Raw genomic sequence first — 72,089 nt, forward strand, 5'->3', positions numbered from 1 at the left:
CTTCAGAAAATAGTCAGGGCGAGTCACCAGAAGACAATCTTTGTGGCAGCCGCAGTTGAGAGCACTTCCATGGTAAATGAGGTCTGGATGAAGCATTAACAGCAATAGCTACAGTCACACAGCTGAGAAGCAGAGGAGGAAAAAAGGCAGTGCATTTCTGCCGACTGGTTCAAAACCAGTTTTAGTCTGTCTCTTAAAGTCCCAAATGTTTTTAACCACTAAACAACATATGCACTGAGTTTATAGTTTTTACCTACTTTATCTCATTGAATTTGAGTTTTCCCCAAAACAGAGTACAGTACATATCTGCCCATTTTTATGGAGAAGGAAATGGAGGTTCTCAGAATCTGAATCTAAGATCCCATGGCCAGTGATTGGTACAGCTAGGATGCACACCCAGGTCTTCCGGCTCTCTCTCTTTACTGTTATCTAACTGGGAAATTTGGGCAAAATGGAATAAAGGTCTTGACATCAGGGAGAACTAAAGCACCAAGGTCATTTTCTACATCAAAACACTTTAGTGAAGCAGCTAACTCTGATGATGTCCTCTTTAGCTTTGGCCTTCTCTCATTGTGTGCTGTTTGGAGAACTCTGTTACGTTGCTCTGGCCTTTAACTCAGGCTCAGTCTTCCAAAAGGAGCGCTGTCTGTCAGGAGCATGTTTTGTCACATCCTTGTTGCATCAAATCCCAGCCACTGCTTTGCTTGAAGGTGATCTTGGCGTCACCCTAACTGTCCAACTCCAAATCCTAGATGCCCATAATTTCCCTTACAGCTCTGCCTAATAGACAGATACATATGCTTTATGTCTTCCCCCATTTACCCACAAACAGATGGAACGAAAAGGAACAGAGACACCAAAGACAAAATTTCATTTGTAAGAAACAATGGCTCTATCAACATGGGCAAGCCCTTTAATTTCTGAGTTTATTTTTCTGTAAAATTAGTAGCCCATGTTCTACTTCTTAGAGTTGTTATATAGGTTAGAAGCAATATATTTAAAATACCAAGCACATGGCAGGTGTGCAACAAATGATAGTTATTTTTATGCAACAGATACACCTGCACAGGAGCCAAATTCACAAGGGTGCCTGCTAAGTAAGCTTTCAGCACTCCAGCCTTGGAAAGCAGTAGCTTCTCATTGAGTTTAACACATTTGACATGCCACTTAGACAAATCTCTTGCCTACCTCTACCCTCTACCCCCGGTCTCTCCCAATGACCACTGTCTTCATGTCTCAAGTTTCCCTTGTTCAGAATGCCCTGCTCTGGTGACACCACTGCCATTCATGCCCCAGCTTTATGGCGATTCCTCCATGAAACCTTCCCATAAGAAGGTCAGGGTTTCTGTGGCCCACAAGTTAAGTGACCTGCCCTGCCATGCGACCTCTGGGAAGATTCTCTATTTCTTAATATTTCTGACAAATGACATTCTGGAGAGGGTCTCTGATATTTTTCAACTTCTTTTGTGATACGTGATGTCAACATTTCCCATTTCTGGACTATTTCCCTGGAGTGAGCAAGAATCCTTTCTTCTGAAAAAAGTGACATGAGGTCAAGATCACTTTTTATTTTTTTATTATTATTTTGTTTTATTTTATTTTATTTTATTTTTTTGAGATGGAGTCTTGCTCTGTCACCCAGGCTGGAGTGCAGTGGCATCATCTCGGCTCACTGCAACCTTCTCCTTCCAGGTTCAAGTGATTCTCCTGCCTCAGCCTCCTGAGTAGCTGGGATTACGGGCACACACCACCATGCTTGGCTAACTTTTGTATTTTTAATAGAGATGGGGTTTCACCACGTTGGTCAGGCTGGTCTTGAACTCTTGACCCCATGATTCACCCACCTCGGCCTCCCAAAGTGCTGGGATTACAGACGTGAGCCACCGTGCCCGGCCAGGACCACTTTTTAAACCTCAGTTTCTTCTTCTCTATAAGGGGGCTAGTTGATTTCTCTCAGCAATGTTGCTGAACTGAATGTCAAACCATGGAACACATCGCCCCACCCAGTCTATACACAGCTAAATGTCTTTTCCCTTGTACTCCAAGACCCTCTGGATTTTTATTAAAGTCCAGAACAAACAGTTAATGTCTACTAGTTCCTGTTGTATTTTCTTTTTATATTCTTGAGGACTTAATACCATGTTGAGCATATGATAGGGGCTCAAAAAAGTAAAATTTTAATGAATAATGATGACCTGTGACTCCACCCCTGTAAGCAGCAGGCACACTAGGCATTGGCCTCCCCTACCCTGCATCACCTTTCAGTTGGGTAAGCCTCCCAGCACAGAAGGAGTAAAGCACCCTGTGCTCAGAGGCATGTCACTTTTCTTAAACTCGCAAACCTTCAGGCTGTGAGCTGATAACCAAATGGTGTTAAAAGGATTTCAACCCTATCTGATTCCAGGAGGAAGGGAAATGGAAGGGGCTGTTCTGACTCTGGAGTGTGAAGTGTGTAAATATTCCAAATCTAATAGCTGAGGCTTGGTTCAGTTGCTCTCAGCTGCCTCTCTGGAAGGACCCACCTAGATCCCTCAGGCTGTCCCTGGGCTGGAGTGGTCTGGACAGGAGCCCCACCCCTTCCACTGACATCTGTCTCTGTTAATGGAATTGGTAGGAGGCATGTTTGGGAGGGACTGGGTGTCTATTAGGCTCCCGAGTCACTGCATTTTGGCCCTATCAGGACAGGCCAGGGTCTACTACAGGGCCTCCTTTGAATTTGACAGTGCTCGGTGATATCTATTAATAAATACCTTGGGTAAATCTGGAGTGAAGGTTTCTTACCCCGTGTACTTTCTCAATGACTGGCTGGGGTTGTACCAAAAATGAATGAACATACAGTGCCACTAGGACCTCTGACCCCTTGCTCATGGTAGACTCATTTGAACATTCCTTTAGCCACAGCTCTGCACCCCCAAATGAAAACATTGGATTTACATTCACTAATCATTTTACACTGGACCATGCCCTCCATCAACTATGCCAGTCCCAGCAGCTAGATTATGTTCCATGTGCCAGTCCTGTCTTCCTCCACTCCTCTCCGCTGCCTCTTGCAACAACAGTTCACGCTTCAACCAGACCATCCCTGTCAGGGCACAGGAATATACAGGCCATTTACAAAGAGCATCTTCTTCAGAGTCAGAGACTCTCATTGCAGTTTCCTTTCAGTCACCATATTCCTGAACAGGCTTGGAAACGACTTAACCTTTCTGAGCCCTCTTATTTCTTCAGCTCTTCAACGAGTATGGTACAAGCAAGGTCCAACGATGTGCTGCAGAGGGAGGCTGTCTGCCTATTGAGAAGTACCCTGTCCACCAGGGGCCTGCTGTAAATATTTCCGCTACTTCCTCCGGGGGAGATGATGGTTTAATGACAACTTTAATGGATTATAAAGAGGAAGGCATCCTCTCTGCTCTCTGCGCATGATATGGGGTGAGGCATAGGCCATGCTAAGGTCAGGTCAGGCTGGAGCTGCTGAAACATACCAAGGTGACTCACTTCCCTGATAACACTGCTGAGAAAAATGCAGGCTGCTTCTTGCCCTTCCTGTAGCTGGGACACACCTCTTAGGATGGAAGATACTTGGCACCTGGGAAGAAATGTCAAGTCAGGTCAGGAAGAACTGGCTCTGAGTCTGGGCTTTTCCTTCTGAGCTCAGAAAGAGTTGGGTAAAAAGTAAATACATAAATAACCTGTGCTTTGACTCTGAGTAGCCTCTAAGCCTGAGTTTATAGTCAATGTGATCTTGGGCAAGTTTCTCATGTTCTCTGGACCTATTTCCTCCTATTTGAAATTTCCATAATAATATCTGCATCCTGGGGTGGCTTGGAGAAATTTCAATGAGTTCTTAAGTGTAGGAGGTGATTAATAATATCCATTGCTGTCATTTTCCTTCGGTATAAACTATGTCAGGAAACCAGTTTATTTTGCTTGTTTGTATTTTCTCTTTTACTGTAATAAATGTTTTATTTTTATTAAAATCCGATGTGTTTAATTTTGTAAAAGGCTGACTGCATGAAGAATGCATGAAAACACTGAGGATAAGACGGGTTTATGTGACCATCTCCAACAACCTGGCTGCTCGGGGGCAGAAGTGAAAATGAACTCCAGCCTCTCCTCTGGGGGCAGGTACAGTGGCTCTCTTCGGTGCTACCCTCAACTCTGCCCTTTTCTCTTTTTAACTTCAACCCTTGGGAGTTTACATTTTCTTTCACATTCAGGACTCCAAATTTAGAGTTGATTTTGAAACATACACATATTTATGTCTCAGTGCATATGGAATATATGTCTATAATGCCAATGTATCTTTCAGGAAGTAAGCACTTTTAAACTAAGCAAAAGACTACTACCCTTTTAGTCAGCCTTTCACAGAACCTACAGGATGAAGACACACATAGATTTTGCAGTTTCTCTTTTCTATTCTAATTGGCTTTCTGGAGGCCAACTGCCACTTGGGGCAAAGTACCCAGGCCCAAGATCATTCTGAAGGCCAAGGGTTTAATCCTCTTTATTGTAGGTTTCAACCACTGCTGAGATCAGAAGCGTATGCAAATATTCTTTGAGGTCAAGATGGATCCCAAGGGACTTCTAGCCAGTCACTAACTGCTTCTCCATCCTGAATATTGCTTCGTTTACTTGAAGTTTACACGTGGGAATGGGTAAAACCGTGACCTCCAAAAATGGCAAGGAATCATCAAGGAGATAAATCTTACAATCCAAGTAAAAATAAATCTGATGATCACAATGAGACATTGAAAATTAAAAAGAGCAATGCAGAAAGGAGAGGGCGGAGAGAGGACTATAACAGCCATAAAAAACGTGGTTTTTTTTAAGTAACAAAAGAATTTAGATTTTGCAATGAGTGCAACACAGACAGCTATTTTGAGTTGGGGGCAAGTTAATTATATTCAAAAAAAGATAGCGTCTCCAGAAAAATCTTTTTTTTTTTTCAGTGAAATAGTTTAGTTCCTTCATATAGAGACATATTACACAATGTTAACAACCATGAAAAACAATACAAAATGCCCTCCATTTAACAAGTAGAAAAATATAACTAGTATATATGGCAATTGTGAATCTAATACTGTACAGAAGTACTTTATGGATTTTACAAATAAATTATACCTTAAATGCTTTTTTAAAATTCTTTCCCCTCCCCCAGATGTACACCAGAACTTACAGTAGGAAAGTTTCTGAGCTTAGCTTATTGCAAATCAGTGCCAGTCAAATGTTCTGCCAACAAGCTCGAAGAATTTCTTATTTGGCTCATGAAAATATTCGTGCAGTTTATTGAGTAGTTTGGGATCTACTTGGGGGTGCGCCCGGCCTTTGGACTCATGTAAGCAGCGATCCCGGCCGCTGTCCCGCAGGCAGTAAAAGCCCTTGGTTTTGTTAAAGTAGAAGTTCGAGGCATTGATCTGCGGCGACAGCTTCAGGAACCTCTCGACCTTTTGGATCTCGGGGAAAGGATCCCTGATGAGGCGGTCGCCGTCCACAATGTGGATGTGGCGCAGCGGGAAGAAGCGCAGCCAGTTCTGCATGTGCACGTGGTAGAGGCTGCGGTTGAGGGCCTTGTAGTCCACGTTGAGCCGGCCGTCGCGCACCAGGAACTCCTCGATGGACGGGTAGGGCTTGCGCTTCTGCATGTGGTTGTAGAACACTTGGGTGTAGTCAGATAGCACGCGCTCCGACGGGTCTCGCAGGATGAGCAGCAGCCGGATGGATGGGTTCATGCTGTGGACTCGCTCAGGCACTTTGGGCGACGTGAAGTACGCGGGGGTCTTTTCCACCGTGAGCTGGTGTGGCCAGGAGAAGGGCATCTGGCTGAGGTACCAGCCCAGGCCATGGCCGTAGTGCTCCTCCCAGTCGAAGAAGTGGACCTCGTTCTCCGCGGCCGCCACATCGGGGTGCAGGCTGAGCATCTCCAGCAGCGCGCGCGTGCCGCCCTTGCGCACGCCGATGATGATGGTCTGCGGCAGCTGCTGGGCAGAGCCGTTCGGGGCCGCGCCATCGCGGACGTCATCCTGGAGGGTCCCCGCTTTCCGCAGAAGCTCCTGCTGGCCCAGCTCGGCGGGGCGGGAAGGCACTAGCTGGGGCTGGGCCACCAGCAGCACCGCGCCCAGGAGCAGCGCGGCCATGCTGGACACCACGGTGGCTTCACTGGGCCGCGCGCCGCTGGGTCATGAAGCGCAGCAGCACGGAAGCCTCCTAGTCAGTGGCACATGGGAGTTTCAGGCCTTCAATTACTAGGGAACAAAAAGGGAAGATATTAACATATAACAAAGACAGGAATAATTCAACTAACAACTCTGTAGCCACTCTGCAGTGAGGACTATATTCAACCCCCCGGGACTCTCAGTTTCTTATCCTATACAGGAGCAGATGGCAAACATTTTCTGCAAAAGGCCAGAGAGTAAGTATTTTAGGCTTTAAGGGACATACTTTAGGCCAACTCCAACTTCAACCGTGCTATTGTAGATGGAATACAGCCATAGACAACACACAAGGGAATGGGTGTGGTTGTGTTCCAAGAACACTCTATTTATGGGCACTGAGTGGATTTCATGTAATTTTCACGTGTCACTAAATATTGTTTTCCTTTTTACTATTATTATTTTTTGCAATCATTTATATGTTTAGCTGTTTGGCTGCATACAACCGGGCCAGGTTTGGCCCCCCAGTCAGAGCGTGCTAACCCTTACTATAAAGGAAAGGGTTGGGAAGACCCTTCGGAACTCAGCAAAAATCAATAAAATAGCTACTACTCACCAGTCCCTGGCAGAGGGGTAGGTGATATAGAAGCAGGCTTTGTTCCTGCCCCCTGCTCTTCCAGCCAGGGGCTGTAATCTAACAAAGCATGTAAATTAGTATGAAAGACTTCATGATTAGTCCCAATTCTTCACCCTGTGTCCAACCCTTGAATTGGCCTTGCCACTAGCATATGAGCAGATGTGACAACATATCAGTCCCCAGCCTGGCTGCAAGAGGCCTTGTGTGTTTTGGCTCACCCTCTTTCACTCTTGCCTTTGCCATGAGAAGAATATGCCCTGGCTAGCCCATGGTCCCGGGGGAGAATGAGAGACACACACACATGGCCATCCCATCTCATAAGCGAAGATGCATGATTGTGGTTTTAAGCCACTGAGTTTTGGAGTGGTTTGTATTGCAGCAGGAAATTGGCAAAAGTTAATTGATGCAGCCTGATTATAGGCATCAGGGTGATATATGTTATGATTGTAATTTAGGTAGGGTACTACGAAGACACATGTTCATTCATTTTGCCTGAAATAATTGGGGATGGTTTCACAGTGGTGGAAACATCTGAAGTAGGCCTGGAGGGATAAACAAGTGAAATTACTACAACGTACAAAAAAGCCTTCACGTGTCCAAAGCTTTACTATTGATAATGTGGTCTCATACTATGCTCAGCTATTGTCTCTACAATCCTACATTGTAAGGTAGGAAGGCAGGGCAGATGTCACCACCATTTTTTTTCTTTTTTTTTAGATGGAGTTTTGCTCTTGTTGCTCAGGCTGGAGTGCAATGGTGCGATCTCAGTTCACTGCAACCTTCGCCTCTGGGGTTCAAGTGATTCTCCTGCCTCAGTCTCCTGAGTAACTGAGATTACAGGCATGTGCCACCACATCTGGCCAATTTTGTATGTTTAGTAGAGATGGGGTTTCTCCATGTTGGTCAGGCTGGTCTTGAACTCCCAACCTCGGGTGATCCACCCGCCTCGGCCTCCCAAAGTGCTGGGATTACAGGCATGAGCCACTGCACCTGGCCTGTCACCACCATTTTATAGAGGGTAGCCTTGTCTAAGGACACAATTCTATTAGTCTATTTCAAAATTCAGAGCCCAGATTGAAAACTCTAAACTCAGGGTTCTTTATCCACAAACCACCTCTTTTCCACAAAACTTCTCCTCTTTACCTATTTAAGATTTATAACATTTAGGCAGTAAAGGACACAGGAACTGCTGGCCTAGATGTTTCAGGGTTCCACAGGACAGACCAGTCCATGGTTTATGTTTTCAAGGAGCTGATACTCAGTCTGTCATGTTGTCCTCTAAAGAAGTGATTGGATGCTCTCACTTGAGTCATCTCTGTTAAAACACATTAAGGGAAGGGTAAGAGACAGGCCTGGCTTGGGGACTGTGGGATTTACAAAGGTAGTAAAAATGTTCTCCATCAAGAGGACCCATCATCTTTTGTACAGTAGCTTCAAAATTTACTTCATCAGTTTAAAACTTGTCCAGAATGAATAAAGGAAGAACAAATTCCAGGACATCCATTTTTATGATCAACCAGCTGATCTATCTTTCTCAGATATTGTGTTATCTGTTTAGAAAAACATATTAAAGAGCAAGTAATCAAACAGACGGAAGCCTTTAGAGAACCACAGTGCACTGGAGAAGGGACCTGAGGGATCAGTGATGTAACTCTTTAAGAAAAAAATCAAGAATGCTTTAGAAAGGATAACCACGAACGATGATGTTTCAGGTTGGTTCTACCGATTGGTGAGCTCAATTTAACGGGTCAATTGCTTTAGTCAACTGATGGTTTCAGGGTGTTTCGGTTGCATTTCATTTCCTTCTCAAGTCTTCCAGGTTGTTCAACCAAATGTACCAGTTGTGCTTGGCTCTTACGTATTTGAGATGTGAGAATGTACGCAATTGTATGTGCATGTTTGGGTGTGTCTGTATGTGTGTATGCGTGTGTGTGTGTGTGTGTGCAGGTATAACAGGTTGGTCAAGGGAGAGACGGACAAACTACTACCCTTTAGAGAGCTATGCTGTGTGTTGCTCACTGCTATCCCCAGCTTTTTTTTTTTTTTTTTTGAGACGGAATCTCACTCTGTCGCCCAGGCTGGAGTGCAGTGGCGCGATCTTGGCTCACTGCAAGCTCCGCCTCCCGGGTTCACGCCATTCTCCTGCCTCAGCCTCCCCAGTAGCTGGGACTACAGGCGCCCGCCACCACACCCGGCTAATTTTTTTTTTTTGTATTTTTAGTAGAGACGGGGCTTCACCGTGTTAGCCAGGATGGTCTCGATCTCCTGACCTCGTGATCCACCTGCCTCGGCCTCCCAAAGTGCTGGGATTACAGGCGTGAGCCACTGCACCCGGCCTGCTATCCCCATCTTATAGTTCCATGTTCAGACTCAGGGAACAACACATTCATATTATTTGATACCTAAGTGTAGAGGCAGAGGCCAGATCTGAAATTCATATTATCTGACTGTTTATGCTCCCTCCACTCTAACCTGAGGCATCCTGGTTAGTGTAGTGTACATCTGAGGTTTCTTTCCTGAAGGGGAATTACCAGCACACAGTAAAGAAGAAACTAAATATAGTTTGTCCTTCATGAAAGAAAACAACAACAACATATTGGGAAGTTAAGTAGCTTAAAAGTTCCTTGTTTGTACTTTAATCCTTTCTAAAAATGTATTTACTTATGTCTAGACCTTTTTCATTCAAAAATATTTGAGGCTTATAGAGAAAGAAATTGGCTAACATCTTATATACACATATGCAAGTATATATGCACACATATACATACACACATACTATATATAGCATATATATCATGTTTATAAATATGCCCCATGTGTATCTTTTATGTATATATGTAAAAATGTGTATAAGTATATATGTGTGTGTGTAAATGTATGCACACATATATTAATATCGAAATATAGTGTAACCTGTTTTATATTACATGCACACCATGGGCATTGGGAGCCAACTTCCTCTTGTGGTTTTATAATTTGGACTTCCCAGGGGCACAGAAAGGATTTTTGGTCCTTTTTGTAATACTCTCAGAAACAAAAAGATTCCTAAGCTCAGGTGAACCTATAAAGCCATTCCTGTGGGCCACCTTGATCTTGACAGTGAAATTATAAACATCAGGGAAGAAGGGGGTCACTTAGTCCCTGCCTTTCACACCCCAAGATGACTTGCCCAGTGTCACATAGTAAATCTGTTCCCAGGACTTTTGGCTCCTGAATTCCAGTTCTGTAGTCTAGTTGCTGTTATTACTGTCTTTCGAGTAAGTGCTTGTAATGTAAAATAATGACAATGTTTTGGGGACTCCAACGAAGAAAAACCCAACAAAATCTACCCAGCAATGACAACTCCCTGACCACCAACTTCCAGTGTCAGCTGACACACAGGGTACATGCAGTACAGAGTCAAACTTGCTCATTTGTTCTGGTCAGTAGAAGGGTCCAAATGAATTGCACAGGCTCTGGAGTCAGGATTCCTGTCTCCAGTTTGGACCCTGGTCAAAGTGACTTAACCTCTCTTAGCTTCAGTTGCCTCATCTGTAAAATGGTAATAATTCCACCTGCCTCAAATGATTACTTTGAGACGGAAATGAAACAATGTGTGTCAGGACTGTCCAATATAAATATATTTTGTATCACATATGTATTCAGACATTTTCCAAGGGTCACATTTTAAAACATATATTTCACATAGCTTAACATATCTAAAATGTTATCACTGTAACATACAATCACCTATATAATTTCTCTTTTTTGAGACAGAGTCTTCCTCTGTTGCCCAAGCTGGAGTGCAGTGGCATGATTTCAGCTCACTGTAACCTCTGCATACTGGGTTCAAGTGGTTCTTGTGCCTCAGCCTCCCAAGTAGCTGGGACCACAGTTGTGTGCCACCACACCTGGCTAATTTTTGTACTACAATTTTAGTAGAGATGGGGTTTGACTGATCTCGAACTCCTGACCTCAAGTGATCCACCTGTCTCGGTCTCTCAAAGTGCTTGGATTACAGGCGTGAGCCACCATACCTGGCCTAATCACTATATAAAATTAATGAAGGATTTTGCATTTTTTCTACCCAGTCTTCGAAATCCAAGTGTGTATATATTTACCCGTGTAGCACATATCAAGGACACATATGACTGGTGGCAATTGAGTTAGAGAGCATAGAGACAGAGAGCACTGAGCGCATTTGCAATTCTTGATCTGAGAGCTCTTTAAGTGTGGAACACACTTTCCTGAAAGCAACATTCCCTACCCATTCACAGATTAGGAGCTTCCTAAACAGGAGAAGAACCAGGAAGACAGGTTTGAACCTGCAGGCAGCACAAAGGCAAATTCGATCTTCTCCCTCAAGAAACAAACCAGATAAAAGTAAACAAATGGGAACTTTTGACAGTTGAAGCCCTTGGCTGACATGGGCATGGATACAGAATTCTCCATAGCACCTGAAGCAGAGGCCACAACCTTGGCAAAAGCAATGATCGCAGCTCCCGTCTGCAGCAATTGCTACTCAGCAGGCACTAGGCTGGCAACTTTCCATGCAGGGCTTGCTGTAATCCTCACTGCAAGTCCTCAAGGTAAGTCATGTTATTATTTTAAAAAGTGAGGTTCAGAGAAATGAAGTCGTGTGTCTAGAAAGTTAGAGGAGGTGAAAGGATTCAAAGTCAGCCTAAACAGACAAAGCCAGGTACTTCACTGTCCCTTTCACTTTTCTTGGCAATGTCTAGAGATAGTGAGCAAGTTGTTAATGAACTTGGCTCGACTTCTTTGGTCCTGTTGAATATGTGTGCCTTGCACCAATTCTTTGATGAAGGACGGAATTTCTATGAAACCTGAGACTTGCTAAGATGGGCACAATGAACCTCCGCCTTCCTTTTATAGATGGGTTAATAGGTCCCAAAGGGAGATCCAGCTACCTCTCTGTTTACTTCCCTCTATCAGGGAGGCTGTTTTCTGGGTACTACGGTGAAAACCCAAGGCCTGAGTTTCATGAACTGAGAAGATTAAAGTCCTTCCTATCAGCAACAGTGAACTTCCTCAAGTCCCACTGTGAAGACAGTAGCCACATGCCAGGCATGGGAAACCCAATGGAGAGTCCACAGAATCTTCCAGATGGAGGCTTCCCTTGCACTTGGAATTAAATCCAAACTCCTTTCCAAGGAGGCCTTTCCTCCAAATGGAGGTCTTGCCTTGCTCTACTCTATCCTCTAGGGCCTGGCATGATTTCTGGTATATAGCACGTTCTAGACATTTTGTTTGCTGAATGAACTTGTCAAATGCAGTAGACAGGCAAATAGCTGGAAGGTACTGGGAACATATTTTAACACAGTAGCAAGAGAAACTTTAAGGGTTTGAAACTTCTGTCTCTAGAGAGTCAAGGAGAAACCAGAAGTTGAAAGGGGGACTCAGCATTTCTAATCGTGATTGGGCGACATCACCTGAGAGCCTAGAAAATATTTGGATTAAAAAAGGAGGGGAAGCTACGAAACAACCCTTCAAAAATATTTTCATTTTCTCCTTATGTCTCCTTATTACATAATTCACATCATGACCTAGATTTCAAATGTAATTAACTATAATATATTCTCTCAGTCCCACTGCTGGAACATATTCATAGATGAAATGAAATAACTAGGATATTTTACAAGAGGTACATTTAATGAATCTGGAACAGTGATGCCTGCCATCTGTCGGTCTGCAGGATACCTTCACAGCCCCTCAACAAGAGATGATGACACACTGTCACAGGTAGGAATCTCCTCTAGGGTAGCAGGGATGATCAAAACATACAACCATAAGTCACTTATAGGATTTAACAAAAGGGTTAGAAGGGAAGAGATTACCTGCTGAGCACTCACTGGGTGCCAGGTGGCAAGCACTTGAGTATAAATTATTTCTTCTAATACTTGCAACAATACAAGAGGTGATTGTTCTCATTTTATTTTATATTTTTAAGCCATAAAAATGTGGTGGAGAGTAGTAGATGAACAAAGAAGATTTTTGCAATCAGGTAGATTCAGGCTACCATTCTTATTGCTAACTGACCTCAGTCAATGTCTAACCTCTCTGGGGCTCCACGTTCCCCTCTGCAAGTATGAGCTTAAATCTTCTTGATAGGGGTGTCATCATAATTAAATACGATGACCCATGCCAAATACATGGCACAGTGTCTGGCACACAGTCATTCAACAAATGTTAATGGCCTGCCTTTCATATTCATATCTGCCATGACAGAAATGGAAACATGCTGTTAAGGTTAAATGACCTCCTCAAGGTCACAGAACCTGGTAATATCAAACTAAAATATTCCACTGGCCATCCTCAAAGTCCATGGTGTGCCTTTGTCCCCTTTGAATGGTGATGCTTTCCCTTGGGCAGTGGGGATTGCATTCCAGGCGAGGGAGAGCTTACTTAAAACCACAATGAGATAGAAGAAGTGTGAGATTTATTATACTGTTATGCAAGAACTGCTTCTTTCCAAGAATCCCATGGTGTTGAGTGATTTAATTTTCTGGAACACACTGAAACATGAGAAAGACAGGTTGAACAACAGAACTGTCATTTTTTTTAGTCTACCAAACTTCTGGGCAATCAAAAGTATAAGATTATTTTTTCATTGTTAAGAACGAAAAATGTCTTCACTTTCATCTTTGCACAGCTACTGAAGAGCACCTCGCAGTGGTGTCAGATTTTCATCCTTGGCAGGTCATTTTGGAAACAGTGAAATTGGAAATAGATTCAGTTTGTGCCTGTCAGTCTATGAGAGGACAGTGATATTTCAAGACCTACATAAATATTTATTTTCTTGAAATTGCTTATACATGTCAATCTTCAACGAATGTTGACATTCACTTTTGTTTAGATTTCCTTATGGTAATTGCTGTGAGGTGGGATGGGGTGAAAAGAGTTTAGGGTAGAAAGGATCATCAGTCAGGCCACATAATGTTAATAAGCTTTCTTGGACCAATTTACTATGCAGTGGGGGATAAGTTAGAGTAATTGGCCCCATTGTTTCCTTGAAAAAGAGGAGGACTATTCGAATATCTCCTCCTCTAGACTTCTATGCTTCCTTGAATTCTCTGCATGTCTGAGAGGTGCCATATTTACAAAAGTTTAACTGGATAATAAATTGAATTCTCTGAAATCGAAGGAAGGAGATGCCTTGGCAAGCCAAGGAAGGTAGCATGGTGTGCTCACTGGGAGAAGGATTCCCATCTCAGTGTTATTTGTGAACCTCTAAGTGCTCCTTGATAAAATGAGAATGATAAATGCAACCTGTCCCATAGGTAGTCTGAAGTCAACGCACACAACATTATTCCCCAGATCAGGTGAAAGATTAGGGCCCAAGGATTTGGATAAAAAGTTCACATGAGAGGTAACTAAAGATTTCCTCCTGGGAGAGACTTGTGGCTGCAAGTTACAACCATCAGGCAAAGTGCTTTCCAAACATGCATATGCACGCATGTCACTTAGAAAGCCAGTTACAAATGCAGATTCTAATGCAAGAGGCCTGAGCAGAGGCCTGGGATTCTGTATTCCTCATAAATTTCCAGAGGAGCTAATCTAACCCTCGATAGTCTTCGGAATGGCTAGAGCCCTGTGAGCTTAGAATATGGGTGCCAATTCAGATTCTGATACTCTTGGCCCGGGGGAGAGATGGGCAAGGTCTTTTGATTTTTATTTGTTTGTTTCCTACTGTTGTTGGGGTAGTATATTTTTAATTCTAGGATTGAAAACAATTGTGGTAGACAAAATAGACAGGGATGATTTTGGCTGCCGAGTTTGTATTTTGGGAGACAGGAGATGGAGGGAAGACGCTGGGAATTAACAGGATTTACAGCCAAAAACCCAGTCTCAAATCTTAGCTCTGTAACTTAAAATCTGCAAGACAGCCCTGAAACTCGGAGCTTGAGATTGAATGCACTGGCCCTACATATTTACTGTGAGGATTAAATAAAATAGTACATGTGGCATGCTTAGGGTATTGCCATACTGTCTGGCCTGTGGTAAGCTCTCAAATCATGGTAGTTATTTTTGTCCCTTAAAAAGAAAAATCCTGGGTGTTATAAATGGGATCCTGGGATGATAATTAGTCAAACACATTTGTTCATGATGCAAAGTACTGCAGTGACTCAACCAGACAGAGGCTCAAAGAAGAAAGGACAGTGACACATAGAAATAATTCAGTTCTCTGTGGAAGGGCACGCAGTGGCCGTGGGTCCTTCAGAAAGGGCTCCTGAATGAATGATGAGCAGCCAGGTGTGTGCAGTGGTGAGGCAGCCCCCAGTGAAGGAAGAGGAGGAGTTACTTCTCAACATGTTTAATCTGCATTGCTGTGCGCAGAAGGCAGCAGTGACCTAAATAAATCCTTCATTAGAAGCAGAAACACACTGGCTCAGGCACTGCGCAGCAGAGCTCTGTGACAGGAGGGCGGACAGACAGGGCTTCTCCTATTACTCAGTGCAACTGAGTGGAAGAGGGACCCCATAACAGACAGGAGACAGGAGCTGGGCTGCCTTGGGCCCACTCTGGGGTGCATGGCCTTCAGCCCCTGCTCCAGGGGTGACTGAGCCTCTGAGAGGTGCCATCTTAGCTAAAGAAGCTCCCCTGGATGGGGTGGATGGTCATCGATCACGCTGCAGATGGTGAGTACCCACAAATCTTTTGTGTTAACACAGAAATGATCAGGAAAGACACACAAAGCATCAGAGGCAAAACAGCCACGTGCCATCATCTTGTTCTGTCTCATCATTTTGCAGATAGAGAAACGGAGGTAAGCAGAGAACAAGAACCCCAAGGTCAGGCCTGCAGGGACTGAACTGACTCAGAAACATGGGTCTCCCAATTTGCATCTTACTAACCTCCATACACATGGAGGTTATGTGCCCTCCAAAATCTGTCCTTTTTGGGGGGGCAAGGAAGATTGGAATAATTCACAGCTGAAAATAAATTTATACAAACCGAAGTAAATTGTTTCCCCTGAAATGGGCAAATAGGGAGAGATGATTTGTCTCATTCCTTGAGCCAGGTTGTTATGGACTGAATGTTTTTGTCCTTCCCAAATTCATAGGTTGAGACCTTAACCCTCAGTGTGATGGTATTTGGAGGTGGGGGGTTTAGATGATTAGGTTTAGATAAGGTTGTAAGGGCAGGGTTCGATCCTGACAAGATTGGTGTCCTGATAAGAAGAGGAAGATAAAACAGAGCTCACTCTGTCTCTCTCTCTCTCTCATTCTCTCCACCATGTGAAGGCATAGCCAAAATGTGGCCCTCTGCAAGCCAGGAACGGGGTTTCATGAGGAACCACTTCTGCTGACACCTTGATCTTGAGCTTCCAGCTTCCAAAGCTGTGGGAAATAAATGTCTATTGTTTAAACCATCCATTGCATGACATTTGATGATAGCAGCCCTAGCTGACTAGTACGTGGTCCTCAGAATAATTAGGAAAGCAAAACAGTTTGGCTGGGACTTCCTCCATTGTGTGTCTTTCCGGGGCGGCACTCAAATGCTTCCAGGTTTAGGCAGGTGACATCTGTGTATGAAGCCAGCTGGCTGGTGGGAGATGGTGGCAAGCAGCTGTGTGTGTGGTTTGGCTAAAGAAGCAGGTGCTGCCAACTCTGGCAGATATTGTCAGAGACCAGGGACCAGAGTGGTCTGATCTTCACATTTTTCAAAACTCAACTATGGATACTTATGTGAAAAGTGCTGAGTTTTAGGAATCTCATAAATGGATATAACTTGCCAAGTAAAGTGAAGAAAAGGAAAAAAATAAAAATAAAAAAGACTGAATGGCAAGTCTGCAGAGAGCAATGCCTAAGGTCTATGCATTGCCCGTAGGTGATCACTCAAACTCTTACAAGGCATCTACGATGTTTCTAAAATTGTACTGAGTTCCTGGGGACACCGAAATAATCCCGTCCCTGTCTTCAAGGAGCACCTTATAATGTGGAAGATGCATGTGGAAGGAATGAATGACTAGACTTTAGAGTAGACATAGATCCATCTGTGGAAACTCAAGAGCCCAGAGGAGAGAGATGGGAGCTGGCAGAGGGTCAGGAAGGGCCTGGAAGGACCTCACAGCAAAGGCCATGTTCGAACACAATCTTGGAGAAAACTTGGCCGTGCTCAGAAGAAAGTCCCATGGGACCATTCATTCAGGGCAGTAGGAGACAAAGCTAAATGGGGTACAAGGAAAACCTCAGCCTATGCTAAGATTTGCCATGGCAGGTGCTGGTGTGGATGAGGCTACAGGACCCACAGCTTGAGAAGCTTCAGTCCTCTGCCTAGAAATTTAGAAAGAGGGTAGAGGAGGCCGAGAGTGGTGTCTCATGCTTGTAATCCCAGCACTTTTGGGAGGCTGAGGCGGGTGGATCATGAGGTCAGGAGTTCAAGGTCAGCCTGACCAACATGGTGAAACCCCGTCTCTACTAAAAATACAAAAATTAGCCAGGCGTGGTGGTACACACCTGTAATCCCAGCTACTCCAGAGGCTGAGGCAGGAGAATTGCTTGAACCAGGGAGGCAAAGGTTGCAGTGAGCCAAGATCACGTCATTGCACTCCAGCCTGGGCGACAGAGCGAGACTCCATCTCCAGAAAAAAAAATAAAAAAACAATAAAAAATAAAAAATGAAAAATAAAAAAAAGGAGAGGAAAAATAGCCCTGGCATTAGGATGAAGCATACAGTCCTGAACTTAAATCTCAGCAATGTCACTTCACTATGTACAGGCTCTGACTTGAGAAAAGTTAATGGCGTAACTTGGAAACTTTTGTTCAGTTTTGGCCCAGGAGCTTTTTATTATCTTTCTTTTTAGATACGTGTGGTCTTGGTTTATCATGATCATTTAAAAACAAACATTAAAGAGAGTGCTTCGTATTGTTAGGCGCCATGAAAAACACCAGGGGTAGAGCAATGACAAAGTGGCATCTATGCCTGAAAGAGCTCAAAGGGAAAACTGGCATAGAAATAATACAAGTAGTATTCCCTAGTGGGTTTTGATTTTATATTGACCACATTTTTCCTTTTCTGAAAACACTGTTGCAGTTCATATGATAGCACTGAATAAAGCAATAGTACATGGTTATTTCCTCTGGCCCACCTACCTATACACACCACTGTGATTTCCATTTGTCCCTTGCTTGAAATTTTTTTAAAGTGTCATTCAAGTTGAATATTTCATTATACTGATGCTTCAGGTTCTACAAATAAATTAGTATCTCATTTGCTTCTGACTCAAGCTTTACTTTAAACAGGAGATGCTTGTTTTTTCATCTTGCTAATCTTGAACTATTTAAACGCCATGTAATCTATCCAGAGAAACAACACCTAGATCGTGCACTCCACACAGCCCTCTCTGTAATTTCTTGTTATCTCTTATTATAATTACACTATCTTCAGATTAAATGCAATGGTGTATGTCAAGTTAAACCATCAGTGGCCTGGTCATTCGTTCTTTCTGAATGTGGATGCAAAATGATTTACATTTTATACTTTTAAAATGTTATTTATGATTACTTAAATAAAGTAATGCCAGAAGGAGAAGTTCAGGAATCATCAAGACGAATCACAGGAGTTCAGAGTGGGGAGGCTGGTGATTAAGGGCCTGGGTTTGAGTCCTGGCTGCACCCATACTGACTCCATATGACCAAGAGCAAGCCATGCGACCTCTATGTGCATCTTCCCATCTGAAATGTGGGGATAGTAACAGCACCAACCTCGTGGGATTGTCATGGGGATCAAAGGAGATGTGACTGTGTAAACTGTTAAAGAGCAGGGCTGGCGTAGAAAACTCCCACCAAATTTCAGTTTTTGTCACTGTCAGACTTCCATATCCCAATAACTGATAAAGCTTCAATTCAGGTCATCAATAATTCAGACACATAATATACATATCCATGAAGTCTTCTTTGCTTGAAAGGGCCAAAGCACCAGGGTAAATAGGGTGCTGAACTGGGAAATAGGAGCTGGGGTCTAGTCCCTGGTTCTGTCTTGACTTCCATGTGACGGTGAGCAAGACACAGGGATACTCTAAGACTTATTTACAGAGTAAAATGATTGGGTCTTAAATTCTAAGATCATGTAAGATCTATCTAAAACATGAATGCTTTAGAGGACTGAGAAACATATGGGTTGATCACCCCAAGAGAGCTTAGCTCTCTTGGAATCCAAAATTTCAAGAGGATTTTCCAAGAGCTACGGAATCCAAAATTCCTAGCCACAGTGATTGTTGTTAAAAGCGAACCGCAGAGTTTTGTCACCAGTGTGGGCATCAGTCTAACATTTTATAGGTTAAAGGTAGCACCATATATCAAACTTCTAAGCTGCTGAGGTCTTTTTGATGGGGACGGGGAAGAATACAGCCTTTAGTGGAAAAGAGGCTGTTACCTTGGGTAGGTCCTCTCGACCTGCACTTGCTGCTCTGATTCTACTCAGATCATACTTAGCACTCATTCAATGAATATTCATTGAACCTAGGACCTGATTGAGAGGTGGATCAGTTAGACTGAGAAATAATCTATGAAGAATGCTTAACCATTACTAGAATGAAACAAGGCAAATAAGAAAGCATTGTACTCCTATGGACTGAATGTCTGTGTCCTTAAAAATTAATATGTTAAAATCAAATCCCCATCATGATGGTATTGGAGGTGAGGCCCTTGGGAGGTAATTAGGTCATGAGAGTGAAGACTTCCTGAATAGCATTAGCGCCCTTATAAGAGGCCAGAAATCTGGCTCATTTTCTTTCTGCCATGTGGGGATACAAGGAGAATTCAGCAGGGGCTGCAACCCAGAAGAGGGCTCTCACCAGAACCCAAGCATGCTGGCATCCTGGCCTCAGACTTCCAGCCTGCAGTACTGTGAGAAGTCTGTTTCTGTTGTTCATAAGCCATCCAGCCTATGGTGCTTGGTCATAGTAGCCCTAATTAACTAAGATAAGTATTCTATAAAAAGTTTATCAGTGACAATAACCATTAGAAGAGAATCCTTTCAACCTGGGGCATGTGGTGGGATAAGATTTCCCTTATCCCCACACCAAACATGCAGCTTAATCACCTTTTAGGCTGGAGGAAGGCAGTTGGCTCTAAGGCTTCTGCTGGCTTAAATGAGGTATGGACGATTGGGAGTGAGTAGAATTGCTTAGGACAAGAGCCGAGGACTGAGAGCTGCCACGGGGGTCTAGTTTCCTGGTTTGTGCCACATATGACACTCAGCCTCTTCCTTAGCAAATGGAGAAGCAAACTTTGTAAAGTATCAGGGTGTGAGAGTATCCACAATTTAGAGTCAAGGCCTAAATAAGTGTACGGTGCATCAGGCACTAAGAAATTAGAGACACAGTTGACACCCACCCCGTCTCTTCCCTCAAACAGCTTGGGACCATGCAGGGTATAGGGTGTGGAGAGGGAACAATAGAGAGAGAAGGTACAAAACAAAACACAAACAGCCATGATCACATTAGGGTTAGGGCTGTGAGAGGGCTAAGGACAGGATGCTTGTGGGAAGAACACAGAGACTCATAGACAATGGACTGAGAGATCTACATGAAAACCATTTTGGTCTTATTCATGTGTTATGAGATAAGAAGAATGATAGCAGAGCTACAATTAGAAATAGATTGCTTTGTGTTTCAAAATAAAAACAAAAACCATGTGAACATGAATTATCATCTGTTAATAACTGCATTTCTTCCTCTAACTCTTAATGAGAAAGAAGGAAAAGCAAAGATATTGGGAGGAGAAACGAAGGACAAGCAGGAGGCTGCATGAGATAGGCTTCTTTCCTTTCTTTTTTTTTAAAGCATAAAACAGTGGATCTTCCTGAGCAGTCTCCCACCCCAAGTACTAACCAGGACTGACCATGCTTAGCTTCTGCAGTCAGGCACTTGCAGAGCAGTATAACTGCAGGCAAAAGAGCCTTGGCTATGTAGATCTTTATTCTATCATGTTCATTACATTTGACGGGACCTCAGCAAGGTTCACTCATCAAGTCCTGGTTCCATCTCCTTTCAGGAGGGGCCTGTGGCATATAATTGCTGTGTCTGTGTGTGTGTGTGTGTGTACACATATACACGTGTGTGTGATTGTTCCAATGATGAACTAAGTTTTCAAGACTTCCTGCTTCTCACAACCTTCTCAAGGTCATCAGTACATTAATGAAGGAAGCAATGCCTAGAGGTCCTGAAATGTTCCAGCCCATAGCATGCTACCATAAAGATGAGTTTTCAGAGGCGTCTAAAGAATAAAACTGATTGTGGCTGCCTTGGTCAAATCAGTCCCATTGCTTTTATGCTTTAACAACCATATTTACTTCCCCCACTAGCTAGTGTGAACACTCAGGCCTGGCTTTGTATTGCAGATTGATATCAAATCTAAACCAACAGATTGATTAGTGTCCAACATGCCAAGGAAGATGAGTAGGCTTGGCCAAAGAACAGTAGTTCATGTTAAATAAAGCCTTGGAAATTGTGTTGAAATTTCTGGATTGGTTTTTCACAGTTTTTCTTCCAATGCTTAGATTCATAGAGAGAGAGAATTTTAATACTGTGAGTCACTAAGTTAGGATCCAGGATTTCTTTCTACAATTATTATCCCCTTTCTTCACTCCCACAGTGTAAGATCAGCAAATTCAGACACTCCTGAGGGTTAGATGTTATTTGCTTGGGTCATAGGTAACCAAGCCCAGAAATACAGGAAGAAAATTAGGTCCCATCCCAGGGAACCCACTGTGTAAGGGGGAAAGATGGATATGTAAGCAAACACTACCATTCCAAGGAGATGAAGGAAACTGTGGAACAGACACTATTTCATCAACGTTAAGGAGGTTGGGACAAGGAAATTTGGAATATGCTTCATGGAGAAGGCACCTGAGGAAAGCTCAGGGGTCTGGTGAGGACAAAAACAAAGTTCAACGCTTTGAACTAATGTCCATGCTAAAGTATGTAAATAGGGAAATAGAGAAATAAATGGATGGGGCAGAAAGATCAAAGCAATCATGTTTAAATTATCTTGGGTTTACATTCTGGGTTAGTTACATGCCCTTGAAGAAGCTGTTTTTCACTCTGGGCCTAATTTCCCTGTCTTGCCTGTTTTCTTAGGTGGAATTAAGTAAAATATTATAGAAAAAACATTTTAGCCCACCTGACATGTGATAGACTCACAGTAAATAATTGCTCAATAGTATTCACTCAATCAATAATAGCTCAATGATACTAACTTGAAGAGAAAAGTGAAAGAAAAATATCAGTAATAATTTAAGTTTAACGACAGCTATTTTTGTCTGCTTAAATAATTGTCATAAGTAAAGAAAGAAACAACATTCTGAAAATTGATGAGTAAGAAAGAAACATTCTCCAGTGAAAGCACAAAAATGCTGCTCTATTGATAGCTATGCAGAGACAGATGACAAAGGAAAAGCAGAATAAAAAGCATAAAGTGGCTCTTAATCTAGTGTTTCTAAAGGACAACTATTATAAGGTAATTAGCCTTTGTGCTGCCTTTAGCAGAGAACCTTAAGAATTAAAGTAAGAAAAAGTAGCAGGTGATGACAATCTTAAACCAAACACATGGGTTTGGCTAAATGAATAGGGCCTGGTGGTCTGTGTCACCAAATGACCCAATGACACTGCAGAGAGAGTGTTTCTGCGGAAATATGTGCAGCTAAGGAGACTTGTCTGGGGGTGAGAAGCCAGCAGGAGCAGGCTGCTCCAGTACGACTGAAAGTGTAAAACGTTCCTAGAACAGGTGCTTTCCTGGTTGGGGAAGGGCTGATGCACATACGAACTCCTATGAGACAGTCCAGGGAAGGGCAGAGTGCAGGTAGCATTGACCTTACCCAGGTGACATTTTTTCAGGTCACTTTAAACCCTTCATGAGATGACAAAAGACAGCTGCCAATCTGAACTCAGGCAATCTGAGCGAAAAGATCCGCCTCCCCTCAGAGACTGATAATTCTGTTTATCATAATGGTACTTTCACTTCCTAACAACCATGACCAAAGACCCCTCCTTTCATCCCCTCTCACCACGTACTTCCATACATAAATCCATATTTCACTCAGGGATCGAGGACTTATACTCTGGACAAGAGGTGTGAAGGGGCATGAAGGGGCATGACCGGGGTTCTGTCCTGCTGTCTGGGAGCTGTCTCCTGAGGGACGCAGCCAAGTCAATGAGCAATGACAACAATGCCACCTGCGCAAGTCGGAGAGCTCCAGGACTGGAGAGGTGGTGCCTCCTTCAGGGTATGTCAGGTTAGCCTGAGATCAGCACCTACATCTCTGTCCCTCCTCCCTTTGCTGTTTGTCCCACGAGGGTTGGTGGCAGGACACCACTCTGTCTCTCAGAGAGGCAGAAAGACAGAGCAGGTACTCTCTGGCGTAGTGCCAGTCACCAGGCCGGTGGGGAGGAGATCAGGCACAAAGCATGGGCTGGCTCTTAAAAGCTTCAGGCCAGGTGACCACATATCAGTTCCCCTCGCTTTTGCATGGCCCTGTTGAACTCCAAATAGGAAGGAAAGCACGTTCCATCAAGTACCTGGAAGAGAGCGATCCAAGGCAAAAGGCACACAGGCAGTGATTTACCATGGAGAGGGAGCAGTGTATTGGGACAGAGCTAGACAGCCCGTAAAGAATGATACAGTCTGAACCTGATAAGAAAAGGGAGAACGTACAGAAGTTCTAGGCATAGGAAACAGCATGTGCAGGGGTGTGAATGCTCACATTCCTGATTTATCTGGGAACAAAGGGTGGTCCTGAGGTCAGATGATGAGGTATGTGTACAGAACAGAGAGTGGCTAATGATGAGGCTTAATAAATTAGAATGTGAGTAGCCATCCTGCAGAACTTGAATTTCAGCAATACTTTTATTACTGGAAAAAAACAAACAAACAAACAAAAAAACCTAAAAGGAGAGCTAGCTTTCAAGCACCCACTATGTGTATTAAACATTCTAAGTTAATAAAATGCATTCTAATTAAAATAATAAGTAAATGCATTATCGTATTTAATCCTGGCTATTCTACAAAATGGAGGGCATTAGGTTGCATGGTTTTTCACTCCGCAATTATTTCCTGGGTGACTACTGTCTGCCAGGCATTGGTTCAGATTAGAGACAGATTTTTGGAGTGGGGAGCTCTAGACAAAGTCCCCATCCTCCCACAATTTTATCTATTAGAACAAATTAAATGTTAATAAATGAGTGTATGAAAAATTCATAATTAAAAATCATGGAAGAATACCTGAAGTTTAGAGAGATTATTCACCCGCCCAAGGTGATATTGTGATGAAGCGATGTGGCTGGGACTTGACCTCTTCCTGCATCTAAAAGTCCTGCAGTGAAACGTTAATATTATGAATAATGGAAATCCATGGAACTTTCTGAATTACAGGACTGGGCAATAACCTGATTATATTTGTGTTTTACAAAGATTTCTCCGGTTAGCAAGAGAGATTAACATAGAGAAATATTGCAGATTGCAAATGGCTGTAAAAATGACAGAGCTGGGAAGGAAAAACAAAACAGAAGCCAGAAAGATATAAGATTTGTGTTTTAGCTGAAGACCGCAGTAAAAGAGAAGTGATGAAGCTAAGCAGGATCAATCTCCAATTGTAATATACGAACAGAAGTGTAATTGTTGCCCGAAGGCAAGAAGGATCAATTCAGAGTTACCATAGTCGATTCATTTTCCTTTTTCATTGCTTCAAATGTCTTCCTGCCTCAGTTTCCTATGCTGTAATTATTTTACCTATGAGCCTGTGACCTAGCTTTTGGCCAAGGGGACACAAGGGGAAAATATTCTGTCATTTGAGAAAGATTTTCCTCTGCGATTAAAAGAGAGCCCCCCTCCTCGCAGCCCCCCTGCACCTTGCTCTCCTCCTACTTTAGAGCAGAGTGATGAGATCGGCTGCTTTGGGACACTGTGGCACTTTAGCCACCTGGAGGGGAGGATCGGCCAGAAGGCAGCGGTGGACTGGAAGGCAATAAGCAGCTAGATCTATGATGACATTTGTAATCTGCTTTTCAATCAAAATCAGGCTTACCAGCAAGAAAAATAATCATTACTATTAAATGCCACATTATAGACACTTAACTACATATCAAGCTCTCTCATGGGTGCTTTGCATACATCATAAAATGTGGTTCCCACAACAAAAGTCCATAAGGAAATATAATTCCATTTGACAGATAAGGCGACCAAAGTTCAATGATGCCAAGTCATTTCCCCATCGTCAAATGTTTCAAATACTACACTCCCTTTTGGATCAGGGAAAAGTCTCTTGTGCCCAGAGCCACCATGAATTTCAAACTGCGAATGGAGCTCTGGCCCCAAGAATGATCCTGCATCACAGAATGACTGGCATCAATGTACTCATCACCCCAGAAAGACTCAGTTCCCACGGAGCAGGAGGTGGGGCTTAGGGACAGGAGGAAGGCCAGGATACACCATGCAAACCATTAAAACCAAACCAAACCCACACACAGTGAGCGGACCCACAGGGGCACCATGGCTTGTCCCTCCACAAGATGGCACTCAGGTTCCTTGTCTTCAGTTTTCATCTGTGATGTTCGGCTGTCACAGAAACAGACTGGGGAGAAGGTACATGGCTCCCTTTCCTATCATGCTCCATATGCTTTCTAGTTGGAACCCGACAGTTTCTATGTCTTTCCCTCAAGGTCATGAGGCATTGTGTGGGGGTTCTGAGAAGCTCTGCTGAGGCAGGGAGAGGGAGTGGCCTGGCTGCAGTGGGGTTTACTCAGGGGCTGCTGAAGACCACCCTGTCACAAAACGTCACTGGACTTCTATGCTCTTCAAATCCTTCTTTCTGCTTTTCATGATTTTTCTGTTCTCTTGTCTTGTATCTCTTCCTCTCTCTCACCCTCCGTCCATCTCATCTTATCTCCCCACTTCTCTTCCTCTCCCTGTACTTTTTCTGCATCTTCCTCTCACTGTTCCTTCCATATTTTTCTACATTGCTGCATCTCAGTTGTTGGCCTAGAAAATGAATAACAGTGCTTACTTGCATGATATAAATTAAGACCAAAGAAACAAAGGGCAAAAGACTGAGACGCTCTCCCATGAATATGACGCATAAAATTTAGTTTGTGACGCCGCATGTTCTCACTCGTAAGTGGGAGTTGAACAATGAGAACACATGGACATAGGGAGGGGAACAACACACACCTGGGCCAGTTGGGGGTGCGGGAGAGCGGGGAAGAGCATTAGGACAAATAGCTAATGCATGCAGGGCTTGAAACCTAGATGACGGGTTGATGGGTGGAGCAAAACACCATGGCACACATTTACCTGTGTAACAAACCTACATGTTCTGCACTTGTATCCTGGAACTTAAAGTAAAATAAAATACAATAAAATTTCTAAAAAAGAAAAAGTAGGGGCCTTCTAGTAAGAGAACATATATGGTAGGGGCACGTTTAACCCATTAAAAATATAATTTGAAAAAACAAATTAGTCTGTGGTCTTTGTGATAGAACATTGAGTTTGCAATCCAGAGGCCTTCCTTGCTTTCCCTCATCATTAATGGCATCTTTAAACAAACAAATTCTGACAGTGAACCAGACATTGTATAAGTGCATGACATAACTTATTAATTTAATGCACATGAAATAAAATCTGTGCTATAATTTTAATTAAGCCTATTTTGCAGAGGGGGAGACTGAGATGTTGAGCTGTAAAGTAGCTCGCCTCTTACGGCATGGCTGCAAAGGAGCATAGCAGATTCTAACCAGATCTCTCTGGCTGGTAAAGCCTTCACACTAATCACAAGGCTGTTCTACCTTCTTTCTGGCCCATATTTCATGTAAACACCCTGCTAGTAAGAAGTTCAGGTTAAACGAGGAGTCACTGATATTACACGCAAGAGGAACCCGTTATTTTGGCATAAGCAATACCTCACTATTGAAGAAAGCATGAAACTCTGCTTTGGAAAGTCCACATGCAACAAAACTCTTGTTAATTTAGCTCCCCATTAGACTATCGCCTAAAATGGAAATGCAACATTTTCACAGCCCTCCTCAGAACAGCATGGAGTCAGGAGAGATCTCAGACTCAATTTATAATCTGTGTTCATCTATTTGTGGGGAGCGAGTTTGAAAAGCTCTCTAACAGTTTTATTAGCTTTTATTGCAGGAGCAATTTCAGGTGTGAGTTTTCAAAGCACAAAGGATCCCTTCAGTGTGCTCTGTGGAACCCTGTGTGAGGCTAGTCTTCCTGATTCCAGCCCTACAGTAACGAGCTTGGAGCAATGTTAGTATTTAATCAGGTTCTATCTTAGCGGAATGAACACTACCCTGGTGGCCTCACAGGGTTGAAATACCTTCTTCTTGAAGGGTGTTGAGAATAATCTGGCTTGTGCTTTGGTGACATAGGCAAGAATTGGGCTCACTTCTTCAATGCCCAGAGTTCTGTTTTGGTCTACACTTCTTTTGGTCCTTTTAAGCAAAGAAATAAGCTTGCTTTGGTTTGATTGTTCTGTTGCTTAGCTCACCAAGGAAAACAACCCTTCTCTTTTGCCTTGGACCGTACTCCCTGGACAAGTCATTTCATCTTGAAGACTACACTGCTTTCTTTATCTCCCTATGGCACAAGAACTTTCAGAAAAGAATCTTTCAGAACTTCTACTAGGAGAATAGGGATGCTAATAAAATACAGGATGTCCAGTTAAATTGAAATTTTAGATAAACATGACACATTTCTTACTTTTTAGTATCTGAGACATACTATACTAAAACATTATTTGTTGTCTGTCTTAAATTCAAATTGAATTAGGTGTCCCGTATTTGTATTTGCTAAATCTGGCAAATCTACACAAGACAAAACACATTGAGCATTGTGCTAGGCACTACATATTGGCCATCTCCCTCAATCCTCATGGGAGTATGGAAAAAAACTGAGGCCCAGAAAAACTGTCTATTACTCAGAGTGACACAACCAGTAAGAACAAGGCCAGAAATTCAAATATAAATGACTCCCAAAGTCATGCTCTTTCAACCACAAAAATAGCTGCAAAATCTAATCTCAGAAATCTGTAACCAACACCCTCCCCCTCCTTCCTACCCAGGACACTGGGAAAGATCTGGTTTTAGAAGTAATTCAAGTAAAGTGCAAGCCAGTTTTCCAGAGGAGGCTCCCAGCCCACTCTCATTCCCTGCCACACAAGTATGTGTTTTCCGGAGCACAGCTAGGCAAGCGTGTCTTTTCATTTCAGCTGCATCTGAAATCACCTTTCTCTCCCTGTATTTTAACTGCTGATACAGAACTTTGATTTACCCTCCTAAACCAAAGAATGAAGACATTTACATAAAACAACTTACTGCAGGGTGTACAAGTACTTCATCTGCAGGAATTCTAGGGGAAATTGGACAAGACCTAAAATGCTGAAATAGAAGTTCTTGAGGGATGAAAGGAGATGTGAATATTTCACATCTAAATTTATTTCTTTGCTTATAGAAAATGTGGGTACTCAGTTCTCCAGGGATTTAACAAATCTCCACCTTGAGCCAACTGCTCACAGCAGGTAGAGAATCTTGTCCCTGGATCGAGTCTGCCCCCTTTACTCTGGGCATCTCTAAGAAAAGTTTCTTCATTTCTGGACCTCAGTTTCCTTCAATAGCAAATGAAGATGGTAAGAGCTCCCCTGTGGCCCTCGCAGGACTGGGTACGAGAGATAAAGTAGACGGTGGGTATTGTCACATTATGTGAAAGTAAGGAATTATCTACCACATTCTTTTCATGCCAGAGTGCTTTTGCACAAGCAGACCAGGATCTATTCAGCAAAGGGCTTGTATTAATATGCCAGTTATTCAGCTGGACTGACCGTATTGGGAATCCCTAAAATAGACAAATGAGTTTTCAACAAAGGCTTGAGGGCTATGCAATTTTGACTGTGTTTTATCATTCTTCTTTGGCTGTTCTCACCATGTCTCTCTCGTTTCTTAAATATTTCTTCCACCATGAAGCGTTTCCTAACTCCCCCAGACAGAAATGCTGCCTGTTTCTTCTTTTCTGAGCAATATATTGTTCTAGGAACTGGAGCAAACATATACTTCCAGGCCCCTGCTGTCCTGGAGCACACGTTCTGATGGGAGAGTGTGAGAAAGTAAGCAAATAAGCTAATCAAGTAACAAAGTGACTCCAGATAAACATACTTGCTACCCAATTATGTTACTGAAGAAATTATTGCTATGAAAGAAAGAAATAGGGTGATGAAAGGGAAATATTCTTGAGATGGTCCATCTCATGAGACAGGCAGAGACTCGGTTATTTATCCGACTCCCATACTCAACGGCAGATTCATCAATGACAAGAACTTTTTTTTTAATCTCCTGCACAACTGCCTTGTGAACAGCAATCAATAGCAAAGGTGGGGGCAGATTTGGGAGAAGGTGTACCAGAGTCTCAAAGGGCACAGACACACTTTACACTTGGAACACATTTTAAAAACTAAATACTTTTCATAATGTAAAATGAAATTTTATAATAAAAATATCATTGCCAGATAAAGAAATGGAAGCCTCAAAAAAATTTCCATGGACGATGGGAGCAGGCCTAAAGTAAGTTCATAAGCACAGACGTAAACTGTTCCTGGAACAAAATAAAAGATCAATTAAAAAGGTGCTTGGGAGGCTGAGGGAGGAGAATCCCTTGAACCCAGGAGGCAGAGGTTGCAGTGAGCTGGGATCACGCCACTGCGCTCTAGCCTAGGCGACAAGAGTGAGATGCCGTCAAAAAAGGTTGCTGAACGTCAGAGTTCTGAGTATGAAAACTCAACAGTTAAGGCATCCTTACCACAGTCCTCAATCACTTTAGTTGCCTAATCATTTGAGATCATGTTTAATGTATTTCATGCTGTTCTGTAATTTCCTTGCAGAGTACTCCTTGATTGCTTTTGTTCATCAATGTACTCTAATACGTAATGCAATGCCAGGTACATGGCAGATAATAAACGTGCTCAATAGTCAATTTTATTAAAATTGAGAGTATAGCCTAATATCCAAAACTACGCACCAGATGATAGTCCCAGGAGACAATCAAACTCCCACATAGAAAATATTTATGTTGGATAATGAAACTTAACTTTGGGTTATGTTGAGCCAGAGACTGAACTGCAAGCTCCCTGGCTAACAGCCTAAGTTTCCTCCCCAGTATCCTGATATTTCCTATCACTTTCCCCGAGTTTTTATTTATTTTTTAATCCTTAGCACATCACTATCTAACTAGGAGAGATTCTGCTTATCTGTCTTGCTTTTTGTCTGTCTCCTCCCCTGGAAGATAAGCACAAGGGCTAGGACTTCCATCTGTTTTGTTCCTTACTGTGTCACCAGTGAGCAGAACAATACGCGGTACATGGCTGGAACTCAATAAACATGTGTTAAAGGAGAAAATGCGATTGCTGTAACCGGTCACAGAGATAGGAAGAAGGAACATCCCGAACAGAGGTTCACTCTGTAAATGTAAACAGTAACTAACCAGAGCACCGTCTGCACTCCATGCCCCTACACTCTTGCCTCGATATTCTGAATAACATACTCTCCTGAATTTCATATTCCAAATTTCCCTTATGTCCCTGGAAACTGGGAGGCCATACATTGGAGGCCTGTGTGACAGATATAAGGCTTACACACAGAAATGTTTGGTTTGGCCCACATGGTGTTATTGAGGAATATTGAATTAGCTGCTGGCACTTGAAAGTGAGTAGATTTCACATAAAACTGTGAATTGACAGTCTATCTCGGAAAAAAGAAAAAACACATAACCAGATCTGGCAAGAGCAGACCTGAAGTCCCGCCTGCAACCCCTGTGCTGGATCTGGACTACAACCCCCACTGACTCAGGCACAGGGCCCAAGTCCTGTTCCACTCAAGCTGTTACTTGCCTGGCTGAAGGCATTAGAGTTTGTGACCCCTGCTGGAAAACTACCAAAAAGCATGTATTAGAGAAAAAGAAAGATGCCCACTGGGATCTATTTCTGTTATGTTCAGGCTATCGCTTGGAAGAATAATGTATTCATTTTTCTAGACCTCTTGTAGTAGCACATAACTATTGACAAACTACGGCCCACTAGATATTATTCTAACGATCCGAAAAAGCTATAGACTTCATTCCCCAAGGGTAAAGGAAGGTAAGGATGCTTCATGCTGGAGACAGGCCTGAAGATGAATGGGGAGAAGCTGTACATCAGCAGGTTGCAATTCTGGCTAAGTCAGGGAGAAAGGGAATTCACTTGAAGACTGTGGGTTGCCTCTAGGAAGTGCAGAGAAGCTGAAAAGCCAGGATTGGAAAATGACAAGGAATGAAAGGAACCTGGGCACCAGGGGCACGTCAAGATGGTGTTGCAGAAAAGGCACCTCTGGGACCACAGCTTGGGACATGCCTACCGCTGCCGATGCCACTTGATCCATGACCCAAGGTGGTAAACAAACACTCCAGTGTCCCTGTGTCCTTTAGCTAGTCTTTCAAGATTCCAGGCCCCAGGTGGCATCATTCAACTAAGCCCTAGTTCAGGGCTGGGAGATATGGACAAGGAGAAAGAGGCCCATCTCCCACCAAAAAAATCCTTCTACGAAGGGAAGCTTGTGTTTCCTCAATAGGATGTTTGGTTCCCACTGCTTAGAAGGATTTTAAGTGAGTCTGAAGAGAGAGGGCACTACAGGCACGACTGCAGAGTGGAATAGGAACAGACAGGCCTGAATTCTAGTCTGGAATCCTTTGTACCTTTAGAAAATTAATTAAGTTTTCCGATCGGCAGATTCCAAATCCTTAAAATAGAAATGACGCCATCTGCTCTCCAGGGTTGCTGTGAAGATTCAGTCCAATCATTCATTCAATTATTCCAAACATACTTATTGAATGTCTAAGTGCCAGGCAGGCACTGAGTTAGGTTCTGGAGACAGTTTGGAACAACACCTAAAATGCGATGGGGAGTCAGTGCATTATACTGATGAAAGATTTAGACGAGGGGGGCCTGGGTCATCTCGTGACACTGGTCGTGTTTTACTTTTCCCCAGTGGAGTCACTGCCCATTTGTGACTTTTCTCCTTTTTTTGATTAATTAACATCAGGGCCTTCTCTTCAAATAGATTTTCTTAAGACATGTAACACGTATTATGTTAAAAGGAAAAAAACTCTAAAAATTGACTGTGATCCTGTAAACAAGAAAGGAATCATTCTGAGAAGCAGTGAGGCCCGCTGCTTGTAGCATTCAGATGGGGTGACCACAAGAAGAGACTGGCCAATTATATGAAATCTCTCCCACTTAATGTTTAGCATATGTAATTTACTCAGACATATGCAAACTACAATTAAAATGAACATTAAAATAGATCTACGATAAAACTTTTTTTTTTTGTATTTTTTACCCTTTACAATTGCACAAGTGTCCTATAATCGGCAAGATGCATTTCGTATACATTTTCTCACTTTCTTATAATAATCTTTTCATCACTATTTTGCAGAGGAAGAAACTTAGGCTCAGGGAGGGAGAAATTGTTGCCCAAGGTCATGGGCTAAGAAGTTAACTTTAAATCCAGCTAGCACTCTCTTGCCTTCTGCCGTAAGAAAAGAGCAGCCTCAATTGAAAGCACGAGATCAAGTAGCCAGGTTGAGGGAAAAAATGAGGACTAGCCCTGATTTTTTCCAACACTAGCTGGAAAGTTACTGCATTTCCCTGGAAGCTGCTAAAATGTTACCACTCCTCCTACAACAACTGTCTCTAACACAGGGACCCAGGCTTAGATGCAGGCCCCGAAACCTGGTGCCTGAGCACTGACCCAGGGGACAGGCTCAATTTCATCAGGACACCCAATACATCTTACCGTGCCTTCCTCCAAACCTTAGCCCCCATAGACAGACACGATTTAGCAACCACGGTGGGGATATGCCATCATGGGTAGATGCCATGGTCTCGAAAGGCACTGTGCACGGATGAAACCATTTACACCACCCAGGCCATCTTTCCAGCCCCTTCCTAGTCAACACCAAGTTTCAATTCAAGGCAAGAAAAGCTTCCATGTGACTTTTCCCTTCAGAGACACCGCCCCCCGGATTTTTCCAATAAAATAATTTCTTATTTTAATAAGAAAAGTACATGCTCCAACTTTTGGGGAAACCCTAGGAGGACTTGAGGCTGCATCCTACACATAATGACAGGAAAGTAAAGAACCCTTTGCTTTTTCTGATGCCATCTCAAGGTGCCACTTTCTCACCAGCTTCTCAGAACAAAAATCTCCCATCTTAAAACTACAGAGCATTGTATACCCTGTGGCTTCACAGAGGATCCACAGTCTAGAAGCAATGCTTAATAAGCCTCACTAAGGAATCTTCATCTATGCTGCTGCTGTTGTAATTAACCACTTTCACTTAAGAGTGCTTAGTCATGAAGTTGTCCATCCCTGTCAAACTCAGCTGAAAGAGTTAGACGGGCTAACCAAAAACCTGGAGAGACTCTTTTAGAAGCTGTTCTTTCTCCGCTTAACGCTGGGGAAAACCTTATGTAACACAATGGTCCATTTCAATATGTTATTTCTGCAATCCTGTGGGGGAAAATCTAAGCGCTGGATATACAAAGGGAAGGGTAAAGCAGGGATCTGCAGCCAAGCGCGCGTTTCTTGGAATTTTAGTAGGTAAGTCTTATTCTAATTGCACCCAGTGTTACCCAAAATTACCAGGAATGCAGAAAGCAAGAAAAAAATTCGAACGCCAAAGGATGCGCTTTGCTTCAGAAATGCAGGGCGGCAGAAGAAGTTGGGTTATTTCTCCCTCCTTTTTTTTTTTTTTTTTTTTTTTTTTTTTTTAAGATGGAATTCCTGGAATTAACCCTTGGGTGGAAGCATTTCAACAACATAAAATGAGATTTGCCTGCAAAGCGAGAACGCACGGGTGGAAATGAAGGATCCTGCCTGTGCCAGGCTGCTGCCTCAGCAGTCCCCGAGCACCCAGTGCCTGAGAGCGAGAGCGTGGGGACTGGTCTGGGGACCCTCTTCCTGGGCTAGTGGCGGAAGGCGCAGCCGAGCTGGTGGTGGCGGGGTTTCCCTGCGGGGCTAGGGCTGAGGGAGGAGAAGAGGGCGGACTGGTTCCTCCGTTCTCGACTCCTCTCCCCGCCACTCCTTGAGGCTGCTCCATGCTAGCAAGAGACTGCTTCTCGGAGCGCAGCGCAAAGACAGTGGATTTGGAGTGGCCTCCCTAGAATCCCCCCAAAAGCATCTTGGCATAAGTTGTAGATAAAAATAGCTCACGATAACGTTGTGGGGAAGGGAGGAGCGAGACTCGCGCAAGGCGAGGCAAGGGTACCACTAGCTCTGCAAAGGAGGAGGAAGAGAGAAGGATGCAACCCCCGGCCCAAGAGAGCACCCTGAGTATGCGATGAATCGCTGGCTCCCGGGGGAGGGAAAGAGATGGAAGCCCTATAGCGCCGGCAAATAACTGCAAGAGTCCAGCACACCCCATCCCGCGCCGGCACCCGGCTTTGGCTCTAGCTGCTTCTTCCCATCATCCGCCTACGTTCTGGGTCTGTCCTCCGCTTCCCGGGACGGGCTGGGGCCAGAAGGAGGAGCAGCGCGCGGTCCGCCCCCTGGCTGGTAGAGCGCACCTGGCGAGGTCAAGTTCCGAGAATAAAACCCTTCTTGGGATCCGGGGGCTAGGCGCTCCATCCGCAGGTTCGCGCCCCGTCATCCCTCACCTCCATCCGCTGCCCAAGGGCCCGGAAATAGAAACCCACGAGGGGAAAAAAATATCAGTATAAAGTAACAAGAAAAAAAAAGACCCTCACGTAATTAGCATTGGGGATGACAGGTTTACTTATTGTCAGGGCTGTCGCCTCAATTTCTCCCTTGGGGATGCCTATCTCCAACCAAATGCAAAGGCAAACCCGACCAAGGCTTCTCTACCCCAAAGGCTCCCTCGACCGAGTTACTTTTGCGGGCTGTGTCATCGCCCCAGTTTCTGGCCCCAGGTGGTACCCAGGTTCCGTTGAGTGCTGCGCTCTCGCTGGCCCACAGGGTCCTATGTTGAAGCTGCGGTCGCCAAGCAGCTGGCAGGAGCGAACCTCCCGACTCTGCTGGGGGGAAAAACACCCAACCCAGTAAGAGTCAGAAATCCGGATCCCTGTCCTTACAGATCAACCGGTCCCTCGGGACTTCCAGAGCAGAGGTGCTAGGGTAAGAGGTGAGGAGGATGGGAAAATCCCCAGCCTCTTCTTCCTGCTTCCCTCTGCATCCACTCCACCTGCTCCAGCCCCGATTCTTTTTGGGTTCTGCACTTGCCCGAAGTCCAGAACGCCAGACTAAGGCGCCTCGGAGCCCCCCACACCTGCGTCCTGCCACTCTCCCACCCCGCGCGCGCCGCACTCACCTGAGCCGCGCCTCTGTCCAGCCCGTCCGGCGCCCTAAATAGGCTCCTGGGCTGGGCCATGGGCAGTACTGCCGAGCACCCGCGGCGGGTGGAGCAAGTTTCTGAACGGCCCGGGGCAGGCGGGCGGGGAAAAGGCGCAGGCACCCACTGAGACCCGGTGGTGGTGGCGGCGACTCTTGGCTGCCAGCGCGCCTAGGACCTTGCAGGCGGGCGTTTTGGTGCTCAATCCCGAGGAGGGGAGGAGCAGGAGGAGGAGCAGGAGCAGAAGGAGGGGACGGAGGAGGCCGGGCCCGGAGGGAGAGCGCGTTGGGCAGAGGAGGATCGCGAGCGCCCACTGCTGTCCGGCCGGCTTGGGTGCCAACCCGAGTCCGGCCCGCTAGGTGCCTGGTGCACCGCTCTGTGCTCAGCTGCTCCGCACAGCCCCGCCTGGCACGCAGCTCCAACGGCGGGTCCTAGAGTAGTCGGTCCCACCCACCCGGTGCGGCGGCCCCTCGGGTTTCAGTCCAAGGGAGAGGACCAGCGCTCCAGAAAGGTGAGGCGGCTGGGTGGGTGATTCCGCCGTCACTGCAAACCTGGGACGTCCGGTCTACTCCCTCACGCCTGCTTGGTCTGAGCCCGAGCCTACCTCTTCCCCAAGTCGCCAGCTCGGCACTTGTACCCGGGACCTGTGCTCCTCCCACGTGCGTCTGCACCACCTTCCCGGCAGGTGTTCCCTTCCCGGCAGGTGACCCACCTTAGGCCCTGGCTCTCCTTCCGCCCCGCGGGAAGCAGGAGATTCCATCCTCTCCAATTCGCTCTGCAGCCGGACTGGGACCGCGGCGGCAGCCTGGGCCGGAATCCCCGCGAGGAGCCGGCTTCAAAGAGCGCCCTGTCGCCATTGAATACTCCTCCTTTGGTTTCGCGTCAGAGAGTGGACGCCAATTTGCCAGAAGAGCGCGGAAAATTCAGCTTTTTTCTTTTTTTTTTTTCTTTTCTTTTCTTCTTCTTCTTTTTTTTTTTTTTTTCTTTTTGCTAGTGCACTAGGATTGCAAACGTCAGCTCTGAAATAAAAAGCAGAGTCTTTCTGCCCCGCCCCTCTGTTCCGGAAGCTGGGAGGTTCTGTGGGAGAACCGACCTGCACCCAATAACTCAATTTAGGATTTAAGGTTTTGAGGGGCGTGGAGTTGGAATCGCCTTGGAAAAACGGGCTTGCCTGCTTACCTGAGCCAAAGCAAATTGCCCTCAAGGGCGAACAGCAATCATACCCCCCAAAAAGCAAATTTCATCAAAGTAACTTCCTTTAAATGAGATTTCTATAGTTTCCATGTCTTACATATTAGTAAATAAATATTTGGAAGACTTAGAATTTGTGATTTACCTTTAAATATATTACACCAACATTGTTTAATTTAAAAATATTCTCCCATCTAAGAGAAGGTTCCTATAGGAAATTGGCCCCTTATCTCATACACAGATTACCCTCGGCACTTTGAGAAAGAAACACAGTGACCAGTATTTTCTGTCTTTTTGATAAAGCCGGAAGCACCCCGAAAGCTGAGACCTAACTGTGCTTTTGGAAAATAAGCTTTTAGGAGTTGAATGACCTTGTCTACTTCTTTCAGTCAGAATAATGTTGGCATGTCTATTTTAAGTAAAAAAAAAAAAAAAATACAATTTCTAAAAAGTGACTTTAAAGCCCCACTTTGAAAGCCTTAGCATTTCAACTAACATTAGATTTAAAAGAAGTGCTTTTCTCCCCCATTACAGGAAGCTGTGTAAAATCATGTGTGAGGTTGTGAGGGTCAAATGGAAGTCTAAGATAAAGCTCTGCCAATTACTGGTGTCTTTAAGCTTCCACCAGCAGCCAAGCACAGTGCAGATCATGAGTCCTTCAAAATACGGGGCAGTTTTGATGCTCTAAGTTGATATGATTACTTTTTCTAAAGAGTTCAAAGTGCTTTGGTGCCATAGTATGAATTTCATTACCCATTGTGAGACACAAAGGGGGTTAGCAATGATTCTGTTCGCACCCTGGAAGCCAAACGCAGGTTACTGACCTACTTAGTTCCCTACCACAAGACCTTGAAAGAAACTGGAACCCCAGGTTTCCAGCCCAGAGTTTTTGTTAGAAGTTTCCATTTGCAGGAAATGATTGCAGGGCACATGTGTGAAGTGACAGGAATTTGAGAACTAGCATTTTACTTTTCCTCATTTCTTTTAAAATCTGAGCAATTGTTCATTGTTCAATAATCAATGTTCTTACATTCAGATAAATAAAAATATCCACTGGCTATTTTGTTCTTACTTAGCTTTGTGTGTGAGTCCAGGCATTTGCCACTGCTCTTAAATAGCTCTTCCTGAAGTCTTCTGGTCATGAGTTAGGTTTCCCATCCAGAAGTTCATATAGTACCGGAGCTTAGCTCTCCTGTAACAACACAAGCACATTATTGAAACATCTATTTAGGGATCTGTCTTCCCTGATAGATTATAAATGCTTTGAGCTCTGGTATCATGATTTAATGATGAATCCTGCATGGTATCTGAAATATACTATGCTCTCAAAAAAAAAACAAAGTTTGTAAATGGAACTTCCCTCGAGGAGTCAGGGTTTGAGTCAAACATGTTTCTCTTTCAAAGCCAGAGGCATGAGAATAGAGGCTCCTGGAAGACACGGTGGTAGTGGACTGGCGAAGTGGCTGTCAGTCATAGATGTGTGGCCCAAGACTCTTTTTCTCTGTGCCAACAACTGAAAAATGAGAGGGTTTTCGTGGAAGATCTCTGTACTGCTGATATTTTAAGATCTCCAAGTCTTTATTGAGCACCTGGTATGTGTATAACACTATGCCAGTTACCGAGGGAGAAATGAAAAATTAAGACATCTCTATTGCCCTAAGGGAGCATAAAATCTTATGTCAAGGAAAAACAAGGCTAGCACTCATAGCCTATCTTTACAGAAACTCACAGGCATCAGTTAACACAGTTGCAAATTGTTCTGAAGAAGATAAAGGCTCAAGGAGTGAAAAGGCATGAAATAGAAACAAAAGCAACTGACCTATGCGTTTGGGCAGTGATCAGTAATAATACCAGCAAACGTGTATCTAAGGCTTCCAGTGCCAGGTACTATGCAAAATGAATCATATGAGCTGCACCTTTTGTTCATTTTATAAATGGGGAAACAGAGCTTTAGAAGAGTTTAGTGACGCATTCAAGGTGACATACTAATAAGTGGTAGGATTGATATTCAAATAGTTCTCACCTGACTCCAAAGTGCATCTTCTCAACCAATCTTAGAGATTATTAGCCCAGACTTCCCTGTTTTATAATTGAGGGAGTTCATTAGAGCACTAGAGGAGGAAACCACCCTTCCAGTAAAAACTAGACTCCTAGTCCAGTGCTCTATGTAATTGAGTAGTGTGCTTATGTTTGCTATTTTTGTAGTTTTTCTCTTTCCCCCAAAATATGTAATAGGAGAGGGGGAAGTCAGGTAAAGCAGAGAGGAGAAAAAGAGAGAATTTGCTCCTTTTGAAGATGCCCAGAATCCACAGTAGTCTACCTGCCCAGACTCAATGGGATTTTATTTGTAACCTTAGTCTAGTGGGCAGCCCTGTATAGCCTCTCTTCCCATCATGGTTGTTTGAATCTTTCAGGTTAATAGCATGAATATTAAAGACTCCAGTGGGATTCTTTATCTGCAAAGGAAATTGGGATCAGGTTAAAAATCCAATTTTAATAAACTTTCCAAGTCCTGTTTTAGATGATGTACTAATGGCTCTTACTGCTGAATCATCTTAAAAGTCAAATGTATTTTTAAAAGGGAAGCTTGTTGGGTATTGTTTAATTGTACATTGTACATTCCTGTCTTAATAGAAAAAGATCATCTGTAAAACTTATGAGAGCAGATAGGAAATGCCACTATCCACAGAGCCAGTTGGGTAGAGGGAAGGGCGTCGGGTTTGAAAGATAATTTTCACTCGTTTGACCAAAACAAAGAGAGCATGATTGCACTGTGTGAAAATGATATCCTCAAATAACTCCACTAATTTGATTGTGCTGAGGTCTAGAATTGTTTCTGTTTCTTTTGATTTGCTAATTAGCTACAGCAGTCTGTTAGTGAGAGAGGAAATGAGGGTCACAATCATAAAACACGGAGGATCGTTGTTCTTCCAACTCAGCTCACCCATCTCCTGCCTCCCCCACCACCCCATCCCAACTCCCAATTTTGTCTCTGTGTATGTAACAACAATCCATCCATCTGTGACAAATGGACTGACTTTTTTTCCCCAAAAACAGGATTTTCAAGATTATCTACTTTATAACACCAACTTTGACACATCTTGGCAGATGTGGTTACAAGGTCCAGTTATGACTTTTATGATGTTTTCCTTTATGAATCCCGCTCCCTGCCTTGCCAAGTTAAAATTATATTTTATGACTGCATTAGCATACAGGTGAATATATTTTCTTCTTTATTTAAATATCTTCTTTAACCTAAAAGTTTATATTTTTCTGATTTTTAAAAGAAATTAAATCATTTTTGGGAAGCATTCAAGGCACCATAAGCTCTGGGCAATGTGCCTAAGACTTCTAATGGAGACTTTGGCCCTGTGCAGATGATACTGCAGAGGAGGAATGCTTAGTTAATTTAGGTAAAGTATCACAGTAAATACAATTTCAGAAAAAAACTTATAGTCTATTATGTTAGATAAACAACTATAGACAAATAAAATACTGCTTTTATTTGTTATCCTGTGTTAAACTGTGGTCAAAATTACACATATCAGTGCTACAAAAATTGCAGTATTGCAGGCTTGAAGGGGTCCCCTTGTTCAAATTACTAGCGCCTGCTGAGTGCTGGAATACCTTCAGGGCAATGGCAAATTGTGGTACTCTCTTTGATTTTAGGTTTTGGGACCAAAGCTGGCTGATCTTTTGATGAGTAGATCTTGATGATTTGCTCTTTTAGGCCTTATTCAAGGATACTGGGAACCTCACACTCTTCAGGAAGAAAAAAAAGTTTTCTCTCCTGGCAGGCCCATCAGTTCAGTTGAATCAATATGTATTAGGTACCTCCCAAACAGCAGCCTCTGTGCTAGGTACGTGGGTAGAGATTTATGAAGAAGAATGAAATTCAATCCCTTACTTAGGAGCTCACAGATGTGCATGAACAGAAAAATTACAATTCAGTCTAATCATTCTCATGAGTTCCCAGTTCTGTTTGTAATAGGAAGGTCCAAGGAGCATTTGAACTGTGACTCTCAGACCCTTACCTCCTACTCTGAACTCTCAGCTTCAGTCAGCACATGCTGTTTCTAGCAGCTGCCTTCTGTCTTGGAGTTCCCACTGAACTCCTCTAGAGTATGTCCATATTGTCCCTGAAAACCACTGGTGCTGGCTTTTCCTTTCAAAGCTTTGTTTTAATTCTAGATTTGAAATAGCACGAATGCCACAAGAAGTCTCTTAGACAATAGTACAGTTCTCTTTCCATAGACTTTGGAACACTGTTTTTTTGGAAATGTTTACAATGACACTTATAAGAGCTGGCTATATATAGATATAGAGATATATATAGTTTATATATAGTTCATATATATAGTTTATATATACCGTTCATATATATATAGTTTATATACATATATAAAATTGCTTTGTGGTGGAAATAAATATTTTGTAGAATGCTTTGAAGCTTAGGCAATTAGTTCTTTTTTTAAAAAAAAAATAATTTTCTTTTAAGTTCCATGATACATGTGCAGGATGTGACGTGCAGGTTTGTCACATAGGGAAACATGTGCCATGGTGGTTTGCTGCACCGATGGGCCCATCACCTAGGTATTAAGCCCCACGTGCATTAGCTATTTTTCCTGATGTTCTCCCTCCCTCCACCCCCTTGACAGGCCGCAGTGTGTGTTGTTCCCCTCCCTGTGTCCATATGTTCTCATTGTTCAGCTTCCGCTTATAAGTGAGAACATGTGACGTTTGGCTTTCTGTTCCTGTGTTAGTTTGTTGAGGATAATGGCTTCCAGCTCCAACTATGTCTCTGCAGAGGACACTGTCAGGTTCCTTTTTATGGCTGCATAGTATTCCATGGTGTATATGTACTAGCAGTTAGTTCTTAAATTTAAAAAAAAAAAAAGCTTTCATATTTAAAATAATCAAGTTACAATATTTCAATATATACACCATAATGATTATTGTAAAGTAATTCTGTAAACTAATGAAAAATAACTATTTTGTGCAATCTTAGAAAAATCTATTAGATGGTATGGGAGACAAGAAAGAGAAATGAAGAGGCAAATAAAAACATGACATTTATTGAGTAGCTGTATGCTGAGAGATTTGAATACTCTCCTTTCCTTTCCCCTAGTTTTACGTACAGAGAAGTAACTTCTTAAAGGTTTTATGTTCCAGCTTGCAACTAACAGTGTTGGATTTAGAAACAGGTCAAAGTCAAGTTCTATGCTTTTTTCCTGTATCATGATAGAATTCTCTCCTTCCATTCTCTACCTGCACATATTACTTCATAAAACTAGAAAGAGGACTCCACTATATTTTACGTCATTTCTTCAAATGAAGAAGAGATCTGAGTTCTCCATGCCTTCAACATGTACTTACATTCCAGGAATTTAACTATCCATAAGGTATTTAAATCCCATATTCATGATATTTTTATAATTGCCCTGAGTCAACTAATTGACAAAGGAAAATGCTATGCTTAAAAGTTCAGTTCTCAGTGTAATTATTTTTCTCTCCCCACATATAATCATCCTTTAAATATAAAAGCTGTTATAGAGATGCAGTTTCCAGCAAACTTTATCTCACGTTGAGGCCCTTGATTTTATGTGGTGTTTCAGATCAGCTTTTTTGTCGAGGGTCACACATTCATTCCAGCATCACTTAACTCTTTAGCTCTTAGTCTCCGTCCAGCACTAGGGTAGAACCTGGAGATGCATAAGCAAGCTAGAGACAGTATCCTTATTCTCATGGAGCTAAACATTAGAGAAGTATTGGTGTATTCTTTGGAGTATATAATGCCCTTTCCGGCTATGGAGTCTGCTTGTCTTTATGGATTCACCTCTTCCTGGAAGCCACTTTGAGTTGGCAGAAACACTGTGCCTGCCTCAGGAGATAGCGGGACTTATTTATTGATAAATTGGGGAAGAATGGCTATAAATGCTTCCATCAGCTCTGTCCTTCCTCTTGGGAATGAGATGCATCAGGGAGCATTTAGCCTGCGAGGCTTCTCTGCTGCTCCTCAGGGATGCTTCCCTGTAGGAGAGAGATCTACCTGGGTCTGGGGTGGCCTCTTCCTCCCTGGGTCAGTGTGCCTAGTTCTGGGGTTCAGCTAGTGGGCATCTTGGCTCTGTCACGGTTATACCCTCCATCACAGCCTCTATTGGTAATAAAGGAGATACTTAGCTCTCATCTGTCTCAGTCTTTGTTGCATTAGCAGGGAAGAGGGGTATCATTCATTGTGGCTGATTTAAAGCTGCAAAACCGATGAGCTTTCTGTATCCCTTTCTTGTCTGGCTCCTAATTCACTTATCCTTTGCCCATAATTAGCACTCATTATGCACTGTCCTGTTCTTTAATTGTTACCATGGCTATGGCTTTTTCTTGATGTTTTTGTGAGTCTATCGTGTTTATAGCCTATGTCTTTTAGGACCTACTTATAAGTAGAAAAAGAACAGGAAGTGAGCTCCCCCAAAATAGACATGCAGTCAACATCACAAACCCCAGGAGGGCAGGTTCTGGAACCAGCAGATTCTAGCTTTGCAACATTAGCTCTATAACTTCACCCACATTACTTAACCTCAGTTTCTTCCTCTGGAAAATGGGGAAAATAATGATACCCTTCTCATATTATCACACATAAAGTTCCTGACACAGAGTACACACTGAATGTATGTGTGCTGTTATTACAAAAAGGAATTAAATCAGATGGTTCTACCTTCCTTAGAAAGAATTAATACAGAAAAAAAAGCTCCTCAACTCTCTTAAGTACTCTGAATGAATGACCTCTGTATTGCAGACTCTGTAAGGCAGCAGTCTCCAACCTTTTTAGCACCAGAGACTGGTTTCGAGGAAGACAATTTTTCCACAGACCTGGGTGGGGTGGAGGATGGTTTGGGGATTATTCAAGCTGATTACATTTACCATTATATTCTCATAAATGAGCGCACAACCTAGGTCTCTCGCATGTATGGTTCACAGTTGGGTTCTGGCTCCTATGAGAATCTAATGCCGCCGCTGACCTGACAGGAAGCAGAACTCAGGAAGGCAGTGCTGGCTTGCCTTACCTCCTGCTGTTCTGCCCAGATCCTGACAGGCCACAGACCAGTATTGGTCCACAACCCGGGGGTTGGGGACACCTGCTTTAAGGGAACAGTTCTTGAGAACAAACAACATTTGCTCCAGAGGTCACTGGTGCTTGAAAATCATAGTGAAAGAAGAATGTTCTCAAAGAACAAGATTTTGGGGTCAGATATTTGCTATGTTTGAATCTCTTTCCTTCAAATCCACTTACATATCCTCCCTGAACCTCATTTTTTAAATAAAATAATACAATGATATTTACATATAATAGAATATTTTGAGATTTAGGTTAAATGTGCAGTTGAAAGTCACTAATAGTATATGGCATATGGCATATTGTACATCAATATATTGTATTGTATATCAATATACATTGTATTCAATACTGTTCATTATTCATTGTTCATGATTCAATATGTATTCATATTGTACATCAATATATGTTGAATAACTGAATCCAGAGAATATTCCTTCTGCCACTGGTTTCAAATAGTGCCATTACCCAGAGCTGTGGATGTTTCCTGAGTTGACTTGTATTTACCTGCAAAGCAAGTGACCTTGAACGGGCAGAGCAAGAAGAAGAGGCCCTCAATGGAAAACCAAACAATTGGTCCATTTTTGTTTGAATGATCAAGGCTGGGAGGTGTTCCTTGTGCAGAGCACATTATTTTATTTCTGTAGTTGATAGCTGTGTCCCATTCACAGGGGTGACATGCCATTCATACTGCAGCAGTAGGAAGGTCCCCATGGTTTCTCTTTCATCATTCACTTTTGATGTCGACAGAATAATGGCCCCCACAAAGACATACACATCTGGATCTCCAGAACCTACGAAATGTTACTTTACATGGTTTTATGGATTGATCTGTATGCTGCCAAAATTAATATGTTGAAGTTGTGGCCCACAATACCACAAAATGTGACTAAATTTGGAGATAGGTGTTTTCAGAGGTAACGAAGTTAAGATGAGGTTATTAGGGTAGACACTAATTTAACATAACTTGTGTTCTCATAAAAAGGAAAAATTTTGACACAGAGATAAGGACAGAGGAAAGACGATGTGAAGACGGGTGGAAGTCAGCCATCTACAAGCCAAAGGGAGAGACGTGGAACAGATTTACCCTCACAGCCTTCAGATGGAACCAACCCCGCTGACACTTTGCTCTTGGACTTCTAGCCTCCAGAACTGAGAGATAATGTATTTCTGTTGCTTAAGTCATCCAATCTGTGATACTGTGTTTATGGTAGTCCTAGCAAACTAATACAGTCCCACAAAGATTTGGTTGTTGCTTTGCAATAGAATATATACTTCCTGGTTATTCCTAGAAATAAGGGCATTGACTTTATAAAGCTACAAGTATACCCCAGTATTCTGTTTCTGGTTTTTGTTTACTTTCATATATGCTACCTTTTCATTCCACGGTGAAATCATAGTGCATTTTAAATGATGTTTTTAAGAGCAGTTATACTCACCATACGTACTTCAAATAACACTGATTTCTCAATTGAAGTAATGGTAGCATGAGTGTTAGTTAACTTTTTCTGAATAACAAATTACCTCCAAAGTTCATGCCTTCAAGCAACACATATTCATTCTTTCACAGCTTCTTTGGGTCAGGAGTCTTGGCATAGCTTAGCTGAGTCCTCTGGCTCCTGGTGTCCCAGGCTATAATCAAGGTGGTAGCCAGGACTACAGTCATGTCAGGGCTCGCCAGGGAAGGATCTGCCTCCAGGCTAACTAGTGTGGCTTTTTGTAGAATGTATTTTTATGCAGGTTGTTGGACTGAGTTTCTTGCTGGCTGTTCCAGAGGTTCCCTTAGCATCTCGTCGTGTGGTCTCTGTTCATAGGGGCTTCATCAAAGTGAGCAGGTAAGATAGCAAAAGAGAATGCCCAAGATAGAAGCCATAGTCTTTTTGTAATCTAATCTTAGAAGTGATAGCCTGTTATATTTGCTATATTCTGTTTGTTAGAAACAACTTTCTAGGGCCGGGTGTGGTGGCTCATGTCTGTAATCCCAGCATTTTGGGAGGCCGAGACAGGCAGATCACTTGAGGTCAGGAGTTTGAGCCAGTTTGGCCAACATGACAAAACACTGTCTCTACTAAAAACACAAAGCCGAGTGGGTGGCGCAGGCTTGTAATCCCAGCTACTCGGGAGGCTAAGGCAGGAGAAGCACTAATACCCAGGTGACGGAGGTTGCCGTGAGCCGATTACACCACTGCACTCCAGCCTGGGCGACAGAGTAAGACTCCATCTCAAAAAACAAACAAACAAAAAACCAAGTTACTAGGTTCATCTCATACTCGAGGGAAGAGTTTACTCAAGAGCATAAATACCAGGAGGTTAGGATCACTGGAGGCCAGCTTAAGTCTGCCTACCAATAGGAACAAGGCCATCAATGTCAGGCAGTGACATCAACATCATGTAGACTGCTTGACCAACAACAGTGCTAAAACGCCATCAATCTTGAGATAATCTTCATTTCATAAATACTAAAATGTTAAAATTCGTTTTAAAGTAAAGAAAAAATGTTATTTTTCAACATTTGAAACAGCATCCTGAAGTCATATTTTAGAACATTTTCTCATCATTTTTTGTGTGACTTTTACATTATCTTTTATATTATACGTTATAATAGGAAATAAAGAAAATAGAATAACTCCAAATCAAATTTTGAGCACTTACCAATTATTAAATCATTTAAACAGTCAGGAAATGGATAGTACTGTGTTCTAGAAATGGGTACCAACTCTCAAAATGTTTGACATACTTATGGAAATAACATGGCTTTAATGGAAGGGCTTAAGGGAGTTCTGCTTCTAGCTGGCTGATCAGAAAAGGGGAAGCTTCAGAAAGGAAATGGGATCTGTACACGCATCCAGGAAGCACAGGTTTAGTTTCAATGGAGAAGTTTCGAACAGCACAATTCTCCACGGAACTTGCTGAAAGCACGACGGGAGAAAGAAGCATTTGCAGGCCCAGATGATACCCAAGAAGACTCTGCATTGCTTTTCAACCTCCACATGTCAGCACTCAAGGGTGAAGCTGAATTTTTAAAATTTACTTTTGCATTTGTTTCATTGTATATTACTACCTGTTCACTATAGCTAATTGGGAAATTTACAAAACTTAGAAATAATATTCCTCTTTCCCCAAAGTCACCACTATCCTGAATTTTAAAACTAGAGCTTACTTTTTCAATCTTTGACACTTTATTTCACTACCGTCATATAGCATCCTTCTGTATCTCAGTCCTTTTTTTGACGTTGTGATGAAGTTCATCCATGTTGTTGCATGAGCTAAGGCTCATTTTTATTGCTGAATAATGTCATATTGTATGAATATACTCAATATTCTTAGTCATCCTTCTGTTGAGGGTATTTGTGCTGTTTCCAGTTAGGACTTTCACAAATCATCATTTCATGCACATTCTTTGTGATGGTTAATATTAGGTGTCAACTTGATTAGATTGAGGGATGCCTAGATGGCTGGTCATTGTTTCTGGGTATGTCTATGAAGGTGTTGCCAGAGGAGATTGACATTTGAGTCAGTGGACTGGGAGAGGTAGACCTCATGTTCCTCAATGTGGGTGGGAACAATCCAATCCACTGCCAGCAGTCCTCTCTCAGACAAAAACAAAGTAGGTGGAAGAACGTGGGATAAGTTGGCTTGCTGAGTCCTCTGGCTTTCATCTTTCTCCTGTGCTGGATGGTTTTTGCCCTTGGACATCAGACTCCAAGTTCTTCTGCTGTTGGAGTCTTGGATTTACAGCAATGATTTTGCTGGGGGCTTTTGGACCTTTGGCCTTAGATTGAAAACTGCACTGTCACCTTCTTTGGTTTTGAGGCTTTTGGACTCAGACTGAGCCACTATTGGCTTCTTTCTTCCTCAGCTTGCAGAAGTCATATCGTGGACTTTGCCTTGTGATCGTGTGAGCCAATTCTTCCTAATAAACTCTCTTTTGTATATACATATATACCGTTTGTTCTGTTCCTCCAGAGAACCCTGACTAATATACTCATATACATGCTTTTTGGTATGCGATTTCAAGCATATGTTTGGTGTAAACCTAAGAGTAAGATTGTCATATCACAGGACTTTCACATGCCCAACTTAAGTGGTTAATGTTGAACTGCTTTCCAAAGAAGTGAGGCCAACTCATACCCTACCAGTCATGTTTCTCTGCTTTTTTTTCAAAGGTTTTGGTAGAATCAGTCTTTGCAATATTAGCCATTTTTTTGAGTGGGTAGTAGTGTGTCATTTTGGTTTTCACTGGATTTTGTGATGACAAATGAAGTTGAACACTTTTACTTAGCTATACTTTTAGTTTAGTTTACTTTTAATTAGTTACAGTGTTTAATGGCTGTTCAGATCTCTTCTTTCATGACTTGCCTATTCTTGTCTTTCGTCTATTGTTTCCTATTGACTTGTTTGTATTTTTGTTACTGATTTCTAAAAAGTCTCTATATATTTGGGATAGGTGGCTGTGACTCAATTTTTTAATGTGTAAAATAGAACCAATAATGCTCCCCACATATAATATTGTTATGAGGAGTGTATGAGTTAGTACCCATAAAAGCTTCAAGTCAAATGTGGCAGAGAGTAAGTGTTCAGTGTTATTGTGATTAGCCGAAAGTACATTGCTAGCAACTGTGGACACAGAAATCCAAAGAAGCCTTCTAACTTCCATTCAACATATTTTGCCTTGCACAACAACTTTACCAATTCACAAGTACTGAAACTCACTATGCTGGCCCCTAATTGTGCCCCAGTACTAGCTTTAGTGGGAAATACTGTGATAATTTTGTTAGGATCCCAACACTAATTTTTAAAATTGTATTTTTTCCTTGGAGAAGAAGAAGGCAGTTTTCAAGCTGAAAACGAATAGGGAAGTACTTATTCTCACAGGCACTGCATGATACAGTTGGCATTTAGCGTGTTCATTGCAAAAGTTCTAGAAGAATAGCTTTGCAGCAGGGGAAAGACGAAGACGACAACAACAACAACAACAAAACAAAGTAAAAACTACTCCCTGAATGCAGAAATAAAATGTATTAAAAATTAAAGGGTGCACAATGTGAGCAATTAAGTGTTTTAGGCCAAGTGCCCATTCTTGTCTCATCCAAATTCCCTTGGTTCACTGGCCACAGTTAAGAAAAAAGGGACAATTTTTATCTTCTACCCTAGTGAAAATTGTTTTGCTCCCAGTAGCCAGACAATAAAAATTTCCTATAAAGAAATAAACAAACTTTAATCAGCATGGTTATTCTTCTATCTGTGGAATTTTCACAGATACAGTTTTGTGGGGAAGATGGAAAAACCATAATTTAGGCCTTTGAAACCAAAAATGACAGAAAAATCTTTCATGTATTATTCCTCATGGACAACAGCTCTTAATATCTTCCTTCTAGGTTTCTTAATTAAATCCAGCTTCTTATATTTTTCTCTTGATTCACCCACTTTTGTCCCCAGATTAACCTAGATCTTCACAGCTATAATTTCTCAACTGTAAAATTTCATTTACCTCATTTAAATTTCTGTAGATTTCTCTCCCCAAGTGGAAAGTTCGATTGTTCACTCTTTCACCTTTCTCTCCACCAATAAAACTATCCTGCTTAGACCAGTGCTAACTCATTCATAAACATTCACATTGAAATGTATGATTCTGCATAATGCATATATGTGTGAATATAGTGACTTTAGAAACTGACAGTGATAGTCCTAGCCTGTGAAGAATGGCCACCATCTTCGAAGATCCTTCTGAAGTGTTACCTTTTCCACACAATCTCTGATTTCTTCTGGGGAAAAGGACTAGATTTCTCTTTCACCTACCCCAGCATGTCTCCAAGGGCATTAGAGTTGATTAGTTCATTTTTTCCTCATCATCTGCTCCCTGCGTCTCCATAGAGGAAGAGACATACCTGCATCTTGCTATATGACTTTCAGTGGCCGCCTGTGCTTTTCGGTCACTGGTGCCAGGCTTGGCCAAGTGAGATTCTTCAGTCAATGGAGGGTGAGCAGATTAGCCCCTTCTGAGAGGACATTTTCAAAGGCATTATAAGTTTTCACCAGCTTCATTGCTCTTTTCCTGTGCCAATTTTCTGCAGTTTGGTTCCCAGAATGAGAAGGCACATAGAACCATGGGACCTGAGCTGTGGCTTCCTACATGTGACATGAGCAAGAAAGAAATATCTGAGGTTTGGGGGTTGTTGGTTACTTCAGCATTTAGCATTTTTAGTCTTGTATTGAAATTGTTTGCTTGTCTTATTCAAGGTGCATTCAGGAAATGCATCTTTTCTGTTGGGTGTCTGCATAGTTTGGAGCTTGGCAGTTTGGGAGCTAATAAATGTTTGTGGAATAAGTGAATGACTCGGTGAAGACCTCCAATAAGAAGCATATATTATCTGCTATGGCAATTGTGCTGACTGGAGAATGTTTCTTACGCTGAGCAGAAATTGAAACCTCCCGTACTTCCACTATGGGTTTTAGTTATATCCCTTAGGCTCATATAAAACCATCTAATATCTCATCCATACGACAGCCCTCTAGTGCCTGACAGCCATGCTACTATTCAGCTTAGGATTTTGTCTTTGCAGAATAGGTATTCCCAGTTCTTATCCATTTTATTATCTCCCATGGTTTTAATGTCCTTGGTTTCCTGGGGGTCCTCTTTGCAAGTGCTCTTGATGCGTGTCTCTCTTAGCTCATGAGATCTGCCATTAGCATCATTCTCCATGTGTGGTCAGAGTAGCACAGAGTGAGGAAGGCGTGTCTCCTCCCTCTGTCTACACCAATTATACTGAGTCTAACACAGCCTCCAGTTGCCTTCACTGGTCTTGGCAGCCGCATCATGCTGCTGACACATGTCAAGTCAACCAAATCCCTTGTCTTTTCCACGAGGCTTTATTGCCAAGCTCTGCTGCAACTTGTGCAGGTGGTTTAGGGAACCCAAATGTAGATCTTTATACTTTTCCCTGTTTGCTTACTCCCCTCATTTAATCTAGTTAGTGATTTCTGTCTACAGTGTTTGGGGAAATGAAGGCTTTGGTTTCTGGGAAAGGAAATGCAGCAGGTAGTCCACAGAAAGGAGAAACAACTGTGTCTCATTAACCCTGGTATGACTAGAGAGCTCCATTTTCAGGTTCGGCAGCCTATACTTCACTATGAGAGGTAGCTCATTTCTAGTACTGTGCTGTCTTTGCTTGGTTTCTCAAGGATAACAGAAGAGCAGCATCAATAGCACACACCAACAAGAAACTCTATGTGTGACATACAGACTGACTGTAAGGTGCTCCCATGACCCCTGTCTCCCAGTAATCATGCTCTTTGATAATCCCCTTGGCCTGAATATGGACTTGTCCTGTAACTTGCTTCTAACCAATGGAATATGGCAAAGCAGATGGGATATATGTGATTGCAGGTACATGGTTATATTTGATGTGATTGTAACATTGCTCTCCTGCTGGCTGTGAGGAGCAAACTTCCAGGCTGTAAGCTGTCCCCGGGAGAGGCCACATAGTCAGAAACTGAGGGCAACTTCTAGCTGACAGCCAGTAAGAAGCCAAGGCCCTCTACCTGACAGCTTGCCAGAAACAGGATGCCATCAACAACCAAATAGGCCTGGAAAAGCATGCGTTCCCAGTCCAACCTTGAAGTGAGGCTGTAGCACTGGCTGAAGCCTTGATTGCAGCTTCCAGATGAGATTCTGAGGCAGAGGATTCAACAAAGCCAGGCCTGACTCCTGATCCATGGAAACTGTGATATAATATATGTGTGGTGTTTTATGCTGCTAACTTTGTTGTAAATTATTTATCAGCAATATGCAATTAAGTGGTAGAAACCAAATTCAACTGGAAGCCTATGACATCATGTAGCCAAAAAATTAAAATAAAAAAAAAAATGCCCACTAACCTGCTGTCTCTTTTTGAAAGGTTGCATTGACTTATAGAACTCCTGACAGTTTCCATGGCCTACACCATGAGAATGTTAAAAGGCCACTTATCAGTAGTAGTAGTAGTAGTAGAGCTGTTTTTTCTTTTTTCTTTTTTTTGGGGGGGGCGGGGGGGAAGGAGTTTCACTCTTGTTGCCCAGGCTGGAGTGCAATGGAGCGATCTCAGCTCACTGCAACCTCAGCCTCCCGGGTTCAAGTGATTCTCCTGCCTCAGCCTCCTGAGTAGTTGGGATTACAGGCATGCACCACCATGCCCAGCTAATTTTGTATTTTTAGTAGAGACGAGGTTTCTCCATGTTGGTCAGGCTGGTCTCAAACTCTTGACCTCAGGTGATGCGCCCACCTCGGCCTCCCAAAGGGTTGGGATTACAGGTGTGAGCCACCGTGCCTGGCCAGTAGAGCTGTTTTCTAGTATTTCCCCAGACTAACCTTCTGCTCACCCATCTTCTCCAATTTGCCAGTTCTCCTCTGTGCCTTCCTTTTGGATTTCTTGGTTCCATACCCAGCTGTGAATATTTGCTTCCTGCCCTCCAAGCCTTCTAACTTTGATTCATCATTGGAGCATGGTTTCCCAGTTTTGGTCACTTCCGTGCTCTCACTGGGAAGTATTTTTATCCAGCTTCTGTTTTTTCTATATTTTCTAGGTCCAGTTCTCATAGACCTCCTGTTAAAGTAGAATCTAATGCTCTATGCTCCTTTAATGATTAAAAAAACGTGTATTGGGTAGTGTGAACTTCACCAAAAGAATAGATTTGGGGGATGCCAAGGAAGACACCTTAAGCCATTTTGTTATTTCCATTGTAGTTCTTTTCATCTTTGAGCATTATCATCATCATCATCATACTAAAGCCCCGTGCACATATTATGTATGAAAAGGAAGTCGTAAGTACTATGGTTTGTAGATCCTAGAAAGTTGCTTGATGCCATGAGGCTAGTTTGAATCCTGCTTTTCATTTCTAATGGTTCAGACACTGGACGCGGGGGCCTGAGGGAGAAGCTGATGACTCACTTTTTCTGTTTGTCCAGTATGCTATTTTTGCATGCAGCTAAGTTTGCCAGAGAGAGAAAGGTCTTCTGGAGTCCCTCACTCCTAATGCATTTTAAATACTATACATAGAGAAGTAGAGAATCCAAGAGCTCCCTTCCCACACACTGGGCGTGCTCTCTAAAAGAAGAGGGATGTTGGAGTTTAGGTATGTGAGCCCTCCTCTTACACTTGAGCTTTTAGGTTCAGGCTATTTCATTTAAGGCGTTACTACTGAGACATAATATATACTATGAACAATTTGAGTCATGCCCGTGGATGTCCCTAGAATTATAGACAGATCAGAAATGGGACTGAGCTAAACTCTAATATAAACCTTTAATTTTACTTACAGAAAAATAGTAACTCAGAAAGGTTAAATGCCTAGACAGAATTTATGCAGTTAATGAGTGATAGCATCCAGCCTTGATTTCAGACAAAGTTGCCATGGTGTTCTTTGAAAGGCCATAAAGAAATTGAAGCTCAGAAGGGAAAGTCAGTCGCTCTCAGTTACTTGGAGGAGAGGTGAGTTCTAACTCAGGAGGCTGGGCCTGGGAGGGCAGACGCTGGATCCAAAGAGAATGATTCTCCTTCTCCTTGTCTAGACTTTTAGGAGTCCAAATGATAGACAAAGATGAAAATAGCACCTGCCATGTCAAGGGAGATCAGGACATAGGAAGAGAAGGAGTCAGGAATAATTCCCTTTCCTTAGGGGTCCCATGTGGGTGGAGTGGGCCTCTTAGATGAAGTTTTGATTTTATGGGACTGTTTATTTCCTTGTTTCTGCTCTTCAGCATTTAGCAAAGGGCCTATTGATTTTCATTATTTTTAATTTCAGCCTTACCTCAGCCTCAGCTGGACAATGCGGAGTTCATGGAAAGGGTTTTTGGGTTTTTTTTTCTGTCTGGGCCAGAGTGTTTGAAGATTACTGCCCTCTGAGGCCAGCAGGGTGGTGATAGCGGAACCAGAGAAGGAGGCAAAGCAAGAGAGGATCTGCAAACAAGGTCGGAGCTCCAGAACCAGGTGCTTCTTCCTCCGGGATGTTCTCTTTCCAGTGCCGGCCTCAAAGGGATTGATTTTTATTTTTACTCCAAGTCCATTTAGGCCCTATGTCAAAGGCCTCCTTTCTCACCAAGTCTCCACAATTTGCCATCTACCTCTTCAATGCTGTCTTCTGTCTTCTATAGCCCCTTAACTGGACGGTCACTCCTATGCTTGTAGTTTGGCTTGTATCCAAATTAGTTATGAATAGTTGTGTCCATTCCACAAGACTGTAATTCTTCCCATGTCAGGGAAAGCATCATTTTTACTTTAAACCAATCCTCTCCTGTAGCCCCTGCTCCAATAGACCCCTGATAGACCCTGCTAGGTATCTATTACATACCTGCATCAAGTAACTAATTGTATAGTAGTGTTTTCCACACTTTTATGATGACAAGCATTATGTGATAGAACTTGTCAAAAATTTTTTCTCAAATCCCACCCTGACCCTCTGTATCGGAATCTCCAGGGGCAAAAACTGGGAAGCTTCTTTTTTTTTTTTTTTTTTTTGGAGGGGGGAGTCCTCTTTTTTTTACCCTCGAGCTCTGTAGTCATATCTCGGCTCACTGCAACCTCCATCTCCCAGGTTCATGCAATTCTCTGCCTCAGCCTCCTGAGTAGCTGGGATTACAGGTGCCCACCACCACACCCGGCTAATTTTTGTATTTTTAGTAGAGATAGGTTTTCACCATCTTGGCCAGGCTGGTCTTGAACTCCTGAATTCATGATCTACCCACTTCGGCTTCCCAAAGTGCTGGATTACAGGCATGAGCCAGGGAGCCCGGCCAGGAAGCTAAATTTTTAACCAGAGTTGCAAGTGAATCTTCTCAGTGAAGTTTAGGGAACTCTCTTCTAGAAGGTAAGAAGGAGAGATGGCTCTATGCTGGGGTGGCCTTTTTGTGTCGAATATGTTGGAGATGAGTATTGCGGAGTCAGAGGCTGCCAGAAGGACATATTATTACCAAACTGCTCATTCTTTCTGTTGCCCTGAAGTGAGCTACATGAAGCCCTGCAAAGTCGCTCAGGAAATGCATAACATGTCTCTCCCGGCATCCTCATTTGCCCTTGCCATTGCTTTCAGAAACATGCCGTTTTTACAGTCTCTCAGTCCTTGTCTTCACTTCCTGGTCCCCCGAGTCTGTGTGTGATGCTCAAGTGAGAATGTCCTTGAATGTTCTTGATCTCGATGTGTCGGCCCCTCTCTGAAGCCTTCTGGCTGCTCCCCGCCCTCCCGGACAATTCCACATGTGTGACCTCTACTTCTTCCCATTTCTCTCTCTCTCTCTGTTCTTTCCTTTTTTATTTTTTATGTTTTTTTTATTACTAACTCCCCTCATCCTCCATGTCTCTGTTTTCCCCCTGTGCAATCAGTCCTGTGCAGAAAGTTTTTACTCGTGCAGTGGTTTCCCATCGCTCTAAAGTCCAAATTTCTAAATGAGGCCCTGTTCTGCCTGCCTGATTCAGACAGAGGCTTCTTTACAAGCAACAAAGATGGACTCGGTAAAAAGACAGATTATTGGAAAGGTTCTTGGGGATCTATAGAAGGAACAAGAAGTAGGAGGACCAGACTTAGGAATGGGTAATCAACAGGGGAGCTGATCATGGAAGATTGCAGCAGGGGTCACAACAGAAGCATGAGCTGGCTGCTGAGGCCTCCGCATTATTGGGCCACTGTCTCAGGATACAAACCCCATAATTAATTGACAACTGGATAAGCCCAATTCACGTGCCAGCTTCCTGTTGACCCAGGACAGGGTAGGAAAAGCTGCTCTTGCTTTTTCTTTGTAAGTTATAGACAGGAGCGTTTCACGAAGACTTCACTAAAAGGAGTTTCTCGAAAGGGAGAAAGTGGCGTAACAGAAAAAGAAGTTTGGTTGTCAAATAACTTAAAATTGATGTGTCTTCTATGACAATGCTCCAGCCTTAAAAAAATGGAAGTGTTTGGAGAAAAATATAAATTACACAAAACTCAAAGGCTTTTTAAAAATTAATGTATTAGTCTGGTCTCATGCTGCTAAGAAAGACATATCTGAGACTGGGTGATTTATAAAGGAAAGAGGCTTAATGGACTCACAGTTCTATGTGGCTGGGGAAGCCTCACAATCATGTCAGAAGGCAAAGGAGAAGCAGAGCCATGTCTTGCATGGCAGCAGATAAGAGAAGTGCTGAACAAAATGGGGAAAAACCCCTTATAAAACCATCAGATCTTGTGAGACTTGTTCACTATCATGAAAACACTATGGGAGAAACCACTCCATGATTCAGTTATCTCCACTGAGCCATGCCCTGCATGGGGATTATTACAATTCAAGGTGAGATTTGGGTGGGGACACAGTCAAATCATATCAATTAATGCACCAAGTGGCCTTATCTTCCTCTCTTTCCCTCTTTTTGCTCTTCCTCCTCCCATTCCCTCTTTTTCTCTTCTCTCTCGTTGCCTCTTATTCTCCTTTCTCCCTCTCATTTTACTGGCAGTTATGTTCTTCTGCTCAGTATTAGGAAAGTTCCAGATGAACTCGGAGGAGGAAGTGGAAAAGTAAGATTCTAAATTGTGAGAAAGGAAATTGGGATGAGGTGTGTCCATGGGAGTTAATGAATTAAAACCACTGAGAGTTTATCATCTTACTTTAGCATTGATTTGGGGTTCCTCTTTTCAATCCATAGCACACAGATGTTCATTTAAAATAGGCTCTTAAGAGTTTGAGGGTCCTTCTAACATTTAACTCATAAAATTCCCTGCAGATATTGCTCTGTAAGAAAATAATCTAGAAAAATTGGGGAAAAGGATTATACAGAAAAATGCTCATTTCAGCTTTATTTATAACAGCCTTCAAATTGGAAACCACCTAAATGGGATGAATATCTCCATGGTATGCTCACTTTATGGTATATTATGCTTACAAAGCATTTAAAACTTGGAAAATGTTTATTAAAAAGTGAAGTGAAAAAGTCAGTGCATAAAATGCTGCATAAAATATAATCACAATTACACAGAATAAGTTAAAAGAATAAAAACTTATCAAGTGAGGAAACACAGAAGTGAGACACAGCACTATTACAGGGATTGCTTTTAGATAATAGGATTCTTAGTGATTGATTTAAAAATATTTTGTTTGTCGACTTTTGCATTTCTTTGATTTTCAAAAATGTTCACATTGAGCACACTAAAACAAGATGTGTGTATTTGTTTACACCAGGATAAAATCAACTTTTATTAACAACCAAAGGAGAGAATGTCCTTGCTTAAACATGGACCCACAGCTTCCAGTTTTCACGGGATCTTCTGAGATAGCTGCTGTCTTACTGAGGTCACCATAGTGTTCGTGTAACCAAATCCAGTAGGCACATCGTGCCCTCATTTTCCTCAACCCTCTAGCAGTATTTAATGTGGTTAATCAGTCTTTCTTGACACGCTATCATTTTTTCCTGGAAACCTGCTTCCTTCTGTTGCCACCCTTGATCCTTGCCTCCTTCTCAGTTCTTGTTCATTTCTTCCTCTTGTGCCAAAACTCTAAATGTTACACTCTCCTCCTAGTTACACTTGCTTTTGTCACCAAAGGCGTCCCATCTGCTCCTCTCTATATTCAGACACCTTTTTGGTTTATGGATCTGCCCGTCTCTCCCTTGTAATCACTTGTCTAGCTGCTTCCTTGACGTCCTTGTTTGGATGTCCCCAAAATATTTCAAACTTATATCCAAAATGAAATTCTTCAAGGTAAGTCTATGACATAGAGACTAAATGAAGGTCCATGTGTCAAGTGATGTAGTAAACATTGGTGTAATATAATTTTCTTATTTTTTCAATTTAAAAATGTGTGAAAATAGAAACTCTAATAGTTTCTTCCTGAATCTCAATGGATCATATTGCTTACTCCTTAAAATACAAATTACCTTCTTAAAGACCAGTGTTTGCATTGCCATAATCGGAGACAAAAATTCCAGGCTCTAATAAGACTTGTAAAATAAAAGGAATTTTCTACTGTCACTTTATTTTATATCTTATGCAATGTGAAGCAACATTTATATAATACTCACATATTTACAATCCCCTGTATATGATGCTTTTTAGGTAAGGTCCTAGGCCATTTGGACACCACTCATCCGCTCCCACACCAATGTTTATAGGAGAAGGACACAGAAAGTTTTGACTGTAACCAATGACTACATTAAAATATTTTGGGGTTAAAAAAATCATTCCAGTGAGCGATGAACAGAATTATTTTCTCATTGGATTGAGTTCAATGAAAGGAGCCCCCCATGATTTTTTTTTTAACCAATTAAACATGACAACATAATTTTTGGACAGGTTTTTGTTACAGGGACTTTGTGACATACCTATTCAAGTTCTAGAGGTTTGCACTATGTCTTCAAGGAACTGAAACTATCTTGATGCATTTGTTAATTACATGTTTCTATTTCTTCCAAAAATAAAGGAAAACATAATTACATGCTGAGTGTTGTTCAGCTTTGGGATTCTAAAAAGGTAATTTGAACCAGATTCCAGATTTCTGTAGTCTCTTGTTACTCAAAATGTGTTGCATCAACTAGAAACATTGGCTTCACCTGGTGCTGTATTAGAAATCACATTCTCAGGCTCCACCCAGACCTGACGAATCAGAACCCACATTTTGAACAAGATCCCTATGTGACTTGCTTGCACACTAAACTCTGAGAAGCTGTGATCTAGAAGCGTAAGCCTTTTGACTTCTTAAAATCTAGCTTCATATTGCTATCATTAACTCAAATTCTATGTATTATGATTCTGACTACAATCATAGTAGCTTTTACTTAATAAAACATCAGACTGAGCGCAGTGTAATCCTAAGCCCTTTGAGAGTCCAAGGTGGGCGGATCATCAGGTCAAGAGATCAAGGCCATCCTGGCCAAGATGGTGAAACCGCATCTCTACTAAAAGTACAAAAATTACCTGGGCGTGCTGGCACATGCCTGTATTCTCAGCTACTTGGGAGGCTAAGGCAGGAGAATTGCATGAACCCGGGAGGTGGAGGTTGCAGTGAACCAAGATCATGTCACTGCACTTCAGCCTGGCAACAGAGCGAGACTCCATCTCAAAAAAAACAAAAACAAAAACAAAAAAACATAAGCTTAGAAATTAATAAATTCAGTAGAAAGAAAAATTATTTAAAATTAGAAAAAAGGTTTGAACAGATATTTCACTGAAGAAAACATATGATGGCAAAAGCAAGCGAAAATATGTACATCATTAGTCATTAGGTGAATGCAAATTAAAATAAAAATAAGATGACACTCCACAACTATTAGAATTGCAATAATAATACTATTAACCACAACAATAATACCTAACAATATTAAGAGATATTGAGGTTGTAGACTCTCTACTAGTCTAGTACTCTCATACATTGCAGGTGAAATTGCAAAATTGTATAGTCACTTTGGAAAACAGTTTGGCAGTTTCTTTTTAAAAAACTTTTATTTTAGGTTTGGGATTACGTGTGTAGGTTTATTGTATAGATAGACTTATGTCGTGGGGGTTTCTTGTGCAGATTATTTCATCACCCAGGTACTAAGTCTAGTACACAGTAGTCATTTTATCTGATCCTCTCCCTACTCCTACCCTACACCCTCAAGTGGAACCCGGTGTCTGTTGTTCCCTTCTTTGTGTCCATGTGTTCTCATCATTTAACTCCCACTTGTAAGTAAGAACATACTGTATTTGGCTTTCTATTCTTGCATTTGTTTGCTAAGGATAATAGCTTCTAGAGCCTCTAGCTCCATCCATGTTCCTGCAAAGGACATGATCTCATTCTTTTTTTATGACTGCATAGTATTCCATGTTGTGTGTGTGTATGTGTGTGTGTGTGTGTGTATAAATGTGGTGTATATATATATCTATATATATATATATATAGATATCTATATATATACACACATACCACATTTTCTTTATCTAGTCTACCAATGATAGGTATGTAGGTTGATTCCATGTTGCTATTGTGCATAGTGCTGCAATGAACATACATGTGTTCTTTTCAATAGAATGATTTATATTCTTTTGGGTATATACCCAGTAATGGGATTGCTGGGTGGAATGTTCTGTTTTTAGCTCTTTGAGGAATTACCACACTGCTTTCCACAATGGTTGAGCAAATTTACACGCCCACCAACCGTATATATGTGTTTGCTTTTCTGCATAACCTTGCCAGCTTCTGTCATTTTTTGACCTTTTAATTTTTTTGAGACAGAGTCTCACTCTGTCACCCAGGCTAGAGTACAGTGGCATGATCTTGGCTCACTGCAAGCTCTGCCTCCCGGGTTCAAGCGATTCTCATGCCTCAGCCTCCTGAGTAGCTGGGATTACAGGCACATGCCACCATGCCCTGCTAATTTTTGTATTTTTAGTAGAGATGGGTTTCACCCCATTGGCCGGGCTGGTCTCAAACTCCTGACCTCAGATGATCCATCCAGCTCGGCCTCCCAGAGTGCTGGGATTATAAGCATAAGCCACTGTTCCTGGCCCTTGACTTTTTAATAATATAGTTTGGTAATTTCTTGTAAATGTAAACTTATGCTCATCATATGATTCCACAATCCTACTCATAGGTATTTATTCAAGCGAAGTGAATTTATGTCATACAAAAGCTCATAAATGTTTATAGCAGTTTCATTGGTAGTCACAGAAACATGAAAACAACCCAAATGTTCTTTGACTAATGCATGAACAAACACTGGTGTATCCATATAATACAATGCTATAGGACTATAAAAAAGAACAAATTACAGATATACACAAAAATGTGGAGGAATTCACAATACATTACACATTATACTAAATGAATAAAGCTACACATTTGTATGACATTCTGGAAAAGATAACACTATGGGCATAAAGAGCTGACAGTAGTTGCCAGAGATTCAGGATAGGTGGAGATGGCGTATTTGAATATAAAGAAATAGTCTTTGTTGTGTATCACTGGAGTTACTCTGTATCCTGATTGAGAAAGTAGCTACATGACTCTAGGCATTTGCCAAATCTCATAAAAGAGTCTGGGTGCAGTGGCTCATGCCTGTCATCCCAGCACTTTGGGAGACTGAGGTGGGAGGATTCCTTGAGCCCAGTTAGAAATCATCTTATGCAACATAACAAGACCTCATCCCGGCTAAAATACAAACAAACAAACAAACAAGCAAAAAATTAGCCAGCCATGGCTAACTATGATTGGCACACACCTGTAGTCCAAGCTACATGGGAAGCTAAGTCAAGAGAATCACTTGAGCCCAGGAGTGTGAGACTATAGCGAGCCATGATTGTGGCCACTACACTCCAGCTTGAGCAACAGAGTGAGATCCTGTTTCAAACAAATAAACAAAAACTGTGTATTAGAAAAAGGAGGCTGGGCATGGTGGCTCACGCCTGTAATCCCAGCACTTAGGGAAGGTGAGGATAGAGGATGGTTAGAGCATAGGAGTTTGAGACCAGCCTGGGCAACATGGGGAAACCCTATCTCTACAAAAAATGCAAAATTAGCCAGGCATAAAGGCACACACCTGTTAGTCCCAACTACTGGGGTGGGAGAATGGCTTGAGCCCAGGAGGTGGAGGTTGCAGTGAGCTGAGAACATGCCATTGTATTCCAGTCCCAGTGACAAAGAAAGACCCTGCCTCAAGAAGAATAAGGAAGAAGAAGGAAGAGAAGAAGAAGGAGAAGAAGGAGGAGGAGGAGGAGAAGGAGAAGAAGAAGGAGGAGGAGGAGGAGGAGGAAGAGGAGGAGGAGAGGAAGAGGACACTTTAATGTATGTAAACTAAAAGTAAATTTACAGGAATCATTTATTATTTGCAGTGCATGCTCTTTATTCTTGAGCCAAAGAGACATAGCTTAAGCAAAGGTTTGATCAGTGATGTCACATAATGGCAATTGTGACCGCAAGTTCGTGTCCCTTTATCCCTTATCACCCTTCCAACCACATCGCTGTGATTGAGTACAGACTGCGTCCTTTGTTTGTTTTCATCCTCCCCCTTTGATTACTCTCTCTTTCCTGAGCTGTATTCTCCTTCCCTGTAAATAAAGTATGACCTGTATAACACAAAAGGAAATGGAAGCATAAAAATTTGCATACTGTAATTAAACTGCTGTATCATGAGCTTTCTTTCTTTGGTTATGTTGGAATGAAAACAAAGGTATACCTCTGAATCAGAGTTTGGAGTGTTATCCCTGGAAACTGGAATGAATAAAATAGGCCAGGAAGCCTTGTGTGCCTTACAACCTTAATGCAGCCATGTGCTATACTGTTTATGGGTAAAGCACCTGGCACCACAGTCCTTCCTGGACTGGCCTTTATCTCAGGTAAGTGGGGTCTTTCCAGTTGAATCTCTTCCAGACAGGTGTGCAGGCAAAGATGATAGCCTGGCCCATGGCTGAATGGTTGCTTCTCATCCATGGAATTCATTTTCATATTTGAAATGCTGCATAATGTGGTGAATAAAGCACTAAACTGGAAATCCAGGATATACAGTTTGTGAGGACTTGCCGACTGCACTTACATGATCATCTTAACAGCTTAATGCTTGAATTAATTCAATCAGTATAATGGTTGGTAATTTGTAATAAAAATTCTGACAACTTATACACGGTTTAAATTTATCAAGTGCTTTTATGCAGTTTAACTCTTTTAATCTTCAGGTTCAGATGGGGAAAAAAAAACCTGACTGAGTGAGGTTTGGTGTCCTGTTTCTTATAGAACAATTACCTCATCTTTCCCTCCATATTCATCCTGTGAAGACTCTGTAAGTAACAAAGCAGATTTGATCTTGGACCTTTCACGATCCTGAATCATAACATTCAAGACCTTTTTCTTTTTCATACTTAGTATTTTTTTAAGATTATAGATGAAGGTAAAGGTCACTCAGCCTGTTAATTGCGTCTTTAGAAAATTGAGCCATAAGCTTGTAAAACATAACTCCATGAAATTGGAATGTGTTGATGCTCATGACATGTATATAAGGGGATGAATTGCTTCATAGATATAGTGACAGGTGAGGGAGAATAAATAGAGGCCGTTTATGAGGTACTTTGAATTCTTTAGGGTCAATAAAATGATTACAAAGTCACATTGGTCAATGAGACATAAAAAGAAACTAAAAATAAAATGGGGCACAATTACAGTTTGGGTGATGGGTTAAAGTCTAAGTTAGGCATATTGGAGTGGAAAAAATTAAAATGATTGATTAATCATAAAGCTAAATTAGAAATGTAGTTGTGAACTTCATGACCTTGTATAGAAGTCATTTTTTTTTCAGTTCTTTCTGTCTTTCTGTCTGTCCCCCAGTGCTTACGGACAGTGAGTGGCCACATCTTATGCCCTAATACTATTTAGTTCTTGAACTACAGAGAACCAAGGCTCCTTGGAGAACAATTGATTCCATGTCTTGGGTGTCTTGGGATGACGCAAAATTTGGATAGATTATGAGCTGGAGTGGCTGCCAGAAAACAAGGAAATTGTGGCAATGTGTAGAGCTGTACTGAAAGGACAAACAAGATAGCTTAACAAGACCCCCACTAGTCAAGCTGCAACAATTTGAGCATCCAAAGAAAGAAACTATAACTAGTTGGAATGAATTGAGTCTATAAGAAAGCCATGACATTCAAAGAACAAATAAGTTCATTAAAATGTATGAGATGATAATTATGCTACAAAAAAGGGTGAATGCAATTTTCCAATTAAGTAAAATTAGTAGGGGACTATTGGTATATATGTTTTGTTTCTCCAAGTACATGTTTATAGGTATTAATAAGTTGGTTTTTGGCTGGATGTAGTGGCTCACGCCTGTAATCCCAGCACTTTGGGAGGTTGAGGCGGGCGGATCACGAGGTCAGGAGATCGAGATCATCCTGGCTAACACGGTGAAACCCCATCTCTACTAAAAATACAAAAAATATTAGCCGGGCGTGGTGGCGGGCACCTGTAGTCCCAGCTACTTGGGAGGCTGAGGCAGGAGAATGGCATGAACCCGGGTGGCGGAGCTTGCCATGAGCCAAGATTGTGCCACTGCATTCCAGTCTGGGCGACAGAGCCAGACTCCATAAAAAAAAAAAAAAAAAAAGTTGGTTTTTTGTTTTATTTTGTTTTTTACTTACCTCTGTGCATACTAGGGAAGGAGAAGCAAAAAGCATCTGAAAGGAGGTAGAAATTACACTAAGAACAGCTAGGGACCATCACCTCAAGGAGCCATAGACAAGAATCAGGTGGATAGAGTGTAAATGGGTTTGCTACATGATGGACTGGTCAAAATTTAGGATGGAGACTCACAGATCAACTTAGCCTTGTATCTCCTAGCAAATAAAACCTATGGAAGACTCAAACAATTTTACAGAGATACAAAAGTTACACAATGACTTAAGTCATACATTGAGGCTAAACATCATATATTAGTTAGCTAGGGTTGCTGTATCAAAAATACCACACAGTGGGCAGTTTAAAAAATTGAAATTGATTTTCTCCACTTCTGGAGGCTGGAAATCTGAGATCAAAGTGTCAGCAAAGTTGGTTCCTTCTGGGGGCTATGAGGAAGGATGTGTTTCAAGTGTCTCTCCTTGGCTTGTAGGTTGCCTTGGCCTCCCTTTGTCTTCACAGAGATTTCCCTCTGTACATGTCTGTGTTCAAATTTTCTTTTCTTATAAAGACACTAGTCATTAGACTAGGGCCCATCTTAATGATATTATATAATTTAATTACTTCTTTAAAGATTCTATTTCAAATTATGGTTACATTCTGAAGTACTGGGGATTATAACTTCAAATACGGATTTTGGGAGGACACCAGTCAGCCCATAACATACCCCATGACACCCATGTAGTGAAGAAAGAGAGAGAGAGAGAGACACCAGGTTGGACAAAAAAGCATGGCTATGAACATTCTCATTGGCACAATCTGTCGATCTTCATCGTAAGAGAAACCTAGGTGATAAATACCCGCTAGCATTTAACTCACTGTGGAAGTCTCAACTGAGTTCTTTGGTCTGATTAATAGTTGATTGATAATGCAACCATTTCAATTGATTTGCAGTAATTTTTTTGATGTGTGAGAGGTCATTGTATCTGTAAAATGCGTTAAATGTATTAACTGACATAAATAAAGAAGAAATTGATTAAATCTATAACATTGACAGTTTTCTGATAGGTGGTATACAGATATAAATATACATTTTATAATTATTGATATAATTTGCGACTATCTTATCTGTTTTGAACTACCTAAGAAAATGTAGCTCTCTTAGACTGTTCAGGCTGCTATAACAAAAAGACCATAAACAGAGAGGCTTATAAACAACAAACATTTATTTCTCATTATGTTTTCCCATGTCCTTCCCTTAACTCTTGTTGATATTCCCTCATGCAACATTATGCCCACATTTTCTCAGAGATGAGCAAAGCATGGGTCTATCCACAAAGAAGGCCTTTATAATAAAACCACAGCATGTCCTTGGCCCCAGAGCTCACTGTTTATGGGAAAATTGATTCAATAAATATAATTCATTAAAAGAGGCTCATAACTTGAGGTATTACTAGAGTAATTCACTGGAATTTGCCTTTGAAAATAGGACTGTATGGGAGGCCAATTCTTAGCCTGAAGGAATTACCTGAGAACAAGACATGACTTCAAATCTACTTTACTAAACAAGTCTATTCATGTGACCTAGAGTGTCCTATATATCAAGTCTGTGACCTAAGTCAAGGCATCACTTTATGGGAAACTTGCCCATAGAAATTAATGTCAGTAATCATTATCTTTTGAATATCTTCTGTAGTGCTATTTGATAATCTGTGTACAGCAATCATGGACTATTTCATCTGACTCACAGTATACATATTACTTTCCCAAAGATAAAATCAGAAATTTAATAATACTAATCAGGACTCTAAAAGAGGGACAGAGCAAGATAGCCGAATAGAATCCTCCACCAATTGTTTCCTCTGCAGGAACACCAAATTTGACAAATATCTATGTAAGAAAATAACCTTCATAAGAACCAAAAATCAGATACTAGCTCAGCCACAAGTGGGGTAGAGCACCAAGCAGCCTCTTGAGATCCCCACTTCCAGGCCTGGCTGTTGGAAGTCATTTCTAGACCTGCCCTGTTACCGAAGGGAGTCTTCTGTCTTGAATGGTGAGTCCCAGGCCTAGCAGCCTTTACCACAAGGTGAAGAGTCCTTGGACCTGAAGCGAACACCAGAGGTAGCCTGACAGTACTCTTTGTGCACCTGTGGTGGTGGCGGCCATGGGGAAAGGCTCCTCTGCCTGTGCAAAGGAGAGAGAAGAATGGGAAAGTCTCTGTCTCGTGGTGTCAGTTCCAGCTTAGTCATAGTAGTATAGGACACCAGGTAGATTTCTAAGGTTTTTTACTCCAGACCTTGGTTCCCAGATGGCATCTTTTGACCCACTTGGGATCTAGGGTAACTCACTGCCCTAAAGGGAAGGACACAGACATGGCTGGTATCACCACCTGCTGATTGTAGAGCCCCAGGGCCTGGAGTGAACATAGGCTGTATAGTCAGAGAGTGATTCCAGCAGGTCTTGGGCAAGATCCAGGCTGTGCTGGCTTCAGGTCTGATTCGGCACAATTCAAGTGGTGGTGGCCACAGGGGAACTTGTGTCACCCCACCCCCAACCCCAGCACAAGGAGAGAGACTCTGTTTAGGAGAAAGTAAGGGAAGAGAACAAGAGTATCTGTCTTGTAATCCAGAGAATTCTTCCAGATGTTTTCCAAGACTACCAAGGCAGTACCTCTACGGTTCTGCAAGAAACACTGCATTACTGGGCTTGGGGTACCCTCTAATAGAGATATGGTTTAGATTATGACACTCAAGTCCCTTTGAATACCTGGAAAGCCTTCCCAAGAAAGATGGGTACAAACAAGCCAAGACTGCAAAGACTACGATAAATACTGAACTCCTCCTTGCAGACATGGACAAACATCTGAAAGTATCAAGGCTATCCAGGAAAACATGAGCTTACCAAACAAATAAAATAATGCCCCAGGAACCAATCCTGGAGAAACAGAGATATGCAACCTTTCAGAGAGAGAATTCAAAATAGCTGTTTTGAGGAAACTCAAAAGAAACTCAATATAACAGAGAGAAAGAATTCCAAAATCTCTCAGATAAATTTAACTAAGATATTGAGATAACAAAAAAGAATCAAGTGGAAATTCTGGAGTTGAAAAATGCAATTGACATACTGAAGAATGTATCACTGTCTCTTAATAGCAGAATTGATCAAGCAGAAGAAAGAATTAGTGAACTTGAAAACAGGCCATTTGAAAATAGAGAGTCAAAGGAGACAAAAGAAAAAGGAGTAAAAACCAGTGGTCTACAAGGTCTACACAATAGCCCCAAAAGGGCAAATCTAAGAGATTTTTTGGCCTTAAAGAGGAGGTAGAAGAAGAGATAGAGGAGAAAGTTTATTCAGTCGGCCATAATAACAGAGAACTTCCTAAACCTGGAGAAAAATATCAACATTCAAGTATAAGAAGGTTATATAAAACCAAAGAAGACTACCTCAAAGCATTTAATAATCAAAGTCACAAAGGTCAATAATTTTTTTTTTAAAAAAAGGGATCTTAAAAGCAGCAAGGGAAAAGACACAAATACAATACAATGGAGCTTTAATATGCCTGGGATACTTTCACTGCTGTTGCTCAACGTAGTTGAGCTTGCTCTACAACTGAAAGTACTAGCTAGAGCAATCAAAGAAGATAAAGAAGTAAAGGACATTCAAATTGAATAGAAAGAAGTCAAATTATTCTCGTTTGCAGATGACATGATCTCATATTTGAAAAAACCTAAAGACCACCAAAAAACTATTAACACTGATAAATTTAGTAGACTTGCAGGATACCAAATCAACGTACAAAAATCAGTGGCATTTCAATATTCCAACAGCAAACAATCTGAAAAATAAATCAAGAAAAGAATTTCATTTACAATAGGTACAAATAAAATTAAATACCTAGGAATTAGCTTAACTAAAGAAGTGGAAACTCTTTACAGTGAAAACTATAAAACATTGATGTAAGAAATTAAAGAGGACACAAAATTTCTAAGATATCCTAATTTCATGGATTGATAAAATGTTCATACTACTAAAGCAATCTACTGATTTAATGCAATCCCTATAAAAAAAAATACTAATGACATTCTTCACAGAAATAGAAACAAAATCCTAAAATTGATACGGAACCATCAAAGACCCAGAATAGCCAAAGCTATCCTGAGCCAAAAGGACAAAACTGGAGGAATCATATTACCTGACTTCAAATTATGCTACAGAGCTGTAGTAACCACAACAGCATGGTATTGACATAAAACCAGATATATAGACCAATGAAAAAGAATCGACAATCCACAAACAAGTCCATCCATCTACAGTGAACTCATTTCTGACAAAGGTGCTAAGAACATATACTGGGAAGAGGACAGCCCCTTCAATATGTGGTCCTGGGAAAACTGAATACCCATATGCAGAAGAATGAATCTAGACTCTTATCTCTTGCTATATACAAAAATCTAACCAAAATGGATTAAATACCTAAAGATAAGACCTCAACTATGAAACTACTCAAAGAAAACATTGGGGCATCTCTCCAGGACATTGGATTGGGCAAAGATTTCTTGAGTAATACCCCAAAAGCACAGGCAACCAAAGCAAAAATGGACATATAGAGTCACATTAAGTTAAAAAGCTTCTGCATAGCAAAGGAAACAAAGTCAAGAGACAACCCACAGAATGGGAGAAAATATTTGGAAACTATCCATCTGACAAGGGATTAATAACCAGAATACATAAGGGGCTCATACAACTCTTACAGGAAAAATAAATCTTAACAATCCGATTTAAAAATGGGCAAAATATTTGGATAGACATTTCTCAAAAGAAGACATACAAATGGCAAACAGAAAAATGAAAAGATCCTCAACACCATTGATCATCAGAGAAATGGAAGCCAAAATTAGAATGAGATACCATCTCACTCCAGTTAAAATGGGTTTTATCCAAGAGACAGGCAATAACAAATGGTAGAAGGGATGTGGAGAACAGAGAACCTTCATACACTGTGAATATAAATTAGTACAACCACTATGGAGAACAGTTTGGAGGTTCCTCAAAAAACTAAAAATAAAGCTATTAGATGATCCAGCAGCCCCATGCTAGGTATATACCCAAAAGAAAGGAAATCAGTCTCTCAAAGAAATATCTTCACTCTCATGTTTATTGCAGCACTATTTAGGATAGCCAAGATTGTCCATCAACAGATGAATGGGTAAAGAAAATATGATATTTATACACAATGGAGTACTATTCAGCCATAAAAAAGAGTAAAAATCGGCCAGGCACGGTGGTTCACGCCTGTAATCCCGGCACTTTGGGAGGCCGAGGCTGGCAAATCATGAGATCAGGAGATCCAGACCATCCTGGCTAATGCGGTGATACTCCGTATCTACTAAAAATACAAAAAATTAGCTGGGGGTGGTGGCGGGCGCCTGCAATCCCAGCTACTCAGGAGGCTGAGGCAGGAGAATGGCATGAACCTGAGAGGCGGAGCTTGCAGTGAGCCAATATTGCCACTGCATTCCAGCCTGCGTGACAGAAGGAGACTCCCTCTCACAAAAAAAAAAAAAAAAAGAATGAGAATCTGTCATTTGCAGTGACATGGATAGAACTAGAGGTCATTATGTTAACTGAAATAAGTCAGGCACAGAAAGACAAATTTCACATGTTCTCACTTACTTGTGGGAACTTAAAATAATTGAACTCATGAAGATGGAGGGTAGAAGGATGGTTGCTAGAATCTGGGAAGAGCAGTGAAGGGATATGGGGGGAGTTGGGATGGCTAATGGGTAAAAAAAAATAGAAGAAATGAATAAGACTTATTATTCGAGAGCACAACAGGGTGACCATTACCAATAATAATTTAATTGTACATTTTAAAATGACTAAAAGAGTATAATTAGATTGTTTGTAACACAAAGGATAAATTCTTGAGGTGATGAATTCACCCTGATGTAATTATTCTGCATTGCCTGTCTGTTCCAAAATCTCATGTACCCCATAAATATCTACTTCTACTACATATCTACAACAATTAGAAATATAAAATTAATATAAATAAAAACTAAAATAAAATACTAATCATTTCTGAGTTTATCTGAAATTTAAATACTTAAATGCTATAAATCTAGTGACTTTTAACTAAAATACACTGTTTTTTACCCCTCGAATCTTAGTTACCCATTTGTGAAATAAATACGACACCTACTCACGAGACCCTTGTCGAGTTCAATTATATTTATATAGAAGGAAGGCACTCCTCTTTCCATGGTGAGACCCAGGATGGCTGGGTGTTTTCAGTCTTCTCCTCCCAAAACCTCAGTTTTGAATATATTTTTGAGTATAATTATATTTACATTTATCTGTATACAACTATGAATGTTGGAGGTGAAGTCAATTCCGTCTCTCAGTCTTAAATGAGGCCCATTGTGGATGGATGGTGACATGGCCACCCTCTTCCCTTTCGACGTGGCATGTGATCAGGGTCTAGGTTTGCTATTGCTCAGGGTAGGGTTGCCAGATTAAGCAAGCAAAAACTTAACAAGCCCAGTTAAATTTAAATTTCAAGTAAACAAAAATTTTCTGTTGTATGCTTCATAAAATATTTTGGGCATATTCATAAAAAAATTGTTTATCTCAATTTTTTTTTTTTTCTGGCAACCCTAATCATAAGCCTGGGGACTAGAATCAGCAGCTGTTACTAGAGCCAGAGCCTTCTTGGCAAGAAATGGACAAGTCAGCAATTAACAGGACAGCTCTCAGAATTTGGGACAGGCACTAAGGGCCAGTCTCAAACATAAAGAAAAGGAAAAGACAGGCACAAAGAATGTGACTATACATCCCAAGCCCCATAGACGACTTGGGAGGATTCTTTCCTCCCATTTGATTTTCCTCTTTCATTTAGGGAAACAAGCAAACAATTCTATTTTTCTGTTTACCTCAAATTTGGGAACTCTCTAGATTGACATTAATGCAACTATTTTTTTTTTTTTCTGTTTTAGGGTCACATGCATTCACAATACACTAAAATGTGAGAAAAGGATATCTTTATTTTCTTTCTAGTCTTTCTCGGAAGCCCCCATTTCACTGGGTGATGGAGAAAAATCTAAATTTAGTCCAGTCTGGCAAACAATTCTATCTAATAATGCAAGTGATCTTTTGGGGATAATGCAGCTTTATAGACTTAAATGTTTGAATTTTTTTTTCAGATGCTTTCTCTAATATTCGTATTTCTCAGGTACTCTGGTACCATGTTGAAGAGAACTCCAAAACGATAGAGTTTATCACCTCAGAGTCCTGCCTGGAACAACAATCACTGATTAACTTTGAGTTCTGTTACAGACCCTGTGTAGTGAGGTGAGTATTCAAGTCAGGCCTTGATAAAAGGATGAATAATTTCATGAGTTTCTGTAGATTCAGCAGGGACCAGAAGCCAGCGGAGCTGACTTGCCGTATGACTGAGGTGGAGATATTCAGGCTATGACAGAGTGAAGGCTGAAATGTGCTTCTTCTGGCCTCAGCAACATTTGGAAAAGAGCTCAGTGACAGAAATAGATACAGGAATTGAGATAATGGGGGCCTCGTTTCTCCTCAGCTTGGGATGTGCACTGGGAAACAAGGAAGTTTTAAAAAGATTCAGGAAGGTTTGGGGAAGTCAGAACGTGGGGAAATGGATGACATCCTTCTCCAGGCCACCAGTCCGGGAGAAGCACTCCACATGGACACCTTCAACATAGGCAGGGGTGAGGTAGAATTATCTGTGGGGCAGAGATGAGGTAGAACTATCTGTGGAGGGAGGGGGCTGGACAGTGGGCCTGAGGCAGTATGAGCAGCTCCCCAGACCTGGGAGAGCGTTAGAGGGATCCAGAACTCTCCCACTGAGATGAGGGGAGGATGGAACATTTCTGATTGGGCTGGTGGTCCAGCAGACTCTCAGAGTCATGATGTAAAAGAGGCTGCAGTGTGGGGAAGCATGGTCTCTCTGCAGAAAAGCCACAACCTTGTACTCCAGACATGGGCATTCTCATGTTGACCCTGGAGAGGTCTTAAGTCTAGTGAGCACATCAGACTGATTATCGGTTGAAACAGTGCAGACTCAGATTGACAGTGCATGGGTTTACATGACCCTCTTGCTTGCTGTCTTCAAACACCTCTTGCCTGAGTGTCTGTGCATTTGTTCTTTCTTCTCTCAAGGATACCTTTTATTTTCCTCTTCACTCCTGTGCTTTCTTAGCCTTCAGATCATTATTCCAGTTGCCTCTTCCTAGAAGACCTCCAGGACCACCACCTGCATTTTATTAAGAGACTTCTCTTCTTACTTTTCCTGCTTGTCTATTTTCTGTCCTCCACCATATAAGTTCCATGATGTCAGGGCTCTTTCTGTTTGGTTAATTTCTGCATCTTGTGATCGACTGCATGTTTGTGTGCCCCTCAAATTAATATACTGAATCCCTGAACCTCAATGGAAAAGTATTTATAAGTGGGGCCTTCGGAAGGTAATTAAATCACAAGGGTGGAGTTCTCATGATGAGATTAGTGCCCTCATCAGAAAAGACAGGAGAGA

General features: G+C 42.0%; 1 protein-coding gene across 4 annotated transcripts; it reads right to left on the minus strand.

Annotated features, from left to right (window-relative positions):
• Positions 1 to 3,653: 3,653 nt before the first annotated feature.
• Positions 3,654 to 36,068, minus strand: HS3ST1 (heparan sulfate-glucosamine 3-sulfotransferase 1). 4 transcript variants are annotated; one of them, XM_025385616.1, is made up of 2 exons: positions 35,869 to 36,008; positions 3,654 to 6,242 (listed from the first exon to the last, which is right to left on the minus strand). In XM_025385616.1, the coding sequence occupies exon 2, from the start codon at positions 6,132 to 6,134 to the stop codon at positions 5,211 to 5,213; it is 924 nt and encodes a 307-aa protein (XP_025241401.1). In that variant the 5' UTR covers positions 6,135 to 6,242; positions 35,869 to 36,008; the 3' UTR covers positions 3,654 to 5,210. The 4 variants fall into 4 exon arrangements, with proteins under 4 accessions (XP_025241401.1, XP_025241403.1, XP_025241402.1 ...); XM_025385618.1 differs by lacking the exon at positions 35,869 to 36,008 and adding an exon at positions 34,900 to 35,032; XM_025385617.1 differs by lacking the exon at positions 35,869 to 36,008 and adding an exon at positions 15,989 to 16,066.
• Positions 36,069 to 72,089: the final 36,021 nt, after the last annotated feature.

This window comes from Theropithecus gelada, chromosome 5 (genome assembly GCF_003255815.1).
Source record: "Theropithecus gelada isolate Dixy chromosome 5, Tgel_1.0, whole genome shotgun sequence".
Taxonomy (NCBI): Eukaryota; Metazoa; Chordata; class Mammalia; order Primates; family Cercopithecidae; genus Theropithecus; species Theropithecus gelada.

What these genes read in the sequence shown, in the direction of transcription:
- HS3ST1 (XM_025385616.1), bottom strand. Translation starts at nt 6,134, where the DNA reads ATGGCCGCGCTGCTCCTGGGCGCGGTGCTGCTGGTGGCCCAGCCCCAG.